Genomic DNA, 72,089 nt, shown 5'->3' on the forward strand with positions numbered 1-72,089 from the left:
ATATCTGAGTAAGTCCCAATTGGCCATCCAGTTTCTCTTTGTGAAGAATATGCAGACATAAAGAGAGTCATTGAGTTGTTGCAGTATCACCAACACAATTGGGTCATCTGTGTGGACCTTAAAATGGTATTTTTTCTTTTTGGATGTGGATACACCAAGTATCCCTGTTATCTGTGCATGTGGGACAGCAGAGCTCGTGAGAGGCATTGGGTGGAAAGGAATTGGCCTCCATGATCTGCCCTAAAACCAGGTGATCTAAACATTCTACATGAGCCACTTGTTGATACAAAAAATATTATATTCCTGCCTCTGCACATAAAACTGGGTCTGATGAAGCAGTTTGTTAAAGCTTTGCCACCTGAAGGAGACAAGTTTCAAGTACCTCATTTTGGCATTGCCTAGCCTGTCATTTGAAAAAAAAAAAAAGGCCGATGTGTTTGATGGTCCACAGATTCAGCAGCTCATCAAAGATGAACTTTTCATCAGGACAATGTCAGAAGTCAAAAAGAATGCTTGGTTATCATTTAAAGCCATTGTCAAGGACTTTTTTTGGAAACACACAAGCAAATAATTACACAGAAATTGTCCAGAAACTCTTGGAGAACTACAAAATGCTTGGTTGCAATATGGGCATCAAGGTACATTTTCTGCATAGCCATCTTTCTAACTTACCGGAAAACCTTGGTGCAGTCAGTAAAGAGCAAGATGAAAGATTCCACCAAGGTTTGAAGGTCATGGAAGGACGGTATCAGGGTAGATGGGATGTACATATGATGGCTGACTATTGTTGGAGCATCCGGCGGGATTGTCCTAACACTGAACACTCCAGGAAAAGCTATAAGCCTAAATTTTTACTTTAAGTCCCTACCCGAATAATTTTCAAATGTTTTACTGTAAAAAAAATGTCATGGAGTAACAATAAATCCCTTGTATGAACAAAAGAAATTTAAATAAACAGTACATTCAAGTTATTATTTCATTATTTTTTCAATGTATGTAAAATTTTTATGACAAAAATGGAGGGTACCCTGCATTGTAAAAACTGGATGCGATAGCAAAAAACTGGGGTCATTTCTGGATTCACCACCCACAAATTGGTAAAAAAAACAAGTGTAAGATCTAATTTAACAAAAAAATGCATTCCCCAGTGTAAAATGTAAATTTCAGATTCAAGTCAATGCAATTTCAAGAATTTGTGAGGAGGCTGACACTGTTTACCTCTTCATCTAAAAATATTATTTGCCTGTCTGACCCTTTGGATTGTTTTGAGACACTTATCTGGTACAAGCATGCAGATAAGGACCTGAAGTATTTAAAGTGCACCTGTGCCCAGACTATGCTCAATAATGTTTTCACATGTTATTCACAAGCAAGTAAGAGCTTTAAAATAAGCAATCACTCTCCTTGCCAAACAATTGTACTGTGAAGTAATTAATTCTTAAAGACACAAGATGATCACAACCAAATCTGGGCTTTGGTTGGTTTCATCAAACATCAAAGCACATCAAAGCACATTCTAGTTTACATTGAGGCTGACAAGCTGACAAGATCTGTTATCAGAATGAAAAATGCAGATTTCTTTGTTTTTTCACTTTGAGGATGAATTTCTCCACAGGCTATAGCAGAGATTAATGGGATTGTTTTAAAGTGTTTTACTACTTCTTCAGAATATGCAAATGCTTTAGTGTGCATAATTTGGACACAAATCCACTTTCAGTGCTTAATGTTTCCAAAAACGTTTGCAAATACTTCTTGGTGCACATATCTGTATTTCATAAGCTAAAGAACATATGTGCATAATGCATACTGTCTGCAATTCTAGTAAGTCCTGATCCCCAAACATATGGCATTCATCCCAACAATGCACAAGTATAAAAGGTAAAAATGTCTTCTATAATAGACATATCTCTATTTTCTTACTTGTATTTATAGTAGTTCCAGTGGTGAATAATTGACAAGCAGTGCATCAACATCATTGTATTGTAAAATATTAGGAATCACAATAAGCACAATATCTTCATAGTATGAAGAATATGGATGGATTAATTAGGCAGGTGAATGGTGAAATATAGTAAATGCAGCACATTAGTTTCAAGATTGTCCAAGACTACGTTAGGCAAAAACAGAAATTATAGTTTACATTAAAAATTGTGATTACAGATGTCAATACATTTATTTTGTTTCTGAAGAAAAAAATAACTCAAAAGGTAAGTATATCATCAATGTATCTGTGTGTGTCTACACTGTGTTTTTACACTGCTAAAATCCAGTGGTCGATTTTGTAGATACACACCTGCCAATGTATACATACACCAAAAAAACTTAAATGTGTGGTAGATCTTAGTTGATTTGGAACCTACTGGATAGTTGTCATTAGACATCATCAAAATACAGAGGTATTTTATATTTGCACTTTTTTCAGATGAATATCATTGAGTGCTTCTAGCCATGTTTGTCAAATGTGTTTACTTTAGTAAGCAAATATAGCCTAAATTTAAAAGCCATAGGAATTAACTAGGTACAGCTGGAACACCACATTCTGTTTCTTTAGTAAACATTACTAATGCTTTGTTTAATGGAAACGGCTTGTGGGGGAACATGGCTTAGGCTGCATAAGGTTATGTCCCTGTAGACTCCAGGTATAAAAATCTGGACTTACTCATACCGCAAAACATGATATGGCAGAAGAGAAAGCAATATATTAATAAAGCAGTAGTATTTGTACCTTAGCCATTATCTGTTCTTTTTTGATGACCTGAAAAAGCATTGGACAACTTCATCACTAAGTGATTTTCATTTGAAAGATAGACCATAAAAACTTAAAAGGTATTCATGGGCATTATTTTGGTAGCACAATCACTCCTGAATATGACTTTAAAAAGTTGAAACTAGTAGCTGAGTTTGCCTCAAATTCTTTTAAACAATGTCCAGTCTTAAGGAGCTGACAAATATCTTCTGTCAGTGTATTTATTTGTGGCTCATACAGCCACAGCTTATTTTGCACATACAGTCTTCAAGCAGCTAGATAAATAGTACAGTAGTTCTTCAGTTCTTTCTTGGAAAGCCCAAATCATGCCAAAAGCATCTTCCGGGCAGTGTAGGGTAGGAGTAAAAACTCTTCTATAACAAATGCCTGGGTATTATGTTAGGGTGCCAGTCTATTGGAAGGATCGCACCTTGTTTTCTGTCTAATGGAAAATCTTTCCCAGAAAATAGGCAACACTAGTTTTTCCAGAAAATGGAAGGTCTTGGGTTATTATCACTTTAATACTTATTGACAGTTCCTGGAGCTCAAATGTATTCCAGGGATCAATTTCTTATTTGGGCTATGATCAAAGCTGGAAAGGTTATGTTGTAAGGAAGGCATGATGTCAAGTTGTCCTTCAAAAATACAATGCTAAACAATGATTCTATGACATTTGTTGCTCTGCCGCTTTTTCAAATGGCTGCTCAAAAGTTTGATGACACAATTATATTAAAATATCATATATCTTTACCCAACTTTTCTACACCCCTGTGTGCATTTTCATAGCAGTACATTCATCATTATAAGACAGAAGTACAGAAACTGATATGACCTGATAGAAAAATACACAAAAAGGCGCTCTCTTTGCTCCCCCAATTACCTACTGAGTTCCTTTTTTATAACCTCGTCACACACACGGCCCCAAGACTTTTCTAGTGCTACCCCGACTCTCTGGTCTTCCATGTCCTATTTGGATTGCTCCTAATTGCCCATTTAAAAGAGCACTCAAAACCCATCTTTTTAAACTTGCCTACCTGTCTTCTGTTGCTGAATATTATGAAAATTGATCATGTAGATATTCAGAGATGTCCCCTAAGAAAATAGATGTGCTCTAATTAGCGACAGAACCCTTATAGTCATATAACAAGATGATTTGTATAACTATCTATATCAACACACATATAACTCTACAGGATACAAATATACCACCGAGCAGTATCAGACATCTAAAATGCCATGTAACTTACATTCTATGCATAATTTTTCTCAAAAATATTTTTGTAGCTGAAAATCATATTGAATAATATAAACCACTTTGAGATTTCAATATAATTTCAGTTGATTTGAAATCTTCTGAAGAGCAGCCATCTGTTCTTGCACAATTCATGAAACTGATTATGTGAGCCAAATGTCCATATGGTTCAGCTTGCAGTAAGTTTTCACTTTTCAGTTTGCTGTATTTCTTGGTAATGTCATCTGCTCTCAAAAACCAAACCTAATATGTTGTTGAAGCCCTTCCAGCTTAGCAGATCCAAAATTATGTTATTTTTCTACTATGGTCATTAGTGAAGCCAGTAATATTTATGATATGAGTACAGCTAAACAATGCCAGTGCAGAACATGCTGTCAATAGGCTGCAGAAGCTTATTAAAATGAGGAATCTGGTGCTAAAATTATAAATGTCCAGTGTACCCAATTCTCAATATGCACATAGCTGTTTTGTTTGTCTTTAGAGAATGTAATACTAATGGTATTAGGCAAAAACCAAAATATGCTAAAATTTACTCTAAAAGTAATTTTGTTGTTTTCTAAACTATTCAAATAAAATATATTCTGTGAGTAATAATGTTCAATATGCATTGTTCTTGCAAGCAGCTTGTTGTAACTTTCTATCTAAACATTATCCTGCAGACCTCTGACCATTACTACTATTCAACATTTTAAGGCAGGGCAACCACCAAGGGTTGAGGACAAGAGGTACTTCTGTACTGGGCCCTGATCAAAAGAACTTCACCTGCTGGAAAATTTAAAATGGGGTAAGAGGAGGACCTAGAAGTTTACCAAGTATGGCACCAAAAAGTTCTGATGCTTTGGATATGTTGGTTGCTGTGTCCCTACTGGATGTGGTGGTTTCTCCCACTAGCCTCTAGTCACTATTGTTTTCTGTGACATAGGTCATGGTAACATAGTACTCAGCAGGAACAATCACAGCATCCAATAAGGGGCACACTGGGCCTGATTTAATAAAGTTCTCCAAGACTAGAGAAAATAAGACTATCATGGGAGAACCTGGGTAATGTTTCATTTCTGGACCAGATCCATTCCAGGTTTGCTGGATCACCCAGGTTCTCCTATGATAATCCATCTTCTCAAGTCCTGAAGAGCTTTAACCTTCCTATATACTTAGGGTCATTTACGACCCGTTTTCATTTTTTAAATACCACATAAATTTGTTTATTGCCTCAATGATTTTTTACTTTGTCAGGATCCTAAACAAAATAAAACAAAAATAATCAATTTCACTAAATTATAAAATGCTGTGGTGAAAATGATGACCTTTTTGTTGTTTAGGGTCAGTTTCTACCCATATATAATATTATATATTATATAATATATAACAATAATTAGTGCCAAAACTGAAATTATACACACACTAAAATGACCCCTGGGATCACAAGGTTTGCTTTGACTAGAGTAAATGACGTCAAGACATGTTTTGAATTGTTCATTGTTCAAGTCCATGGGGACATGTGGAATGACATTGATGATGAATGCCTGGATGCTTAAATTGGTGTTCTTCTTCTTGCTGGATCCTGTAAAGAGGCTATCATACGTCTCTGGGACGCGTCAAAAGACAAAACAATTTTCCGGTCAACAATGTCATTTCCGACCTTTCGAATTATATCAAGAGTCCTCAGATTTGACAACAGAGATACTAGAGCAAAAGCTGACAAGCTTCCTCCCATCAGGGATGTCTGGGAGAGATGGGTGCAGTTCCTTCCACTGATGTTTCACCCTGGGCCTCAGGTGACAGTAGATGAACGTAGTGTCTCTTTCCGTGGAAAATGCCCCTTCCGGCAATACATGCCCAGTAAGCCAGGCAAATACGGAATAAAATTCTGGGCGGCTTGTGATGCAAAAACAAGCTATGCGTGGAATTTACAGATTTACAAAGGCAAACCTGCAAGTGGCATCCCAGGGAAAAACCAAGGAAAACGTGTAGTCCTCGATATGACTACTTGACTGCAGGGTCACAATATCACATGTGACAATTTTTTTACCAGCTATGACCTTGGAAAAGAACTTCTCAGGAGGAAACTTACCATGGTAGGCACAATAACAAAAAATAAACATTGCAGCCAACCAAAATTTTGCAGGTGAAGGGCAGGGCTCCACTTTCTTCAATAGTTTACAGACACCACCACTGTTGTTTCATATTGTCCAAAAAGAATGTGTGATACTTATGTCCACTTTTCACAAAGATGCAGCTGTGTCATCAAGAACTGACAAAAAGCCCATACTTATCCTGGAATACAATAAAAACAAAGTAGAAGTGGACAACCTGGAAAAGCTGACTGCCACCTACACTTGTCGGCAAATGACCAGGAGATGGCCAATGGTTGTGTATTATACCATCTTAGATATGTCTGCGTACAATGCATGTTGTGGACCCAAATCCACCTGGGGTGGAACTCAACCAAAAATAACAAGCAGAGAATATTTCTTGAGGATCTAGGAAATTCCCTTGTCAAAGCACACATTGAGCAAAGAAAACAGGTTCCCCGAGACCCAGTCGCTGCAGCCTTTGACAGACAGCTGCAGAGCCTGCCAAGCACTCCATCCAACGTCATCAACAACACAAAGAGTCTCAGCATCAACCAGCACAGCCACAACTCCATTGAATCCACCAGATTCTAAAAGAAAGAGGTGTCAGGTCTGCCCTAGCAATAAGGACAAGAAGTCAAAAACATTGTGCTTCCACTGCAAAAAAATATTTAAGCAAAGTACACACTAAAGGTTTCATTTTTTGCCACACATGCATCTAAACACACACAGACATGCATGTTCTTGCACAAATAACTTCTATTGGTTTGATTTGCCTGACTGGTTGTTGTTTGTTTAACCTTGCCAATCTACATTTTGTATTATTACTTGTTCTGTTTTTCTATTTTTGATGTCTTTTAATGATATAAATATATATTATTAGTCAAAATTGACCTGTAACACCATAAATGTTACTATAGTTACTATAGTTAAAATTATTAACACCAAGAGAATTAAAGAAAACAAATATTTAATACCCCTCAGTAATAGTCTGGTAGCATAAAAACCTTTGATTTACGTATATAATTATCTTGAGGTTCATTTTACCGTTTTTTTTTTATTAAAAACGAGAGGTATGCTATCAAAGAAAGGCCAAGGGGGTCAAACCAAAAATATTAAAACCAATATTTTCTAGATAAGGAGGTCTAACAAGGTAACCAAGAAACAGGAAACAAATTGGATGAAAAATAATTGTTTTGAAGGTGTTTTTTGGCTGATTTAAGACACGGGTCAAACCGACCTGTTAACATCATGGATAGTAACAGTAAGCCAAGTATAAAGGAAGGTTGATAAATCAATCCACTGTTGGAACTTCCAGGAGGTTTTAGTTAGATGGGTACATGATTAATAGGATGGGTAAGTGATCTGGGTGATCCAGCAAAACTAGAGTGGATTTGGTCCAGGATTCAAAACATTTGCTAGCAAATAACTTTGAAGAAATCCTTTCCAGGTCTTTGAAGAAATCCATTCCAGGTTTGCTGGACTGCCCAGCTTCACTGATCAAAGTGTATCCTCTCCAGCCTTGGAGAGCTTTATTAAATCTGGCCCTATATGTAACATTCTCTTTGCTATCACAAATTACATGAAAACTTCCAAGGCAAGCTTGTATCTAGTTTGTTGGCTGGTTGAAACTACTTTGCACTGACTTATTTCCATCAGATTTTGTATACAAAAGAGACATAAGGCATCATAGTCTCCTGTATCACAATCACAAAAGTATGTTTTTTATAGTGTCTGTCTCATAAGGTCTTTTAGTTTATGACCCCTAACAAGGAATAGCAAGACACAAATGGATCTTAAAGGCTGTGAGCAATGTGAAAAAGTGAAAAAGGATTCAATAAACATGTGTATATTTTTTAAGTCATGGAACATAAAAGCTGCTGGAAAGTGCTGGAAAAAATGTTAGGTGGTATTTCTCTCTGGTGTGAAAAAAATCTTACCTAGACCACCATCTTCCTCATTTTCAAATTCAAAATATTCAAATATTCAAATATATCCTCTAACACAATGATTTTCAACCACTGTGCTGTGTGTGGCACACTAGTGTGCCGTGAGAGATCTTCAATTACCATTGTCGAGTGTCTGTGCTGTAGTGACTGACAGAGTAATGTAATACTCTTCCATGTCAGTGGCTGGCAGTAGGTAACAGTTTTCTTGTTTATTCTTAGAGACAAGAGAATTAGCTAGAGTGTCATTTTGTAACATTTTTGATTTGTGGTGTGCCGCAGGATTTTTTCAATGTAAAAAATGTGCCGTGGCTCAAAAAAGATTGAAAAACGCTGCTCTAACTATTCCTCCTAGTGACTGAATTTTATTCATTTAATCAAAACAGATATAAACTCCAGTTGTTGCAGATGCCAAGCCCAAAATTGAGAGAAAGATGTCTAAATGGATTATGAGGGTATTTTTCAAATTCTCAACTTTATTCAGTTAAATAAAAATCTTGCCAAACATGGATAGAGGCTTTAAGCTAAAAACCAAAACATAAAAACAACTATTTTGTTTGTCTTTCCATACAATAGATTACCTTTTAATCAATGCCCTTTCTGCTTTTATGGTCAAAATTGAGTTCAAAGCCTTTTTTCTGTATCTGTTCAAAATCATGCAGGATGTGGTATAGTTGTCTAATTTTTTTTTTTTTCTTGATATCTAGAGTGAGAACTTTCATTTTTTCATTGTATTTGATTTGACATTTTACAAGATTCAATACCAACAAAGCTCATTTGACTGTATCGGGGGAAATGTAGATCCAAGGAGCACAATTACAAATGGTAAGAACATTTAACTAACGGTGTAATCAATATAGATGCAATGAGCAACTTGAGGGGAGTGGGCAAATTACCATCCTTTTAATATTTTTCGCAGCCTAAAATATTAAGCTTTGGACATTTAATAGTAAACATATGAAAACAGAATTGTAAAAAAAAACATGTAGCATCAGCCTTGTTAAGAGACAGTAGTGGACTCCTATCTACTAATTTACAGATTTTACTAATATAGAAATAATGATGATTGAACTAAAGGTATGCTACCTCTACTTCAAGTACACCTTATATCTAGCTTTTGCATAAGCAAGTAAAGGAACATTTAGAAAGATGGACAGTTAGGGTCTTAAAACAAAAACACCAGCCAGGACTTCAAATGTTCCCCCACTCTACCTACTTGGTCTTTCTATACCTGCTCCTCCTAATCCCATACACATGCTATTGACCACTAACTATTTCTCTTAGCCTTCCCAAATACTTCCATTATTCAAAATATCTAACCTGTATGTAGTATAGTGCACAATGCTATTCACGCTACATATTCATTGTATTCATGAGTCCTCCTGACTACAATTATTGTTCCTATGAGTATATAGCTGTGGATAGTAAACTGTCTATAACCCACTACTGCAATTCTAATTTCATCTGCACAAACTCTTGAAAATGCTCTTGTAAAAGATCAGCTGGGTAATAAACAAAGACATTAAAATTTGTAACAACAGCTATAGCTGGTTATGGCCAGGCAAGCCAAATAAATAATATTTGTGGTTTCGGAAATTTTCATAGACCAATGAGAGTTGTATTACCAATAGGAAATAAACTAGTAAATTAGAAATTAATTACAAATTGGTAAAATGTGTTCAGCAAAACAATAAGTTCCTATGGTTGGTAAGATTGGTGGTTTTACTGAAGGAGTTTAGGCTCATGTAAATTATCACTCTGCAAGGAATTATTCACTTAGCTTAGTGAATGTGGTATAAGAGAATACCCAATCACGTTCAATGAAATGATTTTTATTGGAACATATGCAGACTGACATCAGTAGAGCATCACCTTACTCATTAAATTAACAAATTTCCCAGCAGTGACTATTCACTTTTGTCAAGTGAACAGCCTATATTTAATTAATAAATCAATCTGAGTATTTCAAACAGGGTTTCTAGATTGCATTTGGTCTTATGAGGTACATGTATTTGGTTTTGTGATCACGAAAGCATAGGTTCCATCCTGAGAGGTCTTATTGGTCAGCCAGTTAAAGACCTATCTAGGATTTATATGCTTGTATCCTGTGGTCAAGCCTTGGACCAATGGAAGCAGGCTAAGTTTTAATTTGTCACTAAACTATTTGTTGAAGGTTTTCAGTGCCGACAGATGCACTTTAGATTATCAAGTACAGAAGAAATGTTTGTAATGAAAAATCTCAAAATATGGATTCTAATTGGTTGCCAAGGGATTCTGCACTTCTCTGGCTTGACTATAGTGTCTATCCATGTTTATCACATAGAACATTTTAATATCTAATGCAAAGTATTTCAATATTGCTATCAAGATCCATCATCATACTATGAATGCCCTGGATGTTAGAATTAATTACAAGTCTTTAGAAAAGTAAAATAATAAAAGTAAAAATAATATTAACCATGAGTTTATTAGCCCAGTTTAATTTCAGTTTATTTGGATTATGCAAATGGCTTGGTTAAGGTGTGTATGCAGTAGGTGAAGAGACCCCCTGAGTCTTATACTTTTAATATATATTACTATATGCTCAAGTAATTTTTTCTTTCATTCCAGTAATCATCTTAGCATGCTGCATAGCAAACTAACTCACATTTAGTAAATACTGTTAAAACCTTGTGAAAAGAAACAGAAGAAAAGCACAAGCTGTCAAACACCTTAGGGCCTTCCTATAATTTACCAAGCTTCATTCTATATATGCAAGTACACCCTTAATAGCATATTTAGCTTAAGAATTCTGGCATAGAATGCATGGGAGGACATGCAAGGAAATTGATTGATAATTAATATGAACTAGAGAGGAAATCACAATTAACAATGTCACATAACAATCCATAAATAAGTGTTTCCCACTGGGATATTTTATTCCGTACGCCTTTAGGCTTTAAAGTCAAATCAGGTTAATCTGAACTGATAATTGAACTACATGAAAGACATTGTGACTTTTAGCTTTTAAATATGGGAAAGACAAATCCTACACTCTCACCTTTCATAAGATTAAAGGAATAGAACAACATGCTCCCTGTTAACATAACTTTGCATTCATATATCACATGCTATTCTCCAATTATATATTTCCATTCTTCTTCCATTGACTCATTCCATTGTTCCTGCCTAGCAAAGCTACATAAACAAGCAGCAAAACAAATGATGGAACATAACATTAGAATGTGAAAGAAAACAAAGGCTACATTCAGAGATAAGAAAGGATCTTTTAATGAAAAGCAGGAATAGTGCACAGGAACGGTAAAATTTGCAAAGCATGCCTGATCTTAACCTGTCCCCGGTGAATAACAACGTACATTGTTGTAGCTCACAGGAGGCCTCTGATTTCTGCCAGCTTAAACAGAATGATTGGAAAGTGAATCATTTCCTGCAATTTAATTCATAGCTGAATTCAAAGTACAGAAAGATAAGGTCACACAGACAACGATCTGTCTCCAGAAAGCTATCAAAATTGTAATGCTGCTTTAGGAGGAAGCTTAATTGAAAGAAATAGGTTTTGTTATTGGTATGAGACAAGACTGCAGAGTCGAGGAAGGCCAGCAACTATTGTTCACTGAATCCATAATGTGGTATGTAGGAATTCTAATGATACAATGTGCATTCAAACTGTTTTAGAAGTATGTTATTATATGGTATTAGATCAGTAAAACAGCTGCAGAATGAAAGTTCTTGTGTTGGGATATTTCCATGAAGAGGTAATCTGAAGCTCAAACTCTAACAGTCTACTTAAAGACGAAATCTGAGATGTACCAATGCATAAAACACCTGCCTTAGCACCTAGCACAACGTGAGCCTTCTACATTTGTTTGCATGTTATTCAATCTATTCATTTAATAAACCTAAAAGATAGTTGAAACAACATCAAAGGTATGTCAGATAAGCCACCATATTCTTAACAAACTGTAAAGATCAGAGATAAGAATTATTCAGCTGTGGTTTTTCAGAGTTCCTTATGATAATTACATTCCAATTTTGATCAACAAAAATCAAATGTTTTTAGCGCATTAGAAGATATCAAAACACCTTTTAAGAAAACAGTTGGGTAAGGAAAAAAGGAAACTAAAAAGTTCACTAAATCTACATCTTCTACAAAGTTTCTTTATAATTTCCTCTTTCCAGACACTATTCTAGGATTTTGTTACCATACAATTTACTGATTCTTTACATATGCATACATTTTCTATTATATCCTATACTACATGCCTCACTCCAACATAAGCTGGTCCACTTAGCTACTTGCTAGTAAATCATTGTGTGGTGTTTTGAGGACATCACCAGTGGAGATGTTACACGCATAGTAGATTGAAAAGGCAAAATAATGCACCTGGTATCTTTTATTTATTTAGGTTATATATGGATAGTTGACCTTTAATTATTAGGAGAAATTTAGAGCATTTATAAGAGAAAATTATTGTTTAAGAGAAGTTGCATTTTTCAAAGCTGTCTTACAGAATGTTCTTTAAGGTTAATTCCATGTAGAACTTTTAATATGTTTCTTTTTTTAGTCAGCTCATAATTTAACTTGAAAACACTTAAGAACCTTGAGTCTGAGTTACAGGATATTAAATACAAATTATTATAGATATGTGCATGTATTTGAATAGTGTATGTATTTAACCGAATATAAAAATAAAAGTAATTTTTTATTTTTTTAAAATAACTAATGTTATATTGTTTCAGCTGAAAAAGTCTTACATTGGTAATACTGTCAAGAATAATTTTATTCAGTCAATAAGCATTCCTGTCTATTTGCCTATTTATTCTACTATGACATTTTTGTTTAGTTATTTCTTTGTAGAAGAAGCTTTGCTCCACAATGAAGATGTAATGAGTTTATATAGCTAGTCAATACATGGCGTCTTTAAAAAGTTTCATTTTCTACAAAGCAATTTTGCTTATTTTCTAAGGCTAAGCCAGGGGGATGTACACGGCAAGATCTCAGTCTCATTTATGGGAGAAGACTGGATCAAGATACTGTGCCAGTAATCGTACTTGGATTAATGGTTTCTCTTTTATCTTCTGTATTTCTGCTTAGATGTTTTTGCTTTCAATGAGTCAGTGGAATGCAAATGATGACTACAGTCACTCTGGAAATATTTAAATCTCTCACTGCACTGCATTGCAGGTTTCTTGAAAAAATAACAGAAGAAAAACCATAAATATACACATTGTATAAAAACAGGAAAGACAAAAAGGGTGACTAGCCTGTCTATGTAAATAAAGAAAACAGAAGCATAATGATTTACTAGCTCATTCTAACACATGATTTTCTCTTGAAGCATTTTCTGTTTTAAATTTAAAAAATGGGTTTGCTGGCTCGGTGTTTAGGCTTTTGATCTCCAAAAAATGTGTCAAGCTAGATAAATGAGAATTTTGTTGCTGAATGTAAATATATTATTATACTACTGGAAAACACAATGTAAATGGCACAATTTTATTTCTACCTCCTTAAACTCCACAAAGAGTTTTATTATGTTATTAGGATCAGATAAGTTTACAAACAAAATCTATAATAAAAGGAGTCGGTGAACCCAAATTTATATTTAAGTTTTTGTTGGATGAAAGAATTGATTTTTCAGCAGATACATTCATGATATATTACTATAAAGAATGCTGACTCCTGAATTACATTGGGGTCCATCCAATAAATAACCTTCCTACCCGCATCTCTACAAAACTCTCAAAAAAAGTTTACACAGTTGAGATCTGGTGGGGCTCAGCCTAGGATGTCCGCTACCTAACTTTGTGGTGAGTACCAGTAAGTCCCCATTTAGTCTTTTTTATCCTGGCATTGACTTTAAATATTCCTCTAACATTTCATTTTTTTTAATCACCTAGACCTTTAATTGTTTCCTGTCTTTATTCTTTAATTTCAAATATAATATTTATATTCAACACCTGGAAATTCAGCTTTTAATTTTGCTGGATGCAGGGGGTTTTGGTAGTATATTTCAGACATATTTTAATTCCTGAAACCTAAACGATTTCTCTTTTCTCGTTTGTTGGTCTGTACACATAAAATGTGAATATAAATGGTTTCATCGATAACACATTCTAGAAAAAAAAAGAATATACGGTGAAGAACACCAGTTTTTGTATTGGGATTTTTTAGGCCAAGTTTAACAACATATATTATAAAAATAACAATTTTTTTTTATTAATATTTATATTACTAGGCTCATTTCCAGTACATAAAACCACAGAAAAACACAATTTTGGATGGACCTTGAAGCAAAAATAATACCGTACAACCTGAATAATGGCACCTGTAGCATGCAGGGGAGCTGGTGTGTAAACGTGTGGCTCAGCTGTGAGATTTCAGTACGGTATTATTGTTTGCTTCAAGTTCCATCCAAAATTGACTAATAGAAATAACATTAAAACTTAAGGACTTCAAAATTGTAATAACAACTAGATGTGATTTAAAATTGATACCAGAGCAAAACATATAGCTTCACTGCCATGACTACCGATCTGTTCCCCACTACTGATCCTAACAGAGTGTTGCTAAGAACACAAGCACCAGATTCTCTCTCCTCTCCTGAGGAAGCGGATATTTCCGCAAAACGCGTAGAGAATTTACCCAGAATGTATCCCTCACAGGGACACTCTGAAATGAGAGATTATTGTGGTTAATAATGGTTTTTATGTGGTTTTATGTACTGGAAATGAGCCTTGTAATGTAAATATTAATAAAAAAAATTGTTATTTTTAGAATATATGTTGTTGATATTGGCCTATAAATCCTGCTACAAAAATTGGTGTTCTATATCATATATTCTTTTTTTCTAGAATGTGTTATCAATAGAACCATTTATAATCACATTTTTTGTGTACAGACCAACAAACGAGAAAAGAGAAATCGTTTAGGTTTCATGAATTAAAATATGTCTAAAATATACTACCAAAACCCCCTGCATCCAGCAAAATTAAAAGATGAATTTCCAGGTGTTGAAAATAAATAATATATTTGAAATTAAAGAATAAAGACGAGAAACAATAAAGGTCTAGGTGATTAAAAAAAATGAAGTGTTAGAGGAATATTTAAAGTCAATGCCAGGATGATAAGAATAAATGGGGACTTACTGGTACTCACCATAAAGATTAGGTAGCAGACATCCTAGGCTGAGCCCCACCAAATCTCAATTGTGTAAACTTTTTTGGAGTTTTGTAAAGATGCGGGTAGGAAGGTTATTTATTGGATGGACCCCAATGTAATTCAGGAAATTTATTTTAGATAGCATGTCCTTCTTAAGTTGAACATGATAAAAGGTGAGGAAATGTTTTGTCTAGATACTATATTTCACAAAACTGCTGTTGAACATTGCTAATTTTCAAACTGTACTTTCTTAAGTTACATATTAAAGAATAAAAGCTGTTTTCTATATAACAAATGGCCCAGGAACATGTCCACATTACAGCTATAGCTTATGTATCCATAGTTTTAAATAACTGAATAGACCTTATACAGCCCTGAAGACATGCTGCTACTTGTGTCTAATCAAGACTTGATCTAGCTATCAAGATGCTTTATAAGATGTTACAGCAAAATGCAGCTCGGAACTTACTACCATGGAAACAAGCTATCATGACGTTAGGCAACCAACAGATCTTCTCAAATTTGAAGTGTTGACAGATATATGTATGAAGTATCCTTTTGCATTTACAATGTAAAGAAGACACACATTTACTGTTTTTTAGGCAAGAGAAAACAAAATTCATACTAATAAATAAAAAGAAATATCCAATATTTAGAGCATCATTTTATAGAAGGCTTCCAAAAATATTCCCAACCAATACTACAGAAATGGTATGCACCAAGGAATATCCTGGATTAGTCAACTAGAATGTATGTACACTGCAAAATAATTTGCACGACTTATCTATGATACCCCTTACACATTCCACATAAAATTCCCAAAATCAGTAATGGTAAAGTAAACAAGAAAACATTTCCATCATGCAGAAATTCTAAAGTTAAGGTGATCCCCTTTTTTGGCTAACATTTTATTAAAAATGCAAGATTTCAGGACACATTTTACAAAGAAGGGATTTAAACATCACATAAACTTGCATTTTTAATAACTAAAGTTAGCTAATAAAATGTACTACCCTAATTCTTTCTCCATTAATTAAAAGATAACATAGTACAAGGCTATGATCATTTCCATCACTTGTTTTCATTTTTTAACATTATGACATTATGAATATGCTACATTCGTAGCATAGCAAGAGGGTTTTTTTTCAATGAAGGATTTGTAGGTTGAGACATAAATTCATAATATGTTGTATATGTAGTAGTGTAAGCTCATAAAATAGGCAGACAAAACATTGCATTTGTTCTCTAGTACATTATGTGTAGATCAATATACCAGGGTCAGCAAGAAATAATTTGCAGTTGAGACCAAAAACCATTAGATAAAGGATAAGGCTTTGTACATTACTTACTAGTGTAGTACTATAATAAAAGTCCATATTTCCTTAGAATTGTTGAACTTAGAAATGTATAGTCTTAACATGGGTGGGTTGAAAAATCACATCTATGAAGTTCAATAAAAAGACTAAGAATAAGAATAAAGATAAATAATGATAAAGATAAATAAATAATGTAAACCTGCACCCTAAAAACTCTAAACCCAGAGCTGATCCAGAAAAAGGCAAAAACCATTGAAAAGAGAGGTCCATTTAGTAGTTATTTCATAATAAGTTATAAATCCTAAACCCAGTTGTATTTTGTGTATTCCAAAATCACATCCAGCTTTTTTCACCCAATTTACAGCCTAAACATTTTTATTTATCATCTTCATTTTTGCTACATGCTGAAATGCATAAATATCAATTTAAATAAAATTTAAATAAATAAAGTGCACACATAGCAATACAAGCTCTATTTTTGTAAAATAAGATGAGGCTGCATTAAATAAATAGAAAACGAACATGTCAGGCGTTAAAAATTGTAGAGAAACTAAGACCCAAAACTGTCACCAGACAACATTTTAAAGGCCTTTATAGCTTACACTAGAGGTATAATATGGACTAACTTTTGTCCCAGAATTATTTCTCCCACTCCAGCATAAGAGCATAGAACATAGAGAACATAGAGAAAAAAAAGAGTGACGATCTCACTGTGCATGTATGAGATCAGCATTTTTTCCCCTTTTCAAGAAAAGGCTCCTTCTCCACATACCAAGATTGGGCACGCACAGAAGAAGCAGCCAGAAGCCCCCCGGGATGTGTGACATATGTATCTAGGGAGGTTCTGCGCTCCTAATCTGCAAGGAGGGGCTTTACTTTTTTTTTTAAAAAAGGGTTTTTACCCCCTTTCCCCTTAATGTAAGGTAAAAAGTTTAGTTTAGGTCTGCTTTAAATAAACACTGTCATGTTGCCTATGCAGGGCACAATAACAGTGCCATTGGAAAGGGCATTGGCCGTTCTTCATATTCTCAACTTACCTGTGATTCCTTGTAGCTTCCTTGCTAAAAAATACTTTGTTCCAGGTATAGAGAAATATGCTGCCCATGCTTTCCAGTGATACTGCAGATCTGGTGAGGTGCAATGAGTTACCAAGAATTGCAGGTAAGATTAGTATCGGGTCCAGGGGATGCACTAGGGAGAGACTAGGGTTCATTTCCTAGAGGAGCTCAGGCAGATCACTTAGCAAAGTAAAGGAAACCATCATGTGAATGTGGTAAAAAATAATTTTGGACTTTCAAACAGAAATCACCATGCAAAGGCCACAGTGAGATCATTGGGAAATTTTGATCCACCAAAACCATTACAAACCTAGTTTTACCTGCAGATTTACTCATAAATCAATGAGAGGGGCATCGATGATATGTAAACTTTGTTAATCCAAGTTTCAATTGGCTGATGTTAGTTTAGTTAGTTTTATGTTGTTAGTTGCTATGTGTTACTGTACATAATGCATCACTTTGCAGAGCCATGGGAAAGGGTAACCAATATTTTCTCCAATTGCAAATTAAGCAAACCTGACATACTATAACTCATAATTCCTTGCATTTTACATTGTCCCTCTTTGAGTGACTGGCCCAAAAGAACATGAAAATCAGATGACCTAAAGTATTGAAGCAATTTGGTAAATATTACAGTGAGGCAAATACCAGAATGAGAACTCCAAAATGCCAAGCTCTATGGTTATCTTTTGTAATATGTCTTTTTATTTATATGAAATGGTTTAAATCTCTCCATAAAATCAGACACTTGCCTAACAACTTTAGAATCATTTGTATCATGTAAATGGGAAGATTTCAGCTAATACATTATTTCTGTTTTTTTCCACAGGTCTACAAGAATATATTTAGGGGCACAAGTCACAAAATGCTGAAATCAGAATTCAGCAACAGCTTCTGAACATAGCTCCTTTACTGCAGTCAGACCATTAAGTACATGGCATTAACAGAGTAAACTAGAAAAAATGCACCCTGTACTAGGAAGAAGAGATTTTGGAGTGCTTTCAGGGCACAGGGTTAAAGAGACAAAGTGCACTTTCTCTCAATTAGTCATTTCACTGTAACTCTTGAAGACAATCACTTTTTTAGGCAACATAACAGTTTCTGAAATTTAATGCAGCAAGGAAAGAGCTGTGAAATTTATTCATTTCTTATTGCCATCCTAGGGACACATTAAGAAATAATAAAGAGAACAAAGTATATCTGAATGACACCTCAATTTATTCTAACAGAAATGCAGATTTGATGAGAATGGTCTTGAGGAGCTTTCAAAATCACTTAGAGAGACAATTATACTCTTTCCATAGACACATGCTTCCCCATTGTTTAGCTAGCTATCCAGATCTGCAACATTTTCCATTGGTCACAGACACACCTACACATCACAAAGTGAAGAAGTAATGCCCTCTGGTGGAATCTGAAAATGCAGAAAAAACTTTTTTTTCCAGTACTGCAGTCCATGCATTTTTTTTGAGTCAAAGCAACATACAAATGAGCAAACTAAACCATAAACTTACTTGTCATATGTTGTTTTCTTCTTATATTTTAGATTACTAAAAAGAAGAACTTATGACAATATGCAAAGACATTGAGATAATGATTGCAATCCAAGTAAAAACAACCAGTCAAGTAAAATCAACAGTGAGGCGTGACAAGTCTGATTACTAGTTCACAAGGTATTACCTCAACTAACATTTGCCTTATAAAATGTATTAAAAATCAATAAAGTCATATTATTCCAGTTTATTATTATTAATAATAATACCTAAAACAAAGTATCATTTCTGCATTTGCTTGAACCTAAAGAGTTCTAGGTTTTACAAAAAAGTTAAATAGTGGAACCAACAGAGTAAGAAACTAGAACTTAAGCAGGGTTCCAAGTAACCCAAGAGTTCCTCCAGAGGTTGCTAGGGGTACCTTGAGCAATGACCAGTTTGTGCCTCTCAGGTCAGTTTACCTGATACCAGTGATCTTTTTGGCTATCTCTAGGGGTGACATGCTTCCCATTGGCCAGCAATAAAAGAGGCTTTGTTCCTACTGACCATTACATTAATGGACTGTGAGTTGTGGATATAGTAATTATAGAAGGGGTTCCCCAAAGAACTGGAATTTATTTTAACGTTTCCCTTAAAAGATTACATAGGGGTTGATATGTTTTATTGGGTAACCAAACTAAGGTACAGTAGGAAAGATACAACAGAGAGCAGAGAACAGAGAAAAACAGAGAGGACAGCAAGTGGTAAGAATAGGAGGTTGAAGTAGGAAGTGACAACAACAAAGGGAAAGATAACAAGAAATAGAAGGTAGTTTTTGTGGTGAAAGATACGCAGAATGGTATATTTGCCAGGCCACTTTGTGTATCTGTCCCTAAAGGAAAGTATGAAAGTGATTACCCAAATCTACAGCAGGAAATTGGATAATCCTTGAAGATACCGTGGAGCTATCTGGCCTGAAATGCTTTTTTCTTCCTTAGTTTTGGATTATTTATCCTGGTGATTGCAACAAAGAGAAAAAAGCAAGAGAAAGAGGGACTTTTTTGGCATGCAAACAATAAACATTTAATGACATTTAACATTTAGGTGCAGCACCTCCTCTTTTTGTCTTGATCAAGACAGAATGGGAGCGCAACTCCTCCCGGGATACCTACGTCATGCATCCTGGGAGGCTCTTTCTGCGTATGCCCCAATCTCAGACATGTGCAAAACAACCATTTCATCAATAGAAAAAAAATTGCCAATCTCACGCATGCACAGTGAGATTAGTCATTTTTTTCCCAATCTGTGTCTGCAAAATAAAAGGTGTGTTTTTTTTGTTTTGGGCTTACTTCGGTTTTAAGTAAACAAATGAGTACTATTATTACGAGGTATTATGTGGTATCCATCCTGGGTATCATACTGAGGTAGGTCATCTTTGAAATATGAAAGGATAGGCAGTGAAATCTATTTAAACGATTTTAAAATATTCACCCATTGGGCCTGAATTATTATTATTATTATTGGGCCTGAATATATTCTCAAAGGCTGGAGAGGATACACTTTCTGCACTGAAGCAGGGTGATTCAATAAACCTGGAGTAGATCTCAAATGAATTGTAAGAAGATGGTTCTAAATATAAGCAAATAAACTGGTGGATTGGTAGCACCTGAAGAAGGTACAACACACTTTAGGAAATATAGTCACCTTGATAATACTGCATCAGCCAAACTATAAAAATGTCAAGGTATCAAGATTTGTGCGGATTTGTTTCATTAACCACTCTGGCAGTATTCACGTGTGGCTCGGGGTGGATTTACCATACCAAAAGCGGTAACTCCGAGCCACACTCGGGGTGGAATTGCCAGAGAGTTTACCAAGTCCTATCTGGTTCCCACATTCCAGCGGCATTCCTCCAGCGATGTCTGCACCGTCCTCCAGCGATGCCCGGCATCTGCTTCCCCTGGCAATACCGGCCAGGCATCGTCAGGCTACACAGATGCTGGCCGGCATCTGCCTCCCCAGCATATGAACACAAGCCCAGGAGAAGCAGATGCTGGCCGGGCATCTGCTTTCGAGTCTTAGGCTGGAGGGCGGGACTGTGGGGCAGGTAGGAGGGACCGGAGGTTTAAAATAATGAGGATTTTTAAATGTACTGCTTTTACATTTAAAATCCTCATTATTCATACTGCCAGGGAGGTTAAAGAGCAAAAATTTAGGGTGAATATGTCTGTTAAGTCTTCTAAAAAATAGATGACCAGAAATGTCATGGCTTCTGAGGCCCACAGAAAGGGGAATGATTATTAGGCATTCCAAACCAGGAAGCATAGTGTTCAAGGCTTGAAACTTTTGCGTTAATATGTATTAAAAATAAATTTTATTACATAATATAATTCCATAATATTAACAAATTAGATGTATACCATCACTATGTTTACATCCATGACTACCAACATTTATAAACAGTTAAGGTTAAAAAAGTTGCACAGCAACAGAAAATAATCATGTTTCAGCAATTGAAAAAGGTCGGCTTTAAGTGATGCCAAAATTCCTATAATTCATAAGTCTTTGCAAAAAAACGAAAAAAAAAGGGTTTTGGTTGGAACATACTGGGAAAAGAGATGTGCACTATAGAAGTGGTCTTTATTGTCAATTTCTGTTCTCGAGTGCAGGCATATATAACTCTCAAATACTTCAAATTACTTTCAAGCATTTTTCTGGAATTGAAGCAAATACAGTATTCACTTTGAAACAAAAAAAAAAACTCCAATGCTATCTGTCAACTAATATATAAAATTATGCTATTATTTTCTGCAGGATTTTAAAATGAACATAAGGAAACAAAGGTTTGTAAGGCTTTTGAATTGTTTGTTGAACAAAATCTGTGTTCTTCTTTGGGGAATTTCTGTTGAATTTTTTTCTAGGTAATGACTCACACACTGATTTCCACATGACTAGTTTAAATATGTCAAGGTCAACTAAAAGGAAGGTCTTACTCTTATGAAAAACAAATGCAAATATTTAGCTCAAAGACACAAATTCATTCTTATATTCACCAAACCAGGGGAACTAGTGATAGAAAACTTTGGTTTACCAAGTACCACCAGAATTATGTGTAGGACAGCCATGCCATCTTCAAAAAGCCATTCACTACAATGTTGGCTACCAATCACAAAAAGTGAAGCGTGTTGAACTACCATAGTGGATGTAACAAGGACAGCATACTGTGCATTGGAAATAGGTTACATTGGAAAGATAAAAAGGAGTCCAATAAGTTTAAAGGCTAGCTCAAAGTTATGCATTTGTTATGCTATCCAATACAGTGAAAAAACAGTGTTCTAATGGTGGAGTTGAGTGGCACACATGGTTACAATATAAAATCAGCCAGTAAGCAAGGGTTGTGGTTTAAAAGAATAACCCAATGTTTGGTATAACTGTTGTTGTTACCTGTAATAGTAAAAGACTGTTTTAAAAAAAGATTTTGTATTGAGTACATAAAAAAATCTGGAAACTGTTGGGGTGCAGATGTTCTAAAATTGTGAATTTTGGATATTTTAGATATCAGTAACTGAAAAATAAATCAGAAGCACGGAACTACCTAAAAAAAAAAAAAAAAACTGTAAAACTATGCATGTTTAGAAAAAAAACTACCCTTACTAGTTTTTAACTAAGTCGAAAATTAAAAAAATGACATCTTTACTGCAGAACCCTCAATCCCTCCACAACTGGCTTTGATTCGGACTTGTGTCGTTCTGGATTCTTTCTTCGCCATGAGCAGGAACAGCGGGGCACCGCCATCATCTTCCTACATCTACTGGCTCCTGCTTACGTCACTTGATCTCACACTGCAAAGGCAGAAGATCAAGTGACATTTTCCCTAAAAATGGTCAAATAAAAAAAAGTGCCAATCTCCAATGTGCATGCGTGAGATCAGCATTTTTTTACAGCTCCTTCTCTGCATGCCCAAAATCGCAGCTGCCCAAATTAATTTAGGTATCCCAGGATTCTCTGGGCTACCGTGGAGGTAAAGACAGAGAGGAGGGGCCTCCCCTATTTTAACAATAAAAGTATTTAGGCAAAAAAACACGTTTTTTTCTTGATTATCTTTTGGTTACCTACCCATTTGTATAAAGTAAAAAATCTGTTGATAAGTCAGCTTTAAATTGATGAACTATATTCTAGAAAAATGGCTTGCAAAGGGCTAGTAAATCATCATTGCAACGATAGGCTGTAGGAGAGCAGTCATTAAAATGTATACTGCAAATAATTTACAAAGATCAAAATAATTTTAAAGACAGTAAATATTGTAGAATATTTAAACATAAAGCTTCTAACAATATTTGTAATTTATACCGTAGAATGAAAGTTTGGAAAATTCAATTTAAAGAGTATTAATGGTTAAATTGTGATTGTAAGCCACGATTCTTAAAGCAAATCTATAGCCTTCTTCATTTCTTTTGAAATTGACTCCTGCAACATTGTGCAACCTGTAACTTCAGAAAACATGCTGAGCAAATCTAAATGCTCTTCTTTACATAAGCCAATAGGTCATTACATAACAGTGCATCGAAATACTTTAGATTTAAAATAATGTTTATGGTGTAATGTAAATTCAAAATGTTCACAATAATACAAAAAAAGTTAAAGACAAAAAGAAATGAGAAGAAACAACCATTAGCTATGAAAGTTTTCTAAGTCTAACATACAGTAAAACACATACACTGTATAAAAAACATGTACTCTTAAACACCTAGCTTTCAAAAAGTGTTTCTATAAAGAGAACCTGAACAAATTCCATTAGTGGTACAACAAAGAGATAGTACAAATGCTATAGCCTTACACTATTTTCATAGAATGTTCACAGAGTACTCAACAAAAAACCCATGAAGATACAGAGATTGAGTTGTCATCTACAAAGTAATAATTTTCTTTGAAATGCATAATATCCACATATAACTATATGACACTTTCCATTTGCATTTGACTTATTCCATATAAAACACTGTTAGCAGAGTAAAATTTTCATTTCTTCCCCACTCTGGCAGTACTTTTGTATAGAAATTCATTTTAACTGCAAAAAGAAAATACACATCAGAAAAACATCTCGACTTTTGTCATCCATATTTTCCCAGAAATTTTCAAGTCTTTCTTAGCCAACAAAGCAACACAGATGTAAACATATCGCTTTGATCAATGAAAGCTGTGAAGAGAGAGAGAAGAGAAAACAGAGAAAAAAAATACAGAAAAACTGGAAAGAGATGAAAAGCTAGTAAAAAGAGCAAGAAAAGGACATGAATTTATAAAAACAGAAAATAAAGATGTGGTTTACAAGTATTGCATTCAATGCTAAACCCAACACAATACCATAAAATGGCACCATTAGTTTTCCAGACCAAGATTCCTAGCACAGGAGATAATTCAAAGCCTTGCACCTACTGTAAAAAAAACTACCCTCACTTTCCATTTGTAGCTACTGTCTTTATTTAGGTCTGGGATCCAAGGTTGTGACGGGTTCCTTGAACTGTTCAGTTTAATGACCATTCTAGGTAAACAACTGGGCACTATAAATGTATACAGGACAGCTGCTCCCCTCTACGTACATGAACTACACACTAACAAGCCACTTGGAGATTATGTAAATCGGTGCTTGCAAGCTGAATGCTATTGTATACAGCAAGCAGACTCTCCATTGGCCAGTGGTTGTCAGCAGAAACCCTGATGACTTTTTTTTTGCAAAACTTTGGAGAATATTATAAACATTTTCAGGCCATTAAAAAAATAAAAAGGCAACAACAGCTTTTGCAGATACTTTACTACAACCTCTGGTAATCTGATTTTCTTCCAAGTTCAGCACCTTCATGCCAATGCCAATGTTGTACTTTGAGCTGTACAGGGTACACTGTACATTTTTAGGAGGTTAGTGAGCAGGAAGTATAGACACTTTTTTTGCAGAAGAGAATGTTGCAGAGATAAAAATGTTTGTTTTATTTATTTAAATTGACACAAAGTGGGGATAGGATCTCTTTAAAAGTAGGCAACATTTTATAGTTTACTAAACAACACAGCAGTTCAATTTTCTTCAAACAAAAAGCTCAACCTACACCAGTAAGAATTACGGTAAGTGGCAAAAGCACATCCAAAATCTAATGAATAGAGGGTAGAAGGTTCCTAGATGAACAAACTTACCTCCTGCCCAGGCAAACCTATTCAACCAACCACATGTAAAAATTCGACACCTCAAAAACTCCCAGTTTCGTCTTGTTTTAAATATAAAACATTTTATTGTGCACAAGAATTGCTGCTCACCTCTCAAGTGTTCCCTGTACTTAGCGCAAGTACTTGCATTTTTTACATTCAGAACATTTTTAACTACTTTTATATGGTTGATGCTCTTCCCTATTTGGAAATAGACAATAGCTGTTTTTTTTCTGTATCTCTTTGCTGTTCTGCAATAGAAATACTCCAAAGATATGAATTTAAAAATGCCTGACTTATCAAAACATCAGTAATAAGGTGCTTTTCATTTATATTTGGACATCAGTTAATTTATATGAAAACCAATTTTAGTAACACTTTAGTAACATTATTGTTTGTACAACTGTATGAAATATATTTAACACATATGTATAATACATACACAGACAAAAACCTTGTCCTACAAAAAATGTTTAAGGCTCTGTATCTGATTGAATGACTAAAAATTTGAAAAGGGCCAACAAAATTGTAGGGAGTCTAAGGGAGAAGTCACTGCTCTGATTCATTCATGTGTGGGGGCAAATTTCAGGCTCAGCTGTTGAGCTCTCTAAACAAAAAATCATGTTAATGGAGCTCTACCTGTGAGATGGATAAAAAATTGCCATTTATTATGGTCAAGATATGTACTATGGTAAATATGTACAAACCCACTATGCACTCTTAAAGTGGACCTATCACCAACATTTTTGCTTTACATAAAAGGGTAGATAACCTTTTGTAAAGTAAAAACTATGTTTTTTTTAAAAAAAAAGGCTGAAGCCCCTTCACTATTTACTGCCACAGCAATAAAAACAAAATGGGAGCACAGAGCCTCTTGGATACCCACGTCACATATCCCAGGAGGCTTCTGGCTGCTCCGTCTACCCATGTGCAGATTGGCAACCTTTTTTTCCCCCCATTTCTAACTGGCTACGTCACCTGATCTTGTGACCAGCCAGAAGAAAGAAGACCGAGATGGATGGTGACACCCGGTGATTCCTCCTTGCCAGGACGAAGTTGGATTACAGAATGGCGCGGGACCCAAACGAGGACAGCGACAGAGAAATTTGGGGAAAATGTTCAATATATTTACAATTTTTATTTTTCAGCAAACCCACATGCGAAATATTTTATGGTTGTGTTCCTTTTGTCATAGCAACAATATCTTACCGTATTTTATTAGATACTTGTGAAATGGTTCTTTATGCCTTTTTCGCTTTTATTTTTTGTGTTTTAGTCTATGCTATGTACTACTAAGTGTATGTTCTCCTTAAGAACATACAAAAAAAAACACAGCAATAAGTTTGAAAGTAATTTTTAGTATAATATTCTTATATAAAACATATATATATTATCAAAAATCACAATGCCACTATTACTAATATACACAAAACTGTTTCAAAACTATATTTATTAGGGTGTTAGAAAAATTCACATTTTGATCAAACTGTATAATAAAGTAATTTGCTAACAACTCTTTGACAAAACTAACTTCGTCCACCAGTAAAAAAAAAAAAAACTAAATTTGAATGCAGTTTTATTGATCTGTATTACAATATAAAAATCAAACCTTTAAATTTATAGCTAAAATGTTTTATTATTAATATCCTAAACTTTAAAGTCAAGTGTAAATTATTTTATACAAATTCTATCTCCAGGTTTCCTTCAAATGTTTGGAAATGTATTGCTTACTTTTCTAAAATAAATACCTGTCTAGGTAGATATAGAAACATCACATCACACATCACAACAAAGAATGCCAAGAAAATTATCAAGTGCATTAAAGTTTTCATCTTTTTTGTTCCGGACAATATTTTTGAAAAGGATTCATCGGTATACCATGCTGAAGAAGTAATTTAACTTTTAATTTTCACCATTCTTGCATATTTTAAAATTAAATTTCATCAGACCTTTTTGTCAGTTCTAGCAGTCTGAATGGGATATTGTTTTAATTTAGTGTAATTTCCACTTCCTTTGAGCAAGGTATGACTTGCTTTCAAGAGTCTAATTATGTTTAAATAGCTGAAAATAATACTGGACAAGCCAGGATGTATTCAAACTGCTGACTCTAATTACACCTTATTTAAAAAAAGTTAAACTTTTGCACCTTTAACTACTTTCTTTATCTTCCACATCAAATTATATGTAAAAAAATATTTTCTTATACCATTGGCATACTGCTATAACAAAAAGATTTAATGAAATTTACTGTAAAGTAGTGGAAAGTAGATACATTAATATTTCACAGAACAGTTTATATGAAAAGCTGTATGTCCAGCATGACATTTAAATGTTTAAAAAAATGTAGAACATTAAGAATATGGGAAATGTGTAATAAGGTGTAGTGTTTCACATTAAACACAAGAATCAAGAAAATCTGATGCATACCAAAGACATATGATCTTGTGTAAATCAGTAGGAAGCAAAATCTAGAAGCCAGGAAGCCAAGCTTGCAAACAGAAGAAGCATAAATTCTCTGTGGTCATCACTGTAAACCAGGGGTAGCCAACTCGACAGGCAAGGATTTTACACTCATTTTCTCTTTGTGAACTTAAATAAATTATGCATTTGGAACCTGGCCCTCCAGGATTAAGTTAGACACCCTGATTAAACATGCCTTCTTATCACTTAAAAAAGTGCCTGTTGGCTTCCATACTGGACCTACTGGTCCCAGAAAGATCTTCTGCAGTGTAAATAAAAAAAAAAAAGTTGCATTTCACATTTCAATCAATTACAAACAAGTCACATTTTGTGCTTGAACATTTGGCATCAAGTAATTGTGTATTAACACCAAGTATTTCCAGGTTTTGAGGTTAGTTTCAGTCTTTTTTTGTAACTGGTCTCTTTCTTGTGGTTCCACTCGGCTCTGTTTTTTTCTCGACAGCTTCCTCCTTTTCAGATTTTTCTTTTTTTTCTGGCTCCGCTTGGTCATTAGCTGAGGGTTTTTTTTCAACTGTTGGAACTTTCTGCAGCTCGAATAACCAGCGACTCAAAACATTTTCAATTGGTTGAAATGGAGACATTGAGGTATGTGTTACCATCATGGTAACCTAAAAAAAAAAATAAAATTTGTTTAAATTTGTTTGGGATTCAGTTAAAATGTAGAGAACACAATTGGGCTATAGTCTAACTCCAGCCAACATTTTTTTTTTTGGTTTTGTATACACTTCTTATCACCATCTTTTTTTTTTTTTGGGGGGGGGGGGGGGGCATAGATAGCCGCAACTTTAATAGAAAAAGGGTTGAAACTCTATTAGGTTTTTACTGCTTTTTTTTATTTACTTGCCCTCTATAATCTCCAATTCTTTTCCAGGTCTCCAAGGGATATTAAATGGGAGGAAGTCATTTAATGGTGTCAAATGTAAAAACAAAACCAGAAAGAAGTTCTAATCCTAAATTAAAATTAAAATGTTGAAGGACTTGAGGCAAACCTGTGCAAATATCTAATACATCAAATAATATGGGATAAGCTAGGGACCAGAGTGACCAAAAAAATACGTAAATGGATACAGCTATTAAATCTTCTACATTCAGAAAACTTATCAGGGTTGTGTTGGATGAGGACATGGCTATTTAAAAAAAAAAAAAAAAAAAGCTGACAGGGTACTTTATAAGTTTGTGTGCAATTATACTTGTCTGCTTTGAGTTGTAGCTAGTTTACAATATAAGATACTAAACATACATTCCATTTATGAACATCTAATTTGCATTTGTTTTAAATGCTACAGTTAGGTTCTCCCTGTAAATAATTGTTTATTTGCATTAACAGTTACATTTTCAGACAAGGATTTGTGGGTTCTATCCACTTCTTCTTGGCCCACAGTTGGAAAACATTCATGTCTTCCATAGTTCTGTTATTTTGATACAGCATCTCTGGTTATATTTATTGCTTTCAATGAGGTATACCACATTACTGGATGGGGAGCTGTAAGAACCAGTAATATTGAATGTTTATTTTCTGTATGTAACACTCACTAATCGGTTGATTGGACCACAGTTTGTATTGTCTGTTTTTTCAAGGTTTTGTTTCCTTGTTTGAAGTTCTGTAATCTGAGTGAAGTTTCCTGCTTAATAATGATTGTCGGAAGTTGGGTGGCCGCCTGAAGGACAGCATTTGGTATGGAAAATTGATTTCAGTGTTTAATACTCTGTTGTCATGGTTTGCAGCACTTTAATTTTCTTTCTTTTCCCTTTTATTGCTGGATTGTGTGTTGTTACAAGGAGTATATATGCATGTTTTTTCTCTCCTTCAATAGTAGATTTTCTCTTTGTTTTGCAAGGCAGAATTAATGCTTGTTGATGATTTATTGTTGTATTGTTTCTTATGCTAGAACATATATGGTTGTATTTAGTGGCATGGCTGTGTATGATGGCTTGTTTGGTGTGTTGGGGGGTATAAGTAAAAGTTGCGAAGATAGCTGCATTGGTCATTAGGTTTCTTGTATATTGATATTGATGGACACTTTGGTAGTCTAGAAGTTGTTTAAATAGTTATTTTTTGTTTTTAAGGTAATAAAACAATGAGTGAAATTGTTTAAGATCCTTAAGGTCCATATCATCAATAAAGTGACAGTAGAAAAGAGAAAGAGAGAGCTTATTTTGTACACTGTTAAGCAATTTGTCCCCTCGGTCTGCCATAAATAGGTTAACATTTTGTCCTGCAATCTTACTCCACATAGCAGTGCCCATAAACAAAGTAACAGTCACTGTTGAAAAAAAATAGCCATGTATTAGATTGATTTCAATAAGATATGCAACATCCTCAGAACATTATTTGTGGTCCTATCCTTGGGAGGGGTTTTGGTCTAAAGTGATTTTACATCCATAGTCACTGTAAGTATGTTTAGTGGAAATTACTGGAAATTGTAAGGCTTGTTTAGGAATCTGTTGTATATTTTCTACAATGTTTGATATTTGTTAAGTTAGAGTGTATTCATGTCTGGTATGAAGATCTTGCCTGGCTTTTGAATCAACAAAGAATTGTACAAAATTTCCTTTTGCTAGATGGATATCAAGGATGTTACTTGGAACCTGAAACTGGTAATGTGTGTCCAATTTAGCTTTGTGGACACTGAAGGTGTGAAGCTGCTGTTATTTTTCTTGCAGTATGTCATTGTAATAGGATTGTATTTGTTCTTGTGGGAAAACTCCTTGCTGGGGAAAAACTCCTTATCTAAGAAGAACTCAATACGATCCAGTTTGGTGGTTGGGCAGAATGTAGGGACTGATATTTTTGGTTTGTAAACTCAATTTATACTGAACATACTGAAGTCAACATGCACATTTGAGATATCTTGAGATTCTAGATTACCATTTAGATCATAAGTCATAGTTGTGTTAGTTTCATTGTATTCAGGTTGTATCTAAAGAATCTTGTCTTGGTATGATCTCTGCAAATGTTTTGTGCTTCATAAGCCAATGGCAGGTTTTTGCATTTGCCTTTCTAAAGCTTCGATTTCTTTTCTTCATTTGGCTTGCTTTTGCAAATTCCATTGCTGTTAGGGTTTTTCATAACTGTATGCTTTTGTTTTCTAATTGCAATAGTTTAATTTGTCTAGGAGTTTGTTCCTCAGTCTCTTGCTGGTACATATGTGGAGTCTGTGTGTATATGGTGAGTTACGTGTAGTTGCAAGTGCGCCAAAAAAACTACAACCTCCTACACAAAGAACCAACTCTGGGCTCCTGAGTCTGGAGACTGTTTCACATCTTGGTAGGGGCCTGTTTTTTTCACAGAAGTGACGTAATGAAACAAATACCAAGTGTGGGTAGTCTTTTACTAACAAGCCTCTGTTCATGTTCATGTTTTAACCCTAAATAAAGCATGGGAATATTTGTACTGATAATGTTCATTACTATTTTTTTACTGCAGTATATATCTAGCAATATAAGTGGAAACAGAATGCAGGTAAATTACCTTTGGTATCCACAAGCAAACACAATAAAACGTAAAGGCAGTACCAATACTACCAATATTAAATTATTGGGTTAGAAAACTGCATTATATGTATGGTAAATATATTTAACAAAAAAAAAAAAGAAGAAGAAGGGGGACTGAACTTCAGGCAGCTAAAAGCCTCAACAAGATGTATCAGATTTGTACATATGACATCTCCAATTATTATGATTCTGTTAAAGTTAATGTCACTTTGAGACAGAGTTCACATATCCTTGCCCTTATCTGCCTGAGCTAACTAACCCATCCTCCCACCCAATAAATGTATACTTCCCAAGATCCAACAGCCAAGGTCCCACTGTTTAAATTCCGCATCACAATCTTCACTATCTTTGTTGCCTCTGCACACCACAGCTCACTATACATGTCAAGACTTGTGACCTATTCCTGAAAAATTCATAAGGCCTGTAATTTGCAAACGAAACTAGAACATTAAAAAAAATAAGTGTTAATTAATAAGTATTAATAATAAGTGTGCAACAAACAGTAAGGCTGCAGCCAATGAACCTTTGAAAGTATCCAACAGTGGATGGGAAGCAGTGGGTAGTTTACCTTTGGGAAAATCCTAATATACTTACTTGCGCTCCCCCACAGCTACTTGCTTCTCTGCAACCAATGCAGAGGTGAGCTGTGTCAGTAACTTGGGAGTGCTCAGGTCTCATTTTTTAGTCTTCCATACACAATAAAAACAAGATGGATTATTTGAAACTGCAACATGTTGTCAGTGTTTCATTAAAAAGTAAACCCTTTATAAAAAAAAAAAAAGGGGGGGGGGTCCATGATACCTACCTTTGTAGTAATTAGAAACATAGTATAAATAAACATGAGATGGTATCTTGCTATAGGGAGAACCTGAATTTGTTGTAGAGTGAACAAAACTGCTCCAAATAGACTGACTTTAACAGGGCTGAAAATAAAGCACAATAACAAATATTACAAGAAGTTTTATGTTAGTGTAAATAAAAGTATACGTGTTCTTCTATATTATCATCCCATTAAATGATATCTGGTACAAAGCATTGCAAAGATATATATAAACAAAACTGTTAAAAAGGGAACACAAAAAGCATTTCTGGAAACCATAATACATAAATCAAATCGGACATGATTTCCTGAATTGCAGTTCTGTAGGCCTGTAGCCACTAGTAATACCTATGGACTAATTGAAGATGATCTTTTCCGATTACTGACATACCAGACCATGTTCTGTACTCTGTTTTTGTGTGGGGTGCAACCTCCAGAAAAAGCTGCCGGGGACTAGAGTTTGCCCAATCTTACACTAACCTACCCTTCAGTAATGCAGCATCAATAATCTACCTCATCTGCACTGACATAGCCATTCAGTCTTCTTATAGGTTTGGGATCTACTTTTATTAGCCCCCAGGGGATGGCTTATCTTCTATGTACGCACACAGGGGACAATTTAATCCAGCACTAGGGCACTGAGCCACGTGTGCACTTGGGAATCAATTTATCTTGGCAGTAAACTACATAGTTAGGAGAAGTGAAGGTGGCAGGCAGGGAAGGCTTTTATTGTAGAAGAGACATACAGTACATTGCCATTTTTTCAAATTAGTTCTAGATTTCTGCTTAAACCCTAAAACCTAACCCTTAAGTATAAAATGTAAACTTAACCCTAATATTTATATAAAACCCAAACATCCTGAACATTATTAGTGGCAAAAGCATTGGTGTCCCACACTACCAGTCTTGCTCTGAATGCTACAAACCATGATACAAGTGCTTCTTATTGAGAATAAGAAACAGTTAACACATTAATAACACATTAAAAGGTAGAATAACAAAACAGATTCACTTACAAAGACATTTTTAGTAGCTCATTGTTCTCAGGTTTCCAGACACCTCGAACTAGTTGCTCAAAGTTAGAAATTAGGCCACCTCCGGCAGCTGGAGACAAAGGTGAACACAATGTATTTATACACAAACCAACCAAAGATAAATTATTGCTTTATACATTTAAAAAGTAGTACAAACTAGAAAGGAATATGAACTGCCCAATAACAACAAGTGATGTTGCCGAGTTAGCGTTTCACTATGCCATGCCTAATGTATTTAATCTAACATTACTATGAATAATATCAAAACTGGATCCTGCTGGCATTTATGAAATTTTGGTCAATCTGGTCAATCTACACCTGCCATTTACAATTCTACATACTGATAAAATCATGATCTCAGTACTTTCAGCTGCTGTGGGCCCACTTATTCTAGAAAGAAATTTTACCATAATTTTGAAACCACCACCCTCTGACTCTGCTGGAGGAACAAGTAGTCTTTAGAACATATGTAAATATAGAATTATCTGAGCATAGAAAAAGAATTACAGGTATTCCCTGGGTTAAATACAAGATAGGGACTGTAGGTTTGTTCTTAAGTTGAAATTGTATGTAAGTCGGAACGGGTACATTATTTTAATAAAAGCAATTAGGACAGATGTTTGTCCAAACATATTTTTAGGCAGCATGGTGTCAGTTACTGTATAAAATCCTCACTGTGAGTTAATCACAAACAAAGCAAAAAGACTTTATGGAGCTTAAACATTCATTAACTTCTTGAGAAAGCTGTGCTTGGATATGAAAAAGAAACAACTGCAGAGTTGGTCTAAGCCAGAGTAAGTAAGAGTTACAAGATGTTAAAGAAGAGCTCAGTCCCTAAGATCACCCACAACCTCAGCTGTGTTTAGCAAAAGATTTCTTCTGCAGGTCATGCAAACCACCCCCCTTCCCCATCAAGCCTCTGTCCTGCACATGAGCAAGCAGGGAAGCCCCGATCATATCTAGGAGTCCTCCATATGTCAGATCTCCTTAACTCGGGGACTTCCTGTATCTGAGCAGGCGAAATATCAAGAGTGGACATGGTTCTTCTTTCAACAGAACAGTCAAGATATTTAATATTTACCCAGAGCTATTTCAGTCCATTCTTAACTCCTATCTACCTTATTGTTGAGAAAACCGACAAACAAACATTGATTTGGACTGACTAATACATAATAATATGTCTACCAAATGGGAAGCAGTTAGGGTTACTGCAGGGAACATTTGCAAATGTTATAACGACCAGGGAATTTGTTAAAAATAATAGTTCAAATTGTATAAAATGTAATTGACAAAAAATAGGTTTCTTCCTTTATTTTAATATTGTACCAATAAATACGAGTAAAAAAATATATAGATTTTTTTTTTTCTGTCTGTTTTTTCTGTCTGGTTTGGATCTGCTCTGCCACATGGGACACCGTTCTCCTGTTATGCAAATACCTACAGCTATGTGCTATTTTTATGCTGTATTCTGTATACATCCCACATATCTATATCCTTGGTTCTGCTGTTGTCAGTTGGCTCTAGATTCGTTCATAATTTTCACTTATACAGGTAGATTTTCCTATTGTGACAGCTGAGCACTTTTGAGATTGGCCACTAGATGACAGACGGTTTTTAATAGGAACTGAAAGGAAACATCTAAAGAGTTTGGACCATCTGTCGGCCAATTTCAGGGGCAATATTTTATCAATAGAGCCCATTGTATATTGAATTAGACAGGATGTGTATTTCTGTATGTCATATTTTTATTTCAAAATGGTGCAACTAACATCTGTATATAGTTAGGTCCATAAATATTTGGACAATAACTTTTTTTCTAATTTTGGTTCTGTACATTATCACAATTAATTTTAAATAAAACAACTCAGATGCAGTTGGACTGCAGACTTTCAGCTTTAATTCAGTGGGTTGAACAAAAAGATTGCATAAAAATGCGAGGAACTAAAGCCTTTTTCTAACACAATCACTTCATTTTAGGGGCTCAATAGTAGTTGGACAATTGACTCAACGGCTATTTTATGGACTGGTGTGGGTAATTCCTTCGGTATGTCATTATCAATTAAGCAGATAAAAGGCCTGGAGTTGATTTGAGGGGGGGGGTGGTGCTTGTATGTGGGAGATTTTGCTGTAAACAGACAACATGAAGTCAAAAGAGCTCTCCATGCAGGTGAAACAAGCCATCCTTAGTGTTTATCCATGGTGTGACACAGGACAGAAGCAGCCGAATGAATTCTGAGGTGTTCAGAGACATACTGTCTGCTCAAATCCAGCTAAATGCATTAATAAGGAGGAAACCCAGCATCTGGTGATGTCCATGAGTTCAAGACTACAGGCTGTCATTGCCAGCAAAGGGTTTTCAATCAAGTATTGGAAATGAACATTTTATTTTCAGCTTTTTAATTTGTCTTATTACTTTTGAGCCACTGAAATGAAGTGATTGTGTAAAAAAAGGCTTTAGTTTCTCAAATGTTTATACAATCTTTTTGTTCAACCCACTGAATTAAAGCTGAAAGTCAGCAGTTCAACTGCATCTGAGTTGTTTCATTGAAAATTTATTGTGGTAATGTACAGAACCAAAATTAGAAAAAAGTTGTCTGTCCAAATATTTATGGACCTAACTGTATTTATTATCATTCACTGGTGCAACAATTGGTAGTGTACATAAAATCCCAGTTCCCCATCTAAGGAGATATCTGCTGGCTTTTAACAATTTCCTAGGTTAAAAGAAGCCTAAAATTGTGTGCCCCACTTTTGTTGGTGACCAACATCCCTGGTAAACAGCAAAAACAAAATATGGCACAAACAAAACAAGTCCTATTTTATGGTGGCATGTAAAGTTTTGAGTGATATTTCTTAATAAACCGCGCACAGGTTTAATTCTTTGTATTAATTGAAGCTAAATTCTGCTTTACATTGTTGAGGTAATGAAAGTGGTGATTATGGAAGACTTCTGTATAACAGATTTTATAAATCTTTACTGCCACACCACTGGTGTTTTCATACAAGCATAAAATAATTTATCATTCTCACTTTTGCAATTTCCATGTTGCATTGACAGCCTTCCAAAAACAATGTCACTGCTTACATATAACCTTATTTGAAGATTCAGAAAAATGACTGCCTTTCCCTGACAAGGTGTAGTTACAGTTTAGATAATAGAAGTTTTATTTTGTGCCTCCTTTACATTTATTTATTTATTTCAATTTGCTTCAAAACTGTCACATTACCTTTGGCCCAGCCATTTGCAATCATAACAAGCCAGGCATCTTTAAAACGGCTTTCTGCCTGTGTGACTCCAGACAATATCTTCCACGTTCTGGTGACTTCTTTCATTGCTGCAGCAAAGACTCGGAGAGGTAGAAAGCAGAAGATTCTGTAGACTAGGTCATGTGGAAAGTAATATACCATATACCTGGATAAAAAAAAAGAAAAAAAAAATAGTAAACTTTTCAGCTTTATTAAAAGTTTATGCTGCAGAAAATCTGAACTGTCAGCTTTTTATCTTTTCTGGGTAACAGAAAGTCCCAGGGGACAGGAGATAAGAAGATGCAGCAACACTTCCTGTGTAGGGCTGATTTGCTTCTCACCGTTTTGGATGTACTTTGTGTGCAGTACTATAGAAAAGGCATATTCTTTTTCCCTCTTGCCCCACTTACTTTTCTGCCGATAGAAAAATAGAACCTTATCTGCTCTCTTCACTTCTTCAAGGACCTACTAATGACTTCCTCACTAATAACCTCTTCACACGCACGGCTCCAAGACTTTTCTAGAGCTGCCCCATCTCTCTGGAATGGTCTTCCTCGTTCTACTCAGCTTGCTCCTACTTTCTGTTCATTTAAAAGTGCTTGTCACTGTCTGTATCTGTCTGTCATTTACAACCCCCTATTTATTGTACAGCGCTGCGTAATATGTTGGTGCTATATAAATCCTGTTTATTTTTAATAATATGCTGCAAAATGAATAAATTAACTGCAATAAAATGCACTGAGAACTGCCTGTTAATTATGCCTTTTTTCTTACATCAAAATACCTTGTATGAATGACCTCACAGGAGCTATATTTGTCATGTTAGGACCAACAAAAAAAAAGACAAAATATTCTTTAGAAGGGATAGAGCCCTAAGGGCTTGTGAAGATAAGTTTCAGACTTGGAATTGGAAAAGCGGACTTGAATGTAATATGGCTTCAGCTTCTGCTGAGATGCTTTGAATCATATTTGATTTGATTTCCCTTCCTTTTAGTTGCAGAAGGAGCTGTAATGTTATCCTTGGTGCAGTTTTAGTTAAGCCCCTTTTCCTCCCCAGTGTAGGTAGTCTTGGCTTATTTTTAGCTCCAACACATTCCAGTTTACCGTCACCATGGTCCTAGCCAGCTACTTTTTATTCTCTGTATGCATACCACAGCCTGTTCATTCCAAAGTCTGGACAACTACTGGAGGTCTGCCAAACACAGAATGAAAAGGAATCATCTGAGATATGCACAGGGGATTAGGCTTGAAGGTGCGCAGTAGCCCAAGCTCCTTGAAATCAGGGAGTCAATGTCATTATTAAGAAAAACATTTACCAAAGGTGCAGATGTCCTTTATTGTAAATCCTTCAGCAGCTAAAACGCACACAAGCAAGGGATGCCATACTATATTTGACTTGCTTCTACGTCCAATGCCTAAGTTAAGGTTGTCCTTTATGATGCTTTTATGTTTTGCAGTCACATTGACTGACTGGAGCAAGAAAACCAATCGACATGCAAGAGATCATTTCCTGATCCTAACAAATTCAAATAATGCAAAGTGGTTCTGTTGTACATACATACTCAACAAAACTCTGAGACGAAGACAGACAAATCACATGCTTTCCTTTCATTTTATTGCGGTACACATAGTCCAGTAGTCATATTTTGTTCAGGGGAATCCTTTAATTTTTCCATAACAACTAAAACTGTACTAACTGCAAACGTGATAAAAGTATATGAAAAATATAATAGGTGCAAGATTAAACAAATTTCAAGTAACACTGAATTATAACTCGTTTAGAGAAATATATTTAATTTTAAATTACTGTTTAATAGTTTATTAATTTGTAAGCTATATATAAATTATTCACACACAAAGCACTGCTCTGATTTATGCACTTGTGGAATAATTAGCTTGAGCTGAAGCAAGTTTCTCCCCGCAAATCTGCAACCTTGGACCCTCTCTGGTGTCAAAGTAAGGTATGGGGGGGACAGTAAACTGGCTTAGAAGATACATGCACTAGTTTAGAACTACCTATACATGTCATGTGGTATTTGAGGTGCTCTTAGCTTAGCTGGATTTCAGAATCTAGGTCTTGCACACTAAACATCCATCACAAATCTTTCACATTAATGGCTAAGGCTGTGTACACACGTTAGATGTTTGTCGTTGTAAAGGATCTTTCATAACCCTTTTCAACGACAAAAGACTGAAAGATGCAGGAATGAGCTCTGTACATACAGCACCGTTCTGCTCTACAGAGAGGCTGCACTCTCTCCCCTACACTTGTATTACTTTTTGTCATTCATGGATCAGCCAGAACAGATCCATGAACAACGTTGAACGAGCGCTGTACATATGTCATAATAGGACGAGAATCATCTGACCTGTGTACGTAGCCTTAATATTCATATGGGAGGTAAGAATAGTGGATCCTGGGCAGCTACCAACAGTTAAAAACTTACATCTGATCAAGAGCATTACTCAAATGCTCCCTACTCGACCAATTCATTTCCTAAGGGCGGTCATGTGTGAGATGCTATATTACCATGTTGACTGAAGGCACAGATTCTGGGCATGTGGAAGTGGTAACAACACTGGAATTTTACCACCCATATGAACTAGCCCTCAGAATTGTTAACACTGACTGACAAGATAGAATACAGGTCATGCCAAATGTGCAGAATGTACAGCAATGAAACACATTGGTGAAGGCCAGCTCAATTAGGGAAAATGTATCGTGTCTGTGTATATTTCTTTATTTCCAAAATACATGACAGTTCTTCCAGGGAGGATAAACCCTTACCTAAAGAGAGTCATTCCTCATAAGTGATACTTAAGTTACTGGTTGAGCATTGTGAGATGAATATGCCCCTGGCTTCTTACTGTATGTTTTGCTTTAGCCATTCCAGATGCATTCACCATATTTTATTACAATAAGGTTTTAATAGAGACTGTGGGACCCACCAATGCTTATGCAGACCCAGGAACTTGGAATAAATGTAATATCAAGATACCCAAGGCACATAGCACATGTTGTTTAACTCCCAAGCATCTTCTAAGAACTTTTTTTTTTTTTTTAGGGGAATAACACTTTATAAACTTCCACATACCAATGGCTTGAATTCAGTTGTACAAATGCAAGTTATACACAAGACAAATATATAAGCTGAGATACCGGAGATAGACAAATACAGGAGAGACAGACAAGTTAATGAGATGAAATACCTGAGGCCCAGAGAAAAATGACATAAGACACCTGAGGCAGACAGACAAATATATGTGTTACATAAAACAGACAGACAGCTAGATGAGACAGACAGACATACAGGACCCTTCTGTAATATATTTGTTCTGCACATCCAAATCCTATTACAGTGAAGATATACATGTTATAATAACAAGCCGACAGCAGATGGCGCTGGTGTTCTATAAATGTGTCAATGCAATGGGCTGCACTTTTCAGGAAAGTTCATTGTAATGTAAACCTTGAGCCTCACAATGTCAGAATTGTCAGCTTTCAAATGTAGTTAGGTTTACTGTACTTGTATTATATGAAGGATGTCTCTGAATGTGCAGCAATCAGTTTCATAGTCTGACAGTTTATTCCCCACAACAACCTGAACTGCCAATGTATATTAGGAAAAAGTCATTAAAAAGCTTCAGCAGATGAGCAGTATGTTAGGTTCTCTAGTACAGAAAATGTTCTACTATTTTGTGTAGAAACATTTTATTTTGTCCAGTATCTGTGTGTAAAATGGCAAGAGAGTGACATGTAATGTGTCATTTAAAGCTGAACTCCAGACAAAAATAACGACACATATAAATTAGGTGCTTATCATTCTTTTTTTATGTAAACCATGCAAATACCTACATTTGACTTCAGTCCCTGTAGAGCAAACAGGTAGGATGTCGGGAGACAGAGAAGCACTCTATCCCGAGAAGGAAGTGACCATTCCGATGTTGTGCAGCACTTATGTACTAACTAGGGACATGCTGATAATAGGGGAGATCAGTGTGACAGAGAAAACAGTTATCAATCTGTTGCTTCTCTTTTCACTGTATTACCTAGCTGCAGCAAAACAGAAAAACAGAAAAAAACAAACAAAAAATCAGGTCTTCTGCCCTGCTAGATGAGACTGAGCCATGAATCTCAGGGCTGTTTGGATTGAAATACAAATCCTTTGGTCTGAAATTAAAAAAAATAAAACTATATATGTATTTCCTCCCAATATCCCAACTAATAAAGCTGCACACCTTATAGTTCCCAGCTCAATAATATACATATATTGGTGCATGAGGAGACCGAATGGGCCGGGCTTATTATGCATTGCTCTGCACTTTACTAAATTTTTTCAGACTAGCGGCAGCAGTGCCATAGATCTCACACTGCAGATACATAGCTATAAGGCTGTGCAACCCCACCAGTGTCTAGGTACCATCACATACCAAAAGGTGCACTGCTATTTTTCAAGACAAAGAAGTTCATTTTTAATTGTGAGGTTGCAAGTTAAAAAAAAAAAAAGTGACATGCAGTTGTAAAAAAAATATTAGAACACACCAAAATCCCCAGTCTGTATGCATTATAATAAAGTAATTCTTATATGCATTTTAATAATTACCGTATTTATTCAAGTATAACACGCAAAATTATATACCAAAAAAAGAAATCAACGTTTGGGTGCGCGTTATAAACGAGGGCTGGGGTGGCAGTGGCGGCCGGTCCATTGAGGGCGTACGCGAATTGTGAGTTTGCACTGCGCCTTTTCCGGGCTGCAGCCGCTCACTGTACGCGACGCGGTGATGTTTTTTTTTCCTTCGCCCTCGCGTACAGTGAGCGGCTGCAGCCCGGAAAAGGCGCAGTGCAAACTCACAATTCGCGTACGCCCTCAATGGACCGGCCGCCACTGCCACCTCAGCCCTGCCACCCCCGAATTGGGTTTGCCGCTTCATTTCCTCGCCCACACGTTACGGTAAGCATTGCCGCTAATTTTATTTCGATATTGTGTTTATATCAGTTTAAGTTGTTAATAAAGGATTTTTATCATGGCCGCACGTGTTCAATAATATTTTTTGTCAATTAAAATGCTTGGTGTAAACAAAATTTTATACCGATGTTTAATCGAAAATTAGGGGTGCGCGTTATACACGAGTGCGCGTTATACTCGAATAAATACGGTATGCATTATTACAAGAATGCATTATACATAAATAAATATTTATGATTTATTAGATGAATACATACAGTAAAATATTTGGATTTTTGTATTCACTGTAAAATCCTTTTTTCTTAGTCCACTCTGGATCACCGTGTGTCATATTTATGAACTATGGGTAATATTGCTACCTACAGGGGCATTTGACACTACACAGAAAATTGAGCTCAGTTGTAGCAAGAAGTGTGAAAAAGCAAGGGATTTAACTAGGACTAGAAAACACTGCTCCCTTTGTAAAATATTAAGGGATACAGTATTTCATGTTTATGATCGATGGGACCTCTCCAAATAGGTAGGCCTACGTAATCACTAAGGTGAGAGCATTTTAGGTAGAAGAGGGTCTCACACTTAGCCCTATGTCTGTGAAGCACCAAAAAGAGACTCTTAATGCAGTGGTCACCAACCTTTTGGACCACTAAATTTACAGACTCGGAGCCACACATGCGCATTGAGCTGGGCGTCAGTTAAAGGGGAAGAAACGTCCCCCATAGTAATGTCATGATGCCAGAACCCACTCCCCATCATAGGTGGGAGGCTGCAATGGGAGAGTGGGTGGGTTGTGTCCAGAAACACAATCCACCCACTGCCCTAATCCTGTAATGCATACGGGAGACATGGTGCATGGCTCTGGCCCCACCAAGCGGGGTCCTTCTCCTGACCACCCACAGGTTGGGGACCGCTGCCTTAATGGACAATGCAGCCAGCTCCCAAACTCTACTTGCCGATGTAATTGCCACAGAAAAGCCATTTTTTAGGTAAGGGGAACTAAGGAAGGTCCTTAACCAAATGGAGGATACTAAAGAACCAACAGGACCAGGCTTACAACAACAGCTCAGGTGGTGACTGAAAAGATTGAGCTATACGAGTAAACCGTTGGATGATTGTTCTAATCGAGACATGATTTGCCATTGAAAAAGGACAGACATGACCAACATATGTCCTTAGATCTAGTACAATCTACTTCCAATTGCAGAAAAAAGAAATCTCTACCCACTGGGAAAAATTAAAGTGAAAAACCTGAAATACATTCCAATCGGGACAAAAGGCAAGAGAACCTAGGACTTTAGGACTGGGTCCTGTAAATATATAGGTTGTAATTGATATCCACCATTTAACTAAAAAAAACATACATGTAATAGAACTTACCAAATTACAGATGCAAAAATGATGTTAGTGCTATTCGACAAAATTGCTAGAGGAGGCTCTGCTAGCATTAAAGAAGATAAAACTCCGCCACCAAAGCAGCAGAGCATGGCACTAAACCAAGATGCCATAGGACTTCTCGATGCCACATCCACAGCACCTACAAAACAAAGGGAAGAACTGTCTGTTATGTGTCTCTATAACAAATTCCCTCCCGAAAAAAAATAGAAAAACTATGAACCTATTATTTCTGCCTAAAGCTTAACGCGTACCTAACCTCAGAAATTTCACTTTAAAGGGTAGACAAAAAAAAAGGGTGCAGCACCGCCCCCTAGGCGATCAAGAATGAATGGGAGCGCAGAGCCTCCAGAGATACCTACGTCACGCATCCCAGGAGGCTCTTGGGTGCTCCTTCTGTGCATGCCCGAGCAAGGAGAAAAAAATTGCTGATCTCACACATGCGCAGTGAGATTGGCAAGTTTTTTTCCCAAACTACATCACCCGTTCTCAGGCTTGGGTCGGGTGACGTAGGAAGAAGAACCAAGAAGAGGCCAAAATGTCCGCACCGGGGACCGGCTCGGAGACAGATACCAGGAGTCGGGACAACGCAGGACCCAGTGGAAGACACCTCCGGGCCAATGCACTGGGGGATTAAAGGTAAGTGGATTTTTTTTTTTTTTGGGCATATTTCAGTTTACTTCCTCTTTAATTTATTAAGTACAGAAAATACCTATTGTGTTTTGTCATTCTCTGTTATATGAACCGGAAGAAAAAAAATCTATTTTTTTTATGTTTAAACTAGTAACTATATTGCCAATATAAAATAGAGATAAGCACAGGTTCAGGTGTTCGAAATACAGCCTAGATGGCAACACTGCCTATTCCACAAGTATAGCCACACAGAAATAGAAAATGTGGTATTCAAAGGATTGCTAGGTGAAAATATAGGGGGAAAAATTACAAAAAGAAAACTAATGCAGCCATACAAGAACAGGAAAGTCACAATTTATTACATTTGGTGTTTAGTTAACTAATGTAATGTGAACAGCGGGTAGCTATTGCTCAAAACAATACATTGGCAACAACCTTGCTAGAACAATGAGCCTGATTAATTAAACGTTTTCCCAAGGCTGGAGGGGATACACTTTCATCAGTGAACTTGGGTGAGAAATTAGGGCCAGTGGTTCTAAAGGAAATGGAGTCACAAGAAATTCAAGATGGAATAGGGTTGGAGAGGTATGATGGTGTTCCAGTAGATGATGACATGACTGTATTTGAATAAATGTCGATTTTTGTTGCTGAATATCACAAGAAACTCATGATGGTTTTCGGGGTTTGGATAGTTATGATGACGTTCCAAAATGTGATATTATGACAATATTTGAATAAATGTTGATTTTTTTGTTCAAGAATAAATGTTGATTGTTGTTCACGAAAATGTAAGACAACCCCTGAAAATAAGCCCTAGTGCATTTTTTGTAGTACAAATTATTACAAGACACCGTCTTATTTTCGGGGAAACAGGGTACAACATGGCTCACAAAAGATTAGATTTGGTACAGATTCAGCCTTAGTTTGACAGAACAGACCTCAATTTCAAGCAACACTATTTAAGGCCTTAAAAAATATACAGTAAGCTCCATGTTAACCAGAAAGTAAGCCAACACTTTGTGCATCGCTCCCACAGATCCCAAGCAACTAGAAAGTCTTAAATAGTAACTCTCAAGCAGCCAGAAACTTCATTTTTCTGGAATCTAACAAGCCCATGGGTGCCAGATAACTGCATGTAAGTTTTTTTATTTTTGACCACATTTTCTTATGTTTGTAATATTTGAATAGAAAAGGTGCCTCGTGGAATTATTACACACAATTGTTAAATGTGTTGTTACAAACATCCCAGTTTTCAGTGTAATTACAATAAACATTTATAAAGTACCTTTCTTTTCTAGGAGAAATAATATTTTAGAGACCTGCATTATGGAGTAACATAGGATACGCTACTGTGACAAATCACATACCTACTTTGAATGCAGTATCCGTGTCTAATAATCACATTGCAATGCGTAAAACCAACAGGAATGAAAACTAATATCATAGTTATGTAGCCATGACATGAATATGACCACCTGTTCCTCCCATCACACATTTATATTTAGCTAAAAAGATGAACCCTGGTATGCCTTCCCTATTCTGTAACTATGAGTCTGCACTGACTATTAGTTTGAGTCATAAACTTGACAGTCTTATCATTAATGCCAACAAAATGTTGAAGGTGAGATGATAAACCTATTTGTGGAAGGAGAAGTAAAGTGATGAATAGCTGTGAACAAAGTGTATTGCACGCAACACAGCAAGTGTCTAAGTAGTGGCATGAAAATACGCATCAGATCAGATGCTAAGTCTGAGTATATGTTTTTTTCTGGAACGCCATGTCACTCCCTTTTCCAAAACCAAGATTTGCACAGAAAGTCTCCTAAACGATAATAGTTATGTATCATCATGTATTTTTATAGTGTCAACATATAATGCAGAGCTTATATTAATACATAGCTCTCAAAGGGGATCACAATTTAATGATTCTACTATAATCCAATGCAAGGTTTCTCAACCAGGGTTCCTGCAAAGATTGCTAGGGGTTTCCTGGAGCAATGATCAATTCATACCTCTCAGGTCTGTTAAAAAGACACCAATGCTTGTTTATCTATAAGGGTAACTTACTTCACACCTGCAATGTAAGAGACATTCTTCCCATTGACCACAACGTTAGATACTGTGAAATATGAATATAATAATTATAGCAAAAGAAGACCTGGAAGGTATTTAAAGGATTCCCCCATGTTGAAAAGTTTGAGAAAGACTGATCTAACATCTTGAATATTGTCCAAGGCCATTTTTTTGGTCGGGTGGAGACAATTAACCTACCGATAGTATGCAAACTAAAATGCAGTCCTGTTTCTTTAGGTTACTCATTCTTGTAATGAACATATAAATGACAGGTGGGTTGATCAGTTTGATAATAAAGAATGCAAGAATACTGCACAGCTCTCTACATACTAAATGTACAGTGACAATAACTATTCATTAGACAATAAAAATGATAACTGCAAAAATTAGAAACAGAGAGGGGAGATAAAAAGCTAAAATAGGAACTACAGGCCCCCGGTTGGGCTGTGCAATAGGAAATAGATATTGGTAAAGAATTACAAATTCCTAAGTAGTATGTAGATCATGTAGTGTGTATACCTGGATTTTTTATATGTATCTTCCACTGAAATTGATAGAACACATCAACATGCATATGGATAGGCGTTGGTGGGAGTCAACAAGTGCTGCCATGCATTTTAATGTGCATTGCAATAGACATTTACAAGCAGTTTAATGCATTGATTTAAGTTATAGATGTACATGTAGGCAGATATATTTGATTATAACAAATGCAGGCTGTGCTACCTGCTAATCAGAGCTATGCAAAATAATGCACTGCTGCTTCTTCACAAGTCTGAGAGTTGGCCAAACTATTGAAAACAACGCTATCTGTGTTTCAGAGGACAAAAGAAACATCATCGTTCTAGTTTGTCAATTACACAAAAGTTCACATCATTATCCCACATTTACAACACTAGACTTTATGACTAAGATTGACCAGCCCTGAGCTATTTTAAACCACAAGCTTAAACAGGTTTCAGTTCAATGACATATCCAATTACTGAAGAGTGAATAGCTAGATCTAACACTGGTTATGTTTGCAAAAAAGACTTTTCTGGGATTATTCAGCCTTACACTTTATATTTTTATTAGTATTGCAATACAGTGAAGCTGATCTGATCTTTTTATCTGCATGTGATTGGGTATTTAAAGTAAACACTAATTAGTTTTTTACATAATTTGTTAATTGATATAAACAATGCATTGTTCTCCCCAGCCCCTTTTAGCTGGGCGCACCACGCGGCTGTGGTTACTGAACAGTTGGACCACAATACAGGGGCTGCCACCCACCTACAATTTTTTCTCACCCGGCTTCTGGATTGAACACTGCAATGGCATCTTTTTTGCGTGAGCATCCGTAAAACCTTGAATTACCCCCTTTCTCTTACTGGTCAAGAAACAACCAAAAATACATGTAAATAGTTAATTTAGTTAGGCCTAATTTTTGGGTTTCACAAACAGTAAAAAAGGGGGTCCAGCTGCCCAACCAATACTAGGAATCTGCATTACAAAGTTATATATCAGCATTTAGGGAAATGCCAGGTTCCTTACAAGATACCAGGCCATTGAAAGAAACTGCAGGGTTCAATTTATTAGTGAAAACATTCTTAGACCATTAGCCCTTACTGCACAAATGATCACATAAGACATCTTCTACAGTTGTGGAGATGTGATCTTCTTGCAATATAATCCTACCAGTACTTAAATACTGTACAGTACATATTTCTCTTTTGTACTAAGTCAACTTATGAGTTTTCACTTATTAATCACATCACATACAATATACAAACAGCAATATACAAACTACAAATCACATTTTACTCATAAATTGGTATCTTTGGGATGCATTTTAAATTTTAACTGTGACCAGTTAGCAGAAGGTTTATGTTAGGTTATGTTTCTGCTTGTGTGGACACACATTGCACACAGCACAGCCCATGCACTAATGGAATATGAAATACCTGAACACATTTAGAAAAATTAATTTAATGGAAAATATTTAACAAAGCAAAAAAGAGAAGAGAATTTAATTTATGGGGTTTAAAAACAGATGTAATGTTGCATATGAAAAATCAACCATTCTGATCAATCAAGCATTGTTCAGTATTTAAACAGGGAGTGGGTGATAAGTGCAGAAGGAGATTTAGAAAAGGTTTAAAAAAGAAGCTTCATGTGTTAAGAGGATTCATAATCCTAGAAAACGATCAAAGTACATAAATAAAGTTATCATCCATGAGGGATGTCTTAAGATATTTTTAGCAGATATAAGGTTAATTGTATAAACAGCTATACACAAAATATAATGTGTATACATGGTAATATAAATAAATCATTTCTCAGAATACTTGGATAGTTTGTAGCGTATACCCCATATTTTTATGTCTGCATTCCCATCAGGAGGGCACTGTACAATGTTGACATCAGGTAACATATTACAGCTTACTAGTCCTTAAATGGCTGAATTAGTTATGCCTTTTGGGGCCCTTTTTTCATTTCACCTGGTGAGCATGCCAGCAACACACTTTGTCTCCTAAGGGGGTAGCAATCACTCACGTTACTGTGTATTAAAGAAGTGTAGCTGCCAGCCCATTTATAATAATTAGTATATCCTAAAATATATTGTGCATTAGGCCATGTAAGTTTCATAATTCTTAATACTTAAAGAGAAGTGTTTTTAACACCCCTTACATTAGCCTTAAACAGTGACAGGGATTTGGATACATGTAGGAATATTTACCCCCATTCTATCACAATATGACTGTCTGATGAACCATTATGCAAAGTTTGCGTAGATATATGATGGATTGTTATTGAGGGAGGGAGGCCTGACTATATAAAATTACTTTACAAAAGACTCTTTAAATCCACTGGTAAAGCATAAGAAAAAAGTGAGCAAGTCAGTTCTTTCAGAATGTGTGGTGTTTTTTATAGTGAGTGTGGTTTCTGTTGTATAAACAAGAATTAGTAAGTGCAGCAATGCTTTCCGTGTAAATAGAAAAATCTTTACATGAAATACTGTAGTGACACAAGAGAATCTCAAAGGCCATTTACCAAATACACTAAATCCAAACAAGAACCAACCCCCCCCCCCCCCTTCAAATATGATGGCACCAAGATATAATTTCCATAGGTAAAAACATAAATATTAAATTAGGTCAAGAAATCACCTCTATAGGACAGCTGGCCATAAGCCTTGGGATGGTTGGACCCTGCATGCACATTTAGACCCCCTTATAGGTCTGCACCCTGAAAAGTCACATGAATTTTGGAAAATAAAGTGAGCTGTGCATCAACAAGATCATCTTTAAAAATGGAGCGATTTTACAGCCATGTGATAGAGAAGTGTGTGTTCCACTTTCACAATCCTATGGGAAAAAATTCAAAATACTAAAATACACCTAGGCAAATATTCACAAATTCTAGGAGCATTGCAATGCAAAGTCCATGCTGTAGCCAGGTGATGAAATACAAAAGAAAGCAAAGCATAAACCACATTTCTACAGTGGTACATGTAAATCTCATAACCTAAATTAACAAAATCCAGAGTTAGATATACAGATACCTATTTTCATGAGTCTTTCCGGGACACTATGGGCCTGATTTGTTAAAGCTCTCAAAAGCTGGAGAGGATACATTTTCATCAGTTAAACTGGGTGATCCAGAAAACCTAGAACAAATTTTGTTATTGCAAATATTTGCTATATGCTAACAAACTTGTTCTTCGTGTGTTTGGTTAACTCATTCAATGTGAACAGCGGGTAGATGTTGCTCAAACACTACATTACCAACAACTTGGCTAGAACATAGGGTTTATTAAAGCTTTCTAAGGCTAGAGAAGATACACTTTTATCAGTGAAGCTGGGTTATCCAGCAAACCTGGGATGGGTTTCCTCAAAGTTATTTGCTATATGCTAGCAAATGTTTTGAATAGGGTAATTGGCTTCCCCCCCAAATTGACCTAATACTGTATTAAAGACATATATGACTGAGGTAGGGACATTAGAATGTGACCCCCTTAGGGACAGTTAGTGACATTATGGACTTTGTACGGTGCTGCATAATATGCCGGCACTATATAAATACTGTGTAATAATAATAATCCTGGACCAGATCCATGTCAGGTTTGCTGGATCACCCAGCTTCACTGATGAAAGTGTTTCCTCTCCTACACACTTAAAAAAAGAATTTCTTCCACCAAACTGGACAGTTGTGAATAGGTATCAAATGACATAACCCAAAGCTAAACCTAAACAGGGCAAGACCCCTAAAGATTCCTGGAAATATAACTACCACTAATTCCAGCTCTGGATTTCCCATATACTTTTCCTGGATAATATGTATGAATAACAGAGATTTGGAGCCACAAAAGCTTGGAGAACTTTCCTCCTAAAGAGCTGAACATAATTTAAATGCTCTCAATATATTAACCTCTCAACAGAGTGATGAAAAACAAAGGCAGAAACACTAAACTAAAGTGAATTCTATGAGATATCTAAAAAAAACAAGTTAGTATGTACAAGTAGTCGGCAGGTTAGGGACATCCGACATATGGACGCACACGCCTCCTACATACGGATGGACGGGCTTCCCTGCTCACTCCTGTGCAGAACAGAAGCTTGATGGGGGGAGGGGCGGTTTTCATGGCTTGCAGAAGAAATCTTTTGCTGAGGTTGTGGGTGATCATTGGGGGGTGAGCTCTTTCTGCAGCCTCTTGTAACTTTTTAATGACCAAGAAAAACTCAGTTGTTTCTATTTGCATTTCAAAGCACAGCTTGCTCCAGAGGTTAATAAAGGTCTAGGCTTCATAAAGTTTTTTTTTTTTTTGCTTTGTTTGTGTTAACTCACAGTGAGGATTTTATACAGTAACTAACACCATGCTGCTTAATAATATGTTAAAACAAACATCTGTCCTAACTGAATTTATTAAAATAATGTACCTGTTCCGACATAAATACAAATTCAACTTAAGAACAAACTTACAGTCCCTATTTTGTATAAACCCAGGGTCTACCTGTAGTCAAAACACACCTCAGACTAACCTCATATGAAGATTCATAAAACTGAATCAACAGGTAAACAAAAGTTAAAGAGTAAAAACACCAAACTATAGTAGGACCTTTGTTGGTTAGGAATATACTCAAACCTCCATAGTCTGTACAGCTCAAGGTAAAATGACAATTTAGTACATTGCTGAGCAACATATATGGCTCTTCAGTATTCTCCCTAGACATTTTATTAAACTGGGTAGGAAAAAGTTGTATTGTGACCCAACTTTTCAATACCCACCCAAAAACTGCCCAGGTGGTTACTGGAAATTGCTGGGTGATGTGTCCTGATAAAAGTCTGGGGAGAATACTGCTTTTGTATATTATGAAGCTACAAACATTTTGTATATGACATACCTGAATGTAAATTTTTTTTTAGAAATCTTTAAGGCTAAAATTGTAAAGAATAGCATAACATGAATTTAATAACTTTGATTCAAAGTGAGGTAGAGACACATACCCATACAACATACACTAGAACATAGAAAAGAAGGGTCCCAAGCAAAGCACATGAACAGCAACTGTTCCTATCAAAAGAGCCATTTTTTCCCCTCTTCCACTAAAGAAAAATAGTCTGGAGCCGCAAAACATAACACAAATCATTAACCTGCTAACCAGTTCACAGAACAGCTGAGAAGGTCAATGTAAAGTAAAACTCCAAACCATTATACAATAAAACACCAGTCAACAAAGCTATATATCAATAAACGTGAATTTAAATGCAACCAGTACAAAAAACTGAATGGAATATGATATTGCCCTCTTATAGTCCCCTCTACAAGGAGTACTTAGATTAAGAGAGAGAAGGGGCAGAAAAAGAGCCAATCAGAGGTTGTGAGCACTTATTTGGGCCAATCAATGTGCTGCTGCTCCTACACTGTCAAATCAGAAGTTGGGAGTGGGGAAGGTGAGAAGGTCACCTAGCTGTGTTGTGTAACTGCAGCAGAGAAATGTCAGGAATGAATGAACAGAAGTTCAAATCCTTGGACAGGTAAAAAAAAAAAATCTCCAATACATATATTTCAGCATCTGGGTAAAAACGCGGGAACTCATGGGGCACAGGACTCCTATCAGCAGCAAGGACTCCCTTGAGTCCCACGCCGATAGCTCCGCTCACCACAGATGACATGCCAGAAGGGGAATCCCCCTCCTCCGCAGTGTCTATGGGAAGAAGGGGCTCCTCCATCAGGGATCTCATGTCGGCAACCGAAGGGAGCCACAACACGGAGGCTGAAGAGCCGCATGTGGCTCCGGAGCCGTGGGTTGCCGACCCCTGCCCATTGGCTATAGGGGTAGAAAACAGAGGACAAAACACAACAATGGTCAAATAGCAAAATGTTAATACATAATAAAGAAAATGTTTATATCCTAAGCCTGTGCTAAAGCTACGAACATACACATTTCCACTGCATAGTAGATTGCTTTAAACAGCCCCATCCAAAGTCACAGAAGGACAAGTATTTATTAATAAACAGTATTTATATAGCACCAACATATTATGCAGCGCTGTACATTAAAAGGGGGTTGCAAATGACAGATACAGTGACACAGGAGGAGGAGAGGACCCTGCCCAGAAGAGCTTACAATCTAAACATTTGAATTCGCAAGACTACGCAACTGACTGATACATTTTTCTAAAATCAGCATTTCCCAGCTCTAATCTGAAATATAGGACTTTGGAGATAAAGTGGAGGCAAAATTGCTGCAAGCTGAGGGGTGGCACTAAGAACCTGGAGGTTGTAACCAGTGCAGTCAGAAAGACTAATCACTAATTATTTTATGCCATACTTATAAAAGTAGGTGCAAGTCTCATTGCCTGGAAATCAGGCATCTAAAAGTGATACCAAATATCCCTAAAGCTGCAATAGGAAGCCCCATGTGCTTGCACTCCATGGAGTAACATTCTCCACCTCTAAACAAACAAGTCCTGTTATTATGAGACCACATTTCCTAGAGGTCTATATTTGAGCTTTTAAGAGAGATCTTTTCTACATGTATACCTAAAACATGTTCTCCATGTAAAAAGTGCTACAAACGACCTATCTTTGACAGCTCAAACCAGAGACAATGCAGTTCCAGGACCAGCCACTAGGAGTTATTACCTGAGTATAAACCAATATTCTTCTCTTGATGGTATTTTCTGGTCAAAAAGTATAAAAAAAAGTATATACTTATAGCTAAAAAGACTTCAAGTTAATCTACAAAAACTAGAGAAAAGTAAATGAAAAGTATTACTTTTCAAAAAAAAAGTAAGGAAGGAATCTGCTTGTTATGTGTAACTATTCTACATTTGCTTACCTTGTGGTAAAAAAGTCTGTGAAAATTAACATAACTCACGGTCAACAGAACAATAATCTTTGTTTTACCAAAAACAAAATAGAAGACGACTGCTTACAAACAAGTCATAGGGCCCTATTTACAAAGAAATGGTGATCAGAGAGCAGATTGACACTGTGACCTCTCAAATCCCCCCATTTTCCAAAAAGGAAATCAGTGTTCTGCAGTGGCCAATCAGTGACTGGTCACCATAGCGTAACAATCTAAATTGACAATAAGGGGCTCCATTCAGCTGAATGGGGTAAATAACTTTTTCTAGCTGGAACCCACCATTAAAGCAGGGTGGCAATCAAAGCGTTCACAACAAACGTCACTTATCTATTGATGGACTAAGTTTCTGGCAAACTATATAAAGTATTGATCAGACTGATCACCTCACTGGTGATCCCTATCTTGTACAGGTGATGATCTACAAGTGGCGCTCCAGCTGAGCAGTGATGATTCTCTCTGCTTATAAATGAAGTGCTATTTATGTATATATAATATTCTAGAACTCTGCCCCTTAATAAGCAGGACTCCTATCCCATTCAGCACAGGCAGCTTAGCTAAACATGACATGTATGATCACACACATGCAGGCATGCCACTAATCCTAACATGTCATGGTGTGAGCTCTCACCTGCCTGCTCCCTGGCTGACAGGACAGACACCAGGTAATGAGCTCCATCGAAGAAAGGAAACATAGACAGGCGGGAGAACTGCACGGAGAGCTCTGTTATCAGCTCCATGCTAACAGCCCTGTCTTCTCCAGCTGCACCTCTCAGTGCCTACACTCTGTACTTCACTACCGCACACAGAACCGCCCCTCTGCCGACTGACTGACAGCTGTAGGAGCCAATCACGATGCACGTGACATGGCATTACACCACGGCTTTATGTAAAAGAAGAGCTCTGATTGGCCCGGCTGGAATGTTGTGGAGGCGTGTGTGTGGTGCATGCATGTATGGGAGATTATAGGGGAGTAAAACCTTCAGCTAAACTCCTCACAAGCCTATAATAAAAGCTGCTTTGCGATGACTGTTGTCCTTATTATTCCTAACATTTCCCTTTCATGCACATATAAATAATGGCAGCATATGTTGGTGCCATTTCCTGTGTTTCTATGGCAGTGTGTGGTATGAGAGCAGAGGTCACTCAGTAATACCAATTATGGTAAGACTAGCTGCAGCTTTATTCTGAGGTGTTCTGTGAAAGAAACATAAAGATTGTTATTGCTGGGACTGAATGCTGACAGCTCACAAAGCTTCATAGGCAGCTGGTCAGCTATTAAACCTGCATAGTATAAGAATGAAAAGTTTGACTTTCAATTGAACCTGTTGCTGTGCAAGTTCATGCAGCTAAATTTCATGTCTTAGAAGCATGTTCTTTTTATTATATTTTGCTATGTTCAACAGTTTGAGTAAAGAAAACCCAGCATATCTCTCTAACCCCTGGTGACAGCACCGGGTCCAATGCCATGGCAGTCAGATGGGAGGGCGGCAGATGAGTCATTAAGATTCTCCATACCTAGACATAGGTATTTGCTTCATCCCTAGAGGTGAGGCGGAAGGTATGTGGGGAGTGTTACACAAAACCTGTTTTAAATCCCCAGAATTCCACCGGTATACAAAACAAGGTGAAAGTGTTACTTTGCATGATCCATGGGTATAGAAAAAGGCAAATATTGAGGATGATACCCATCATTGCCCTCAGATCACCAAATCTCTATTACAAAAGTAGTCTATAGTTGATACAGATCAGGGGTCAAACTCAAATACACAAGGGCCAAAATTAAAAGCGTAGACAATGTCGCGGGCCAACCTTGAAATTTATTTTAAAAATTGAATTTTTTTTTCTCATTTGATTTAAAACATGTTCATATGAAAACAAAGAGGTTGTGCTTCACATTCAATCTGGAACAAGCCTATATTAGAGAAAGAGGCATAAGAATTTTTTTTTCATTTTATTTAAGAAAAAATCTTATGCCTCTTTCTCTATTTGTAGCCTTCTGAGGTAAATTTCAATGGTATCCTTTTTGCACAGGCTAACAATAATAATACCAATATTCTTCTATGAAAATCCAAACATTCAAGTCTATGCCTTGCCGTAGCAAGGAAATGTACAGCTGAGGGGGAGTGCTGAAAATGGCAGACGCGGCCAATACAGAGCTAAATCTTATGAGTGGCCTGCCACTGAAACTCCTTTCATTGAAATAGCGCCGCTACTAAAATTCACGGCATTGTGTCTATAAAACAGTCCAATGTGGGGCCACGCATAGGCAGAGAGCCCGCTGGTCTATAGACTGGGAATTGTAGTAGTGGCGCTATTTCAATGCAGCTGCGGGCCAGCCGCTGGGGGCAAAAAAAAAAAGATTAGGGGCCAGATTTGGCCCCCTGATATAGATGAAGAAATGTCAGAAAGAACAGAGCCTTTTAGTCCAATGTAAGACTACGCAGGTTTTTTGTCGTCTTTCATTTTGAGTGGCAAATGAACAAAGGAGCGCTGTACACCCCCCCCCCCCCCAAAATGTTGTATGGAGAGGGGAGGGGGAAGGACGAGTTTCCCTGATGTGCTCTCCTTCATTGACATTCATAGCTGTCATTCTCGATCATCGTTCTTTGATCTTCTGTGGCCAATTGATGTACGACATAGTGTGACCACAGTACACATGTCAGATTTATGCCCGAGACTAGAATGATCTGTTATCTCTGGTGAAAATCTGACATGCAGTGGTCACACAATGTTGTTCATCAATCTGCCACAGCAGACCAATGAACGACGTATTGGGCAACAATTTTCTAATGTGTGTACTCTGCCTAAGTCTGTGGATCGTGGCTTTGCTTGCTCACCTCACTCAGTATCACACTTCCTGACCACACTGGGTTGACATCATGGGAACAACCAACCTCTGCTCCCCTCCATACCGTGCAGACTCAGCCTTGCACACAAACAAGAGACGTGCAAACTGCAGAACTCCTTTCCCATGTTGTATTCACTCTAGTCCAGGGGTGCCCACACTTTTTTAGCTTGTGAGCTACTTTTAAAATGACCAAATCAAAATGATGTACCAACAATAAAAATTTGGACTTAATAACTCCTGTGCGCGATAGAGTTTTTTTTGAAACGGCAGGCCTCCACGGTCTACTCGCATTGCCTTTGCAATGTTTTGGTCGATCGCGATCCACTTGTTGGGCAGCCCTGCTCTAGTCCTTTTATTTAGGCCCATGAGGGAACAGGGAAGTACCAGTAGAAGCAGCTAGACTAAGAGGAAGGTCGCTAGGGTTCTGTTCTCAAACATCCATCATTTTCAGAGCATCTTAAGCAGTTTGCTTATACCACTTATAGGAAGACACAGCCCTGCCCAGCAAACAGAACAGGAAAAACACTAAGAGAGGATTTAGGAGACCAACAATTGGTGTCTGCTGAACGTTAGCCTCAGAACACTCAGGAAGTGACAGCGGTTGAAGTGCCCAGAGTTCTTAATAGAAACCTAACTGACTGGATATTAATAATGTTTTATAGACTGACTGTTAGTCAGTTGTGGTCTTGTGGGTAATGGAGAATGGTTCAAAGGAGCGCAAGAGTGACACCTATGATTATAGATATCCAATCCAGGCATATTATAAACTCTATGAATCGTATTGAAATTTAGTTTCCTCTCCCTTAGATATCATCAATATTATCAAGGAAATGTATTTCAATATGGAGTGTGTTCTGGATATTTGACATAGGATCAGTATGTATTCTTCTACAGGTATGCTCACCCCTTTTGTCTGTTCTATGTTCCAGGCAGTTTGGATTGTGCTGTCCCCATAAGGATACATGTTTATCCAAGAAAAATGATTTTGTTGGGGTGTAGTGGTAAAGACGGATCGACCGCAGCCAGTCAGAAGGGGATAGCTGCTGAAATAACACATGTGAGAGTTTAGGTAAGTAACTGTGCACATGTGTATGTGTGTTATTATGTGTCACCAGGGACATGTTTTTACAGGATCACTGAGATAAACTCTAGGCAGATGTAAGGGATACAAATGCAGCTCTGTAATCAACAAAATATCATCTAATGAGGGTTGTAAAGGCAAGTAGTGTAAGTTCCTGCATTGACCTGTTGTCAGCTTCTTACAGTCCCTGTACAGCTGTGCTGAAGCATGAGAAGAAGAAGCAGAACAGGCATCTGTACAGTACAGCATCATTTGCTTATGTAGTAACAAGCAAGTTATTAGGATGATATAGCAGAATGATAGAGAAATGGACATTATGATGTTCATTTTGAGGCTGGGGTTTGAAGAAAGTTGAATGAATGATGCCGGTCATTAGACTTCATATGGCAAAAAAGTTCTGCTAGGGAACATCTGAATTAAATAGGAAAATTTCAGAAAAAGCCAATTACCTATCTATCTCTGGCTCCCAAGCTGCCAGCACTAAATGATTCTCAAGCTACCAAGGTCATGGTAAAAGCAAAACTCTTAACTCAGCACACTTGCTCTAGGGTCACTAAAAATATTGTACACTTTGCATCAATATAACAAAAAATCTTGTTAGAAATATTTTGCTGCAGTTTTGCAACCACTTATAAGTATGATTTATTAATAGCCCAGCATTAAACTTTAAACCTGACATATGAGATTTTTGGAAATGTTTGAAATATGGCCTGCGTTATGTGACATTGCAGATTTGCCCAATAGATCATTCTTCAACAGCTTTCTCATCTGACACTTCAGTTATGTATGTTGTCAGCAAGAACCCCAGTGTGCTGATGTCCAGGAAATTACATAATGAACATTAGCACAGTTTTCTTTTTGCAAGATCACTCATTAGTTTGTGTAATTCTTAAAAAAAAAAAATAAAACTTAAAACGATTGTTCAAAGTTTACACATAGTCTACTATCTAATTAATCATCTACAGTTTTAAGTGGAATTTCTAGACACCAACCTTGACTTTCTAACTTTATAATTGAATCAAACTACTAGCTATTTAACATTTTGGTAAATGTGTTCAATGTTTTCTATACAGTCTTGCTTGAGTGTTAATTTTCTTTTTTTTTTCAATTCAAATTTTTAATAAAGGTTTTTACTTTTTTAAACAGTACAATAACAGTAACAATAAAACAATACAATAAAATAAAATAATAACACAGATACAAAACAAAACATGTTAAAAAAAATGTAAGAAAGAAAAAAAGGTGACAACTACCGGAAACATTGTATATCAAATAATTCATTTGAGTTTCACATTAAAGTAAGAATACATATTTAGGCAATATAGGGTGGGTTATAGGGCTTTATCCAACCACATTATAAATAGTAGACCATATGCGCCATTGATTATAAAACTTTAAAAGTTGAATTACTCAATGCAAAGGCTTTTTCATGACAGTACTGTTGGTTGACTCTCTATTACTTCTAAAACTAAAAGGGTAATGTTTTGGTTCAATTTACTCACTATTGTTAGTGTCGCAGCCATTAACCACCTGGGCGTTACACCGATGTCTAGATTTCTGTACCAAAAGCGTTACAGGTTTTCATGAATTTTTTTTTTAAATTGTAGACCTGTAACTTACAGAAATATGTCCCAATAGGGGTCTAGTATATATAATGAATATAAAAAATGTTTGAAACACACAATCATGTAAAAAAAAAACAATTACTTTTAATAAAATTAAAGGAAAAACACAAAAATCAGCTTAAACAAGAATATTATTATTATTATTATTATTATTATTAATAAACAGGATTTATATAGCGCCAACATATTACGCAGCGCTGTACATTAAGCTGGATGAGCACAGCGGGACCAGGTAAGTGAGATTTTAATATAGTCAGAAAAGTACGGGGTTATCGATAGTTGCAAATATTTTTTGCACGGAAAAGTACGGGGTTAGCGGTTGGGAGGTTAAAATATGAGAAATTATTACCCTTTGAGAGCTAGGGAAATTATCTATTCCTATATTTAGTATCGCAAGTTCAGGGGAGATATTGAAGGTGCTACTGATAATTTTCTGTAACAAATTGAAGATTTGGTGAATTAGGGTGCATTACCAGAACATATGCTTATACGTACCAATGTCCCCGCACCCTCGCCCACATAATGGAGAGTAGTTAGGGGTAAATTTGGCCAATCTATAGGGGTTCTGTACCATCCTAAAATCGTTTTTTGGTAACACTCCCAGTGGGATAGGCACTTAGTAAGGGAGATCATAGAAATAACAGCAGCTTTCCATTTAGGTAAAGTTATTGTACACTGCAGGTCTTTCTCCCATACAGAAAAAATTGCGAGTCTCTGCCATTTGTCTTTGGATTGTAAAAGGGTATAATAAATAGAGATACCCCACTTATGGGATATAGTACCTTGACAACGATGCCGGTATTTGTATGGTACCTTAATGGTAGAGAACAAAGAGGATTTTAACAAATGTTGGATTTGCCATAATTTATATTTATCTGCTAAAGAAGAAAAGGTAGGGAGGTTATGCATATAATTATATCCTTCATTCGCCCATGATGACATATTCAAATTGTTAATTAGATATTCGTATGATCTAATAGGGGTTTGAAGAGGATGTGAGTCCTCTAAGGAATCGGATAACTTGATTATTTTTTTCCATGCTAATACTATAGCTTTCATTGAGTATAGATATGGGCCAAGTAATCATCTCCATTTAATATGGGAGTTTTTATATTTAGCCATCTTGTTTGGGTGTTAAGAAAAAGGCATTTCTCCATCTTATCTAATAGAGAAGCGAGGTAATAATCTTGGATCAACGGTAGTCCCAACCCCCTACCTTTCTCTGATGTATAAGAAAAGTACTAGCTATTCTAGGCCTTTTGTAATTCCAAATAAAGTAATTCAATGAGTTTTGAATAGTTATGATAAATTGTGTAGGGAGAACAATAGGTAAAGTTCTAAATAAATATAAAATTTTAGGTAAAAGAGACATCCTATCCAATCCCTATCCAAGAGAGTTCAATAGTACTTAACGTTTTTAGTTTATCTTGTATTGTTTTAAGTAGGGGTGAAAAGTTGTATTTGTAGGTGTCAATGCTAGGGTACGATAGTTTTATTCCCAGATAAGGGAGAGCATTCAGATTCCGAGTAAAGAGGAATTTTTTCAGCTATAATCTTTTGTGTCTTTCGAGGGATCCCAATATTTAAAATGTTGTATTTGGACAAGTTTATCTTATAATAACTAATATTACTAAATTCTGAGAGTAGTGCTTCAATGGATTCTATTGGGTTGGTAAGTGTTAGAATAATATCATCTGCGAACAATCCAATGACATGGGATATTTTATTATTAGTCACCCCCTTTATATTGTTATTCAATCTGATTTTCTGAGCCAAAGGTTCTATCGCTAAAGAGAAGAGGATTGGGGATAACGGGAATCCCTGTCTTGTTCCGTTTGTGACCAAAAATTCGGTGAAAGCATGCTGGATGTGAATACATGTGGAGTGTTAATTTTCCTAAGTAATTTGCTTCAACCCTGCAATTGGTATTGTACAAAATGTAATTAGAATATATGAATTTACATATTTCAAGCTGTCCCCCAAGGTATTAATTATTATAATCTAGTATTTATATACCGCCAACATATTATGCAGCACTTAAAAAAGTGCACCGTCATGTCTCTAACTATCCTTCAGGGGGGTTCCTAAACTAAAGTTCTACTGTACTAAACTCCTACTGTAGCCATCCGTCACTAACACAGTCTAAAGCTATGTACACAGGTTATTTTCCTGTTGCTGAAAGCAATCTTTCCTGGTCATTTCGAGTGACAGGAGACTGAATAAGCATTGTATACAAAGCTCTGTTCTGCTTTATGGAGAAGGAAGGAGTGAATGGTAACCCACAGTGCTCTCCCCTAAGCCTCTAAATAGCAAGTATATTAGTAACATGCTAAAAGGAGTGATTTAAATCTCCTAACTAATTTTAAACAACTATTTTGAATTTGCTTGCCTATTGGGAAATATGCTACTCTAGGGAAGAGCTTCTAAGTTTGTTTAGCCACCTTAGTTCTTATACCTGTATGGGGTATAACAAATCAACAAAGTCACCAAAGAAATGGACCAGAGAATAGTTGTTTCATTGTAAAACATATATACATTTTAAGTGATATCGTGTGAAGTTGCAGGAATAATGAATTTTTGGAGTACAAACATCAATAGGTGGGGGTTGCAATAATATGTCTTGTGGTTCAACAGTGAAAGAAAAGTGATATCCTTGACACATACCTCTATACAAAAAAGCTCAGATATCAATACACACAGGGACACTGTAGCCCACAGTTAGTTAGGGGTCAATCAAGAACTTAAGGGCAACTAAGGAACTTTGGGGTTACTGGGACACAGAAACCACAAGGGACATACAGCGATGCTGTGGTCTCATATGAGCCCAGGAACACTGAGGTCACACAGGTACTCTGGGGTCTTTCAAGTATGTTTGGGTCAATAATGGAAATCTTGGGGTACACAGGAAGTCTTGACTACACTGGAATTCCAGGAAGGACAGTCAGGAACATGGGAACTCTTGGTCTAAAAAGAAAGTCTTAGGTAAACTGGAACTACTGGGACACACAACAGGTCTTGAGGACACTGGAACTCAAGAAAACATAAGTTTGTTTGGTCTGATCATGACTAAATAGTGAAAGGTAGGAAAACCCACAAGTGATAGGACTACAAGTAGCAGGTAGGCTGTGGCTTGCTGCTGTAACAAACAGTCATATACTGATAGGACTATAAGTAGCAGAACAGCAGCAGATTTGAGGTTGATCATGACAATGATGGTAATGAGGCTTTACATTCACAAAAATACAGCTTTTATGATCTGTGTTTCAATCTATAAAGCTAATGAGGATGGCAATTACAAATAGCTATTATGATTCAAAAGAGGCAAGAGTTTGCCTTCAAAGTATTATCATCTAAATCATGTGTTTGTAAGAGATGAGAGTTGATTACCTGATTTAGAGATATCTTAGGAGTCCTCAAAAGATGAGTATATTCCTGGTCCCTGTGTTCTGTTATCACAGAGTTTTGTGAAGTAGAACCTTGGTCCTTTATTGAACAACAGGCATTACCAGAAATTACAGCTACTGCAGGATGATAGGAGACCTATGGAGCTACTATGTCCACTACCAAACCATGCCCGAAAGCTGTGGGTAAGAAACCCTGCTTTATAATTTTAGGATTCATTTTTATATTAAAAAAATGAGTACAATTTAAGGCATCTTCCAATCATGTTATCTGGAGGACCTACATGATGGCAAGTGTCCAAGTCAATATGTGAATAAGTAAAATTGTAAACATGCAAAGGGATATTGTTATTTGGCATGGAAGAAAACAATGGTATAGATCAATGCATTGGAAACCTGAGTGAGCTTAGTGCTGAGTGAGCCTCCTCTGGGTTTAACGTTTTGTTTTACAACCTATACTTTAACTTCGATTAAGGAATAGGAACAAGTTTTTATTAGATGTTCCCAAGAGTGCTCTGAACGTTACAGTAATCCTCATGGTAATACTATGTTAAGGGGTTTTTGCAATAGACTCATGGAGCTCTATTCATAAAGCAGGAAAGAGATCCCATAAATAGAGACAAAAAAGATAGTTGGTATATTACAATTATGAGGGAATATTGGTTTCTGATGTAAGAATCTAAGTCTGAATATGCACTTATCTCAGGTTGGAACAACAACACTAATAAAGAATAATTAAAGTTCTGAAAAAATTAAGTTGCCTAGAGTGGAATGTTTTAGTCACAGTTATTTGATCCCAGAATTTCTGCTGTTTTTATTGAGAGTCAGTCAATTTGATCTATGGTCAGGCTTTTGGTTATGTGAGCAACAATGGTTGGAGCCTAGCATTATCCATCCCAACTCGATAGGTAACCTAGTTTTATGTTTTAAGACTACTTCACTTGTAAAGAGAGCCAAAGCTAGTTCAGGAAATGCACTCTATACTGGTTTTTGGGGCCTGCTCTATATATACCCAACCATTTTAGAGCTATTTTGGCTCCAAAACTCATCTGATGCTTAGGGGTAACGATTCAATATATCAAAAGAAAATTACAGCTGTATAAAAAATATGATAGGTATTTAAAAACAATTGATAATTGTTTCATCTAAGTTTTTTTGTTTTATTTCCAGTTTTTATAACTTAGGTGTAACCTTTAATATGAAGTATACACGTAAAACACATCTGGGTCTTTAGCATAAATACATATGGTCGTATTTATAAAGCAGTGAATTTTACATTCACCAAGCATTCACTGCTGACAAAACCTCCTGGAGCACTATTCATTGTGAAGAAGGTCCTTTCTTGTGGCTTCTAAGACATCATTAAAAATATGTAAATACTATTAATACCATGCTTTGGGAATCCCTAAAAACAGTATGTGGTATTTCTGTTAATGTGAGGTTTTCATAAATATCATCAAAACCCTGACAATATCCCCAATATAGAGCAGTAACAGAGCAGAACATGGGATAGGTTAACAATAGCAGTCATGTAATTCACAATGAATTTACATTACCATGCAACATGAAAAAAGGTAGGTCTTCTTTTGAAGACATACAATTTTTAATATCCTAATATTCCATTCAGACCACTTTAAATGAAAATAGAGGTAAAACAGATAATGAATGTCGGTTTGATGCAATTTTTTTTTGAAATAACAAAAAACAATACCAAAAGGAAATGCAAACTGTAAACATGACTTTCCTAAAACAAAAAGTTCCCTACCTAGTAAAACTATTACTATTAATATTATTTTTATTATTAGTGCAAAATGATGAGTTATTTTTAGTTGTTTAAAAATAAATAACGCCCTAAAACATTCAACTTGCTGACTGGCTAATAAACACTGAAAGCAGAGACGTGCTGCATTGGTTTCCATAGAATATGCCACGTGATGGGAATAAGCAGCACTTTCAACGAATTTGGCACCGAATTCCCAAACATGAGCTTCTCATACATCAATGAGAGAAGAAAGGTATCTAGTATGCCATATGTAATTTATTCCCTCAGAAAATACAGACATTTTGAGAGGTGAATATGGTAATATTTTATTAAAATCTTACATTTACATTACATTACATTACATCTGCTGTTATAGAGAAATTGAACTCTTGAAGCTGTAGTCAAAAAAGGTAAGCAAAAGGACAAGTTGCTAGTATTTCCTGTTGTCTCTATAAATCAATAATCTTTACTAACTACTAATTTGCATTGCCGTGATGTACACAATTGGAGTTATAAAAGTTCTCCTAGACAGGAGAAGATACTTCACTTTCTGCTTTCATTTCTGCATTGAATACTTAACAAGTCTGTGTATGAAGCAAAGGTAATGTTTATTTTCTGCATTTCCAATCTGGTGGACAACCTGTCATACAAAAAGCACAGAAGATCCAGCATATTGAGAATGGAACCAGTATAGATTGCAAAATGGAATCACAGAAGAGTGTGTGAACAAAATTAAAAACTTTGACAGATGTGATAGAGTTCAGTGAAGGTTCTGTGAGTAATAAGTGATAAATATTAGGTATCTTAAAATGGAAAATGTGAAATGTCTTGGTCAAGATGGCTCATATGGCAAGTGATCTGGGACAAGTATTAGGGAACAGTCTGGGAAGCCTGGCCCACAAGGAGCAAAATGTAAGAGTGCCAGAACTGTTAGGGAGGAGCTGAGGATACAAATTTAGGAGGCACTAGTAATGAAGCACAATAATCTTAATAACTTTTAAATGTTCTGTTAATTACAAAAGGAAGCATCCTGATGGATGCATTGTTGGAAAAGATCATAATAGTGTAAGAGAAGAAAGCCTTAGCTTCCTGATCAAAATGTCTCTGAAAATTTAGTTTGTTAAATAACAAACACGTTTTATAGTTTTAACTTGTCTACAAACACCTTTTTTAAAAATACAAAATTTATAATATACATAAAAGAAAAAAATAGTTTCAAATCACAGTCAAATTAAAAGTGGCCTATGTCCAGCAGGTATTTCAGGGAAACTCCACATATAAGGCCTGATTTATGAAAGCTCTCCAAGGCTGGGTGATCCAGCAAATCTGGAATGGATTTCTGAAAAGTCATTTTCTATTTGTTAGCAAATGTTTTTATTCCTGGACCAGATCCATTCCGGGTTTGCTGTATCACCCAGCTTCACTGATGAAAGTGTATCCTCTCCAGCCTTGGAGAACTTTAATAGGTCAGGCCCATAGCATTAGTATGGCTCCCTGATTTGTGTAGAGCTTCTACTGGAGATTATTTTAAACACTTGTACTACTGCTTTATACTCATCGATTTACTCATCATTGTGGTAACTTATTTTTCAAGGTTTAAGAATAATTATAATATTACTTTATATTACTATATTTTTCTAAGTGATTTTCTTTTCTGGTATTTTCATGTTTTTGCAGATTAGAGTTGTTCTTTTTAGTAGATACATTTATAAGTCTTTGATTAACCTTCCTAGCGGTAACCCCGAGTGTGACTTGGGGTAGAAAAAAGTTGCTGAAAGCGGTAACCCCGAGTCACTTTCGGGGTAGGTAAACCTATGGGAAGTAATAGTAAATACAGCCTTACCTGATCCGCCGGCACTCCGCGTCGTCCATTGCCGCAATCTCTGTCCTCTTCTTTCTTCCTCCGACCGGCTTCTGCACCCGATGAGTCACTGGGGAGTTCCCGGTGACGTCGGTGCGTGTGTACGTTGCCGGCGGGGCAGGGTGGGAAATTCAAAATCCATTTGTATTGCATTCAATACAAAATAACTGTATTGAATGCAATACATTAGATTTATAAGTGTAAAAGCAGTACATTGTTTTCAAGAACATTTATTTTACAGTATATATAATAGTATAAGTATAATATGTATTTTTTTAAAATATATAGATTTTTTAAACTATTCAATTTATTGTTTTTACATGATTTTATGTTTCAAACTTTATTATACTCATACTATTATGTTATACTGTAAAATAAATTTTCATGAAAAACAATGTACCACTTTTAGACATAAACCGGAGAGAAATGAACCGATAGGGAGGTTAAAAAGTTGTGCATTTATACCATTTTCTTATTCATTTTTTTGTAAATTCAATACTCTTGACATTAAATAAGTTATATGATATTGTAAATAGTCTGTGCTGCCTGGTATGATGTGTGTTGGTATATTTCAAGTTTGGCTCCTTTGGATCAGAACACTATGGAGTTGCAGTTCAATTGAATTTTTTGTAACCTAAAAAAATCCCTAAAATGCTTAACAATTAAAACTATTATTATTTCCTTTTCAAGTTTTCTTTGGTAAAGATTTAGGAAATCTGATACACTAAATACTGTAATATATTATTTTGTCCACCATGTGGCAGCAGATGCTTTTCTATGAATGTGTGCAATATATATATAAAGTTACATATATATTAGATGAGTTTTCATTTTTAGTGATTAGGTCATCATTACAAAACTTAATGGTTTTCCAAACCTTAACCCAAACCTAAAGTTTCCAAAGCTGAAAAATAGAATCCTTGCTTTAGACATACATTAGAGATAACTAGTTCAACTGGATGTTACCTTTAGGATTCACGATTCACAGTTTTGATAACAGCTGTATGCCTACTATAATAAAAGTAATAAAGTGACAAATACACTCAATAACTTTTCAAAAATCATATAACAGTGGGATACGAACTGCTCCTTGACCTGGTTGTGCTAATAGTTCTCTTTAACTAAAAAAAAATCTGCTTACAAGGAAAAGTTAACAGAAGCACATCAAGCACCTATATAGATTTTTCACTCATTTAGAATGCGTACAGTTCGTTTTTTTATGCTTGCAGAATGACTAACTTTATTTTTACTGTGTCTTCCTTTAGCTTCTCATCTGCATTTATAAATGCACAAAAATAAAAGTGCTTGGACAGAAATGTGCAGTGAGGAGTTAAAACTGAGTTATATCAGTTGATTTAACCTCCAAGCATGTAATAGTTTTACTATTACTATTACTCCAAGACTGGAAAAGATAGACTGTCATGGGGGAACCTAGGAGATCCAGCAAACCTGGAATGGATTTTAAAAAAATCAATTTCATTAGTTGGCAACTGTTTTCAATCCTGGACCAGATCCATATCCAGGTTCCCCTATGATAACACAGGGGAACACATTTTTTGTTAAATCTTACACTTGTTTTTTACACATTTTTGCGTGGTGAATCCAGAAATGACCCGCTTTTTGCTATAACATCCAGTTTTTAAGATACAAAAAATATGAAAAAATGATGAAAAAAAATAATGAAAAAATAATTAAAAAAAAGATGAAAAAATAATGAAATAATAACTTGAATGTACTGTTTATTTAAATTTCTTTTGTTCATACAAAATATTTATTGTTACTCTATAACATTTTTTTTTATATCAAAACATTTGAAAATTAATCAGGTAAGCGGTTAAGGTCAAAATTTACACCTATAGCTTTTCATGAAGTCTTCAGTGTTAGAACAATCCCGCCGGATGCTCCAACAATAGTTGGCCAGCAAAAGTACATCCCATCTACCCTGATACCGTCCTTTCTTGACCTTCAAATCTTGGTGGAATTGTTTACCTTGCTGATCACTGACTGCACCAAGGTTTTCCGGGAAGTTAGAAAGATGGCTATGCAGAAAATGCACCTTGATGCTCATATTGCCACCAAGCATTTTGTAGCTCTCAAAGAGTTTATGGAAAATTTCTGTGTAATTATTTGCTTGTATGTTTCCAAGAAAGTCCTTGACAATGGCTTTGAATCATAACCAAGCATTCTTTTCGACTTCTGACATTGTCCTGTTGAAATGTTCATCTTTGATGAGCTGCCGAATCTGTTGACCATCAAACACACTGGCCTTTATTTTTTCAAATGACAGGCTAGGAAATGCCAAGATGAGGTACTTGAAACAGTGTCCTTCAGTTGGCAAAGCTTTAACAAACTGCTTCATCAGACCCAGTTTTATGTGCAGAGGCAGGAATATAATATTCTTTCTAGCAACAAGTGGCTCATGTAGAATGTTTGGATCACCTGGTTTTAGGGCAGATCTTAGAGGCAATTCCTTTCCACCCAATGCCTCTCACCAGCTCTGCTGTCCCGCATGCACAGATAACAGGGATACTTGGTGTATCCGCATTGCTGACTAAGAAGGAAGAATACCATTTTAAGGTCAACTCAGATGACCCAATTGTGTTGGTGATATTTCAACAACTCAATGACTCTCTTTAGGACTGCATATTCATCCCAAAGAGAAACTGAATGGCCAACTGGGACTGACCAAAATATATTGCCATTGTGAAGGAGGACACACTTTAAGCTCCGCTTTGAGCTATCGATGAATAGTCGCCATTCAGTTGAGTTATAGATTGAAATTCCCAATTCCTCCATTAAACCAGGTATTTTATGGCAATACACAAAGCCACTGTCAGATCTAAAGTACTGCAGAAATGCAATTTCTCTGGTTCAAAAGTAAGTCACCTTTGTTCCTTTTCAACTACGTTTTTCTCACGTAGTCTTGATGCTGGGAATTCTGAAGCCTTCTTCGATAGTCCCAAATCACGTGCCAAATCTCTCAACTCATGCTGATCAAATGCCTTATGAACAGAGTCCTCTTCAATTTCAAACTCCTCATCATTGTTGTCACCTAGTTCATCACCATAATCATGTTCTTCAAGAGAGGGTAGTGTAAAGAAAACCGGCACTGGGGTTTTTTATCTGAATGAGCCACTGGACGTATAGCTTATGGTAGACTAGGATACTCTATGTTACATTTGTTTTTCTTGTTATATCCTGAAGCTTTGACTATACAAAAGTAACAGTCACTGAAATGATCTCCTGGCTCTCGCCAAACCATAGAAATACCAAATGGCATCTTATCATGTGTTCCCTTTGTCCACATCCGTAAACTCTCAACACACTGTTTGCGCACCTTATGAGGGGCCCAAGACTTATCTTGATCACCAAGTTTACCTTTGAAATATGCCAAATAGGCTTGCTCTACAAATGTGCTGATGTTCGCCCTTTGACTGGGAATGGTGAAACTGCCACAGATATAACAAAGTGAATCAGGGTTGTTTAGGCACTTACGACGAGAAACAGCAGAGCCAGACATGATCTGAAAGAAAGGAAATACCTGTGTAAATTTTGCTTATTCATTACGTAGAGCATCGCACAACCTCTGACCACACTGCCTTGCGTGTAAATGAATAGCCTATACAAATCCACACTACAGTATTCACATTATTATAGGCAGTAAAGAAAAACCTGCACTTTCAGAATCAGCATACCTATTTTAGTGTAAATAAGCCTAAAAATTGAAGCCAACAAAAAATTTGTTCAAAGAAGTTCCCCAGTGTAATTATCATAGGGGATCCTATTATAATCATCTATCTTCTCCATTCATGGAGAGCTTCAATAAATCAGACCAACTGTTTCCACACTTTATTTAGGATATCAAACATTTTAATTTAAAAATATATCAGCAATATTAGCAAGTTTTTTGTAAATTCTTAACACAGGAGAATCAAATACTTCCACTGCATCTACTGCATGTGGGATGCATAGTGTTATTATATATTTATCATATTTTATATGTCCATATAGATATATATGTGGCTGTTGAAATTGTATACCAGCCCATTTCCAAAAGCACTATATTCTTTACTATAACTTAATAAACATTTAGAATACTGGAAAACTAATTATCAGGGCAGTTCTGCAGGATCTGAAACAGTTTGAGGGCATGGTATTGCCACTAGGAAATAAATCCAAATTGTTACAGTTGTTACTTCAAAAAGAGAAACTTCTATTGAGGACACCTGTTTCAGTGAACCAACCAAGAATGAATACTCTCTCATGTTAGATTTCTTCCTAAAGTGGAACTAAACCCAAAATAAAAACAAAAGAACACTCTTACCTTTAATCCCGCAGAACCGTCAAGAGGATTCTTCATTATGTCCCGTGTTGTCTCAGTATGCGTTGTCTACCCTTTTATGTAAAGTAAAAGTTTTGGGTTTAGGTCTGCTTTAACTTCTGTGTCTCTCTGTTTCTGGGATTAGAATGAAGGAGCATTTTTCCAGGGGAACTCTGTAAAAAAAAAAGGAAAAAAAACAGAGGGTTTATCCCTTACCCCAATCTGTTAAACACTAAAAATGTCCTTAGATATACACATTGTTTTACACATTCGCAACATATCATTAATTTATTTATTTAAAAGTTTTGGCACTAGAGTTTTGCCTGTTCTATTTAAGCCACTTTTATTTAGTTATACCATGAGACTCATGGGAAATTTATGGAGTTTTATATAGTAGTTTGCTTCTCAATTCCTTATTCTAATTAACTTTATAGCTCCCTATTCACTTTACTGGAAAAACTATCTAATTTAATGAATGTAACCTCATCACTCCCTTGGGCTTCTATTTTGTTGATGGCTACTTTTTATATAATACTTGTTCCAGTGTTGGATAAAATGAAATTCACTTCTCATGATGATACCACATTAGAGATAGGTCTAATGAGTTTTAATTGATTGAACTACAGGGATAAAAGCATCCAACATCCCAAAGATTTCAGTTTTCTTCCTCATATCACTTTGATGAACTGGTTTTACAGTATGTACCTTTTGTTGGCTTTTTTGGCTGATTTTGTGCATAATAATAAGTTTTTACTATGGAAGATGTCTGATTATTCCCCAATATTTTTTGCATTTAAAGCATTAATGGGTAAACTGACAGAGTTTCTTTAAATCATTTACATCATTTTGAAGCCCGGTATTATGACCTCCTTCTTTATCATCATAAATATATACATGCAATTCCAAACAAATTTGTGTGCCTAAGGGATTTATATGTCCTTTAAGGTTCCCCTGGCCATAGTTACTTTTTTGTTATAAACAACTTTTTAATATTTTTAACCTCATTTATTGTAACATCACAGACCATTTAAAGCCAAAACCTTTTTTGTTTTGGATATATTATGGAAGGATTAAAACCCCAGTTTAATTGTTTTAATATCTGTATCCAAAGATAATTTAAAGCCAAACCCTTTTTTGTTTTGTCTACTAGATCAGGGGAAAATCTCCACAGCATGAACACAGACAACAAATACTTTGGGGTAAAAATGTTTTTGTTGTGGCTACACATTTGCCTTGTGCTCAGACTTCCTTTATTTTTTATTTAGGTCCTATTTCTAAGGATCTGGTTGGAGAAGAATGAGGAGCTGGTGTCATCCTAACCCCCCCCCCCCCCCCCATTTTTGTATTTTGCCTTATCATATGGTTTTTAGTTCCTTCCAAATGAAGAGGACTATAGTAGGTGTATAAGAGTTATGGCAGAGCTTGAGCTGCGGTGGCTAGGTTCTGTTTGGTTTGAGATATAGTGGTTATTGATTGTTGGTATTATTATGTTGCTTTGCTTTATTGATTAACTTTATGGAAATTAAAATTATATAACCAATAATAAAGGTTGTGGCCAATAAAAACCCAGATTTAAGTATTGATTGTTTATTTTATTTTTAGGATTTAGAGTATTGTTGATATTAGTATTTACCAATGCTAGCTATAATCCCATGGTCTCGGTTTGCTCCATACTTACTCTTGCTGATGAACTGGTAATATAGTTTGCAAACATTGGTGTTCCCAATGTTAGGAAAATGGTATGTTTTTTTGTCAGTGCTGCCCATAATTCAACACATGAACTTTATCTAGCAAAAAAATATTTTGATGTTATACCACTCCATCAATTGGCATAAAGGCTGCCCAGTCAGGTTTGATAATTGTTGGACTGATGTTTTATTATGGTCAGAGTATTGCAGTGTTGTCATAGTTACATAGTGGGTAGGTCAGGTTAAAAAAAGACATAAGTCCATCAAGTTCCCCCACTAGGTAAAAAAAACATATCCCAAATATAAAACCACGTGGACATAGTTGGTCCAGAGGAAAGCATTAAAAAAAAAACCCTGGTACAATTTGCTCCAACAGGGGAAAAAAATTCCTTCCTGATTCCGATTGGATGTTCCCTGGATCAACAGTCTGTTATCTTTAAATCTTTAATACCCAGTTATATTCTGTGCTTCTAGAAAATCATCCAGCTTTTTCCTAAAGCAATTTTAATCTAATCTAAAGCAATCTTGCTGAAACTACTACACGAGGGAGCCTTTTCCACATTTTCAAAGACCAATGAAGAATCCCTTCCTTGTCCAGAGCTTAAACTTCTTTTCCTCCAGACACAAAGAGTGCCCTCTTGTCCTTTGTAATGATCTTACAGTGAATAATTGGGAAGAGAGTTCTTTATGTGGGCCATTTATATATTTATACAGGGTGATCATATCCCCCCTTAAATGTCACTTCTCAGTCCAGATAATCTCTCCTCATAGCTTAGTTTGTTCATTCCTTTTA

The 72,089-nt window shown here is 36.0% G+C and overlaps 1 protein-coding gene across 1 annotated transcript; it reads right to left on the reverse strand.

Annotated features, from left to right (window-relative positions):
• Positions 1–26,646: 26,646 nt before the first annotated feature.
• TMEM38B (transmembrane protein 38B) lies at positions 26,647–53,493 on the reverse strand. Its single transcript, XM_072404356.1, has 6 exons — positions 53,338–53,493; positions 42,634–42,790; positions 36,271–36,455; positions 33,026–33,113; positions 31,995–32,112; positions 26,647–28,302 (listed from the first exon to the last, which is right to left on the reverse strand). Exons 1-6 carry the CDS (start codon positions 53,444–53,446, stop codon positions 28,072–28,074), a joined length of 888 nt encoding a protein of 295 aa, XP_072260457.1. The 5' UTR covers positions 53,447–53,493; the 3' UTR covers positions 26,647–28,071.
• Positions 53,494–72,089: the final 18,596 nt, after the last annotated feature.

This window comes from Pyxicephalus adspersus, chromosome 3, assembly GCF_032062135.1.
Source record: "Pyxicephalus adspersus chromosome 3, UCB_Pads_2.0, whole genome shotgun sequence".
Classification (NCBI taxonomy): Eukaryota; Metazoa; Chordata; class Amphibia; order Anura; family Pyxicephalidae; genus Pyxicephalus; species Pyxicephalus adspersus.

Coding starts and splice junctions, on each gene's coding strand:
- TMEM38B (XM_072404356.1), bottom strand. CDS start 53,446: ATGGAGCTGATAACAGAGCTCTCCGTGCAGTTCTCCCGCCTGTCTATG. Junction 32,113..33,025: donor GAGCTACTAAAAATGTCTTT/GTAAGTGAATCT, acceptor CTTTATTTTCAG/CCCTGTTAAAGTCAGTCTAT. Junction 28,303..31,994: donor TGTTTCTAATTACTACAAAG/GTAGGTATCATG, acceptor TTTTTTTTTTAG/GTTACCATGATGGTAACACA.